Source organism: Tiliqua scincoides, chromosome 10 (genome assembly GCF_035046505.1).
Source record: "Tiliqua scincoides isolate rTilSci1 chromosome 10, rTilSci1.hap2, whole genome shotgun sequence".
NCBI classification, from domain to species: Eukaryota; Metazoa; Chordata; class Lepidosauria; order Squamata; family Scincidae; genus Tiliqua; species Tiliqua scincoides.
The window spans coordinates 20,089,432-20,160,835 of NC_089830.1; the positions used below are offsets into that span (position 1 = coordinate 20,089,432).

The 71,404-nt window shown below is 48.1% G+C and overlaps 1 protein-coding gene and 5 pseudogenes across 1 annotated transcript; 4 read left to right on the plus strand and 2 right to left on the minus strand.

Moving 5' to 3' along the window:
• The first annotated feature begins 4,162 nt into the window (after positions 1-4,162).
• On the plus strand, positions 4,163-4,282 carry LOC136661785 (5S ribosomal RNA; annotated as a pseudogene).
• A 3,399-nt stretch (positions 4,283-7,681) lies between these two features.
• On the plus strand, positions 7,682-7,801 carry LOC136661769 (5S ribosomal RNA; annotated as a pseudogene).
• An 8,092-nt stretch (positions 7,802-15,893) lies between these two features.
• On the plus strand, positions 15,894-49,918 carry LOC136661527 (IgGFc-binding protein-like). The gene is made up of 21 exons (XM_066638811.1): positions 15,894-15,994; positions 17,567-17,595; positions 18,450-18,503; positions 19,375-20,601; positions 21,249-21,598; positions 22,332-22,905; positions 24,354-24,955; positions 26,480-27,035; positions 28,804-29,402; positions 30,209-30,788; positions 32,086-32,285; positions 33,788-33,929; positions 35,515-35,843; positions 37,781-38,354; positions 39,234-39,829; positions 41,356-41,920; positions 42,741-43,333; positions 44,311-44,884; positions 46,765-46,964; positions 48,253-48,633; positions 49,628-49,918. The coding sequence occupies exons 1-21, from the start codon at positions 15,894-15,896 to the stop codon at positions 49,916-49,918; spliced, it is 9,117 nt and encodes a 3,038-aa protein (XP_066494908.1).
• Positions 18,152-18,271, plus strand: LOC136661908 (5S ribosomal RNA; annotated as a pseudogene).
• On the minus strand, positions 35,105-35,227 carry LOC136662025 (5S ribosomal RNA; annotated as a pseudogene).
• Positions 49,919-54,716: 4,798 nt separating the features above from the next.
• On the minus strand, positions 54,717-54,836 carry LOC136661904 (5S ribosomal RNA; annotated as a pseudogene).
• Positions 54,837-71,404: the final 16,568 nt, after the last annotated feature.

The following is a 71,404-nucleotide window of genomic DNA, read 5'->3' on the forward strand; positions in this document are numbered from 1 at the left end:
TGAAAGCCAGAATCTTTAGCGTACTGGATACTTTATCATCCCACAGTTTCTTGCTCAGTCTTCCACATAGGCTGACTTGGCACTGGCAATGCCAACAGTTGTCACAGGGGGGCAGCTCTGAGCACACACTATAGGTTTTCTTTCAAAGCACAAAATCTTAAATTTTGCCAGGGCTTTTACATTACCCTGAATTGGCACAGTTGAAAGACGGGAATGGAGAAGTAGAGAACAAAGTATCACCAACCCATTTGTTTTTTCCACCACATCCAAAAGCAAATCTGGAAGCATGCATTGTGGAGGTCATGCGTGCCAATGTATCGCTGATGACCCTTGGAAAGTTGTTAAGAGGTTATGCGCTGAGAACCATTCCTCTCCCTTCATGACTCGTGTCTTTGGGAAAGCAAAGAAACTCAGCTGATTTTTGCATCAGTTCCAAAGGTATAGAGGCATCGCTGCATTTAAACCATGCATCCACCTCTTTTCTGGGGTAGGACCAACGCAATCTGAATCTTACAAGAACAGGCTGTTCCTGTACAGGAGCATGATGGAACATCCCTTGGCATGTTCACACCTTTACCATCTCACAGTCCATTATATGTAAAATCAGCTCCGGTGCAATGCATCCTGGGATACAGACCCGCAGGCTGGTGAGCTTTCAGTAAACTTTCTTCATGTGGGGCTACAGAAATTTTTGACCCCCCCTCCAAATAGCCTCCTCCATGGCTTTTACTTCTGGTATCTGATGAGTAACTACTGCATTGCCTTCACATCACATGTTGTTTCACATCAATCTATCAGTCAGTTGTGAAATGATGGGAGAGCCAGTGAGATAGGACAGTGTGACAATACCTCTGAAGGCAAATGAAGCCAGTGCAGAGTAAGGGGATGACCCTTGCTCTGAGTTAGCTTCATCTGGTCTCAGTGATGTCATCTCTTGGAGCAATGATGTCAACTCTCGGGCCACATCTCTTGGTTTGCGAAATGTTTGTGAAAATTGTCCAGGTATCCTCCCAGCTCAGCCTTATCTAATCAACAATCTAATCAACAAAGCATTACAGCCCTAAACATTTTCCAGAGTAGTAGTAAATGCTCCTTTTGGAAGAGGCAGAGGTACTCCTGTGTGTTTGTACGTGGCTTTTTCCTCTCTGGGGAATCAAAGGCTTAAGCCACTGTTCTTGTGAATGGATGGTGGGAGCAGGTGTTAATAGCAGCTCTCTTAGAGCCCAATCCTACCCACACTTTCCTGGGAGTAAGCCCCATTGACTTTAATGGGACTTACTTCTGAGTAGACAGGGATAGGATTGGGCTGTTAATCTCCAGCAGCATTTTGTTACCTATACAATCTCATGATCTTCAATGAGTCTGGGGATTGGAGGTGGGAGGTGGCTGTCAAGAAAATATTTCTTTACTCAGCGTGTGGTTGGTCCGTGGAACTCCTTGCCACAGGATGTGGTGATGGCATCTGGCCTGGACGCCTTTAAAAGGGGATTGGACAGGTTTCTGGAGGAAAAATCCATTACGGGTTACAAGCCATGATGCGTATGTGCAACCTCCTGATTTTAGAAATGGGCTATGTCAGAATGCCAGATGCAAGGCAGGGCACCAGGATGAGGTCTCTTGTGATCTGGTGTGCTCCCTGGGGCATTTGGTGGGCCGCTGTGAGATACAGGAAGCTGGACTAGATGGGTCTATGGCCTGATCCAGTGGGGCTGTTCTTATGTTCTTAAGTTGGCAGTAGAGATTCTTCCAGTCCCTGCCATTTCTGATGAGCAAGAATTGGTTGCACACTTTAAGCTCCCACTGGAGCTTACAAAGCAATTTGTTTTGTACCTAGGATATAGTTAGACTCACCACAGAATGACAGTTAATACCGTCGAAACATTTTGTCTCGTAATGGTAAATGTACGTTTAACCGGGGCCTGTCTTTGTGTTCTTGGCCAAGGGATGGGAGCCTGACCTCCTATCTTTTGCCTGCTTTGTCTGCTTGTCACAGTCCTGGACCATGCTCAGGATTTATTCTGTGGAGCAAAGCAAAGATCATATCTTTACTCAATTAGGCCTTTTCTTCCCTTAATTGCTGAACAAATCGAAAGCAGTGGCAGGGTCACAGTGGAGTGACTGCACCGGGATTTATGGGTGACTGATCTCACTCTGAGCTTTGGAAGGCGAGATGGAGCTGAGTGCACAGCTCTGTTGATAAGTGGCAGATCTATCTTTAGGCTTGTCAAGAGAGAGGAGGATGAGGGAACAGTTGTACTGCCCCCCCCATCCATGGGGAGCAAAATTTGGAGCGGGCACTTTGGTGTGTGTGTGTGTTTGCAGTATAAGTGGTGTCCTTCCAGAGGCCAGTTTCTATTTTGGAGTGTGTACGTGGGCCATGGACTCTTCACTCACAACAGGAGAGGAAACTGAACGCATACCACATGCGCTGCCTCCGACACATCCTTGGCATCACCTGACAGGACAAAGTTCCAAACAACACAGTCCTGGAATGAGCTGGAATCCCTAGCATGTATGCATTGCTGAAACAGTGACGCCTGCGTTGGCTCGGTCATGTCATGAGAATGGATGATGGCTGGATCCCAAAGGATCTCCTCTATGGAGAACTCGTGCAAGGAAAGCGCCCTACAGGTAGACCACAGCTGCGATACAAGGACATCTGCAAGAGGGATCTGAAGGCCTTAGGAGTGGACCTCAACAAGTGGGAAACCCTGGCCTCTGAGCGGCCCGCTTGGAGGCAGGCTGTGCAGCATGGCCTTTCCCAGTTTGAAGAGACACTTGGCCAACTGAGGCTAAGAGGCAAAGTAGGAAGGCCCATAGCAAGGGAGACAGACCAGGGACAGACTGCACTTGCTCCCAGTGTGGAAGGGGTTGTCACTCCCGAATTGGCCTTTTCAGCCACACTAGACGCTGTTCCAGAACCACCTTTCAGAGCGCGATACCATAGTCTTTCGAGACTGAAGGTTGCCAACAGAAGGAAGGTATGTGGGGAGGTGGTGATGCTCTATCAGGACATAGCATCATTTCCAGGTGACTTCTGGGAGAAAAGGGCCATCACTTGAGCTGACTTGTTTTTTCCCAGAAGTCCCACTGGAATGTATCATGATATTTTGGCATTGTAGGGCTCATGGGGGGAAAATGCTAGCCAGAAGGACAACTGCCACCAGACCAAAACAAGCACTGAAGGTCAAAGAAGACAGAACAGGAATGACTGTTCCCACCCTTCAAGCCACTTAGAATTGATGCTGAGAGTTTTGATGAGGGAACTTTCAGCTCACCACTATATCTGGTGGAGCACTGTGAGATACAGGAGGCTGAACCAGACGGGCTTTTGGCCTGATCCAGCTGGGCTTTTCTTACATTCTTATGTTCTTATGGAAAATGCTGTCCTTTATAGTTTCTTCTGAAAGCCTTCCTGCATGGGCAATCTTGATGGCCACCATAGCCCCTCCCAGTTCTTCTGCATGAACGACAGCACAGTATCTGTTGCATGGAAAAGATCAGAGGGTGCCAGGCAAATCACTTAAAAGTCGCCTATTGTGCGGAGAACAAAAGCCGGCCAGCTTGTGATCTGGGTGGTGGCTTTTTGAAGGCGCAATTATTGCAAGCAAAGGAGCGTGGGGACCTCAGAGTCAGGATTGCAGCAGTACAGGATGGAAGCTGATAACAATGGCAGCCAAGGCTAATGGCAGCCTGGAGGGCCGCACTGACTCTCACCTGGGTCAGTGTCCTTTCAGGCAGTGAGGACAAACAATGGGACGTTGACTTTTGGCTTGAGAACGTCTCTTCAAAGGATGGAGAGGAGTGCCAAACAAAGAGAGGCATTTGGATATGCCTGCAGTCTAGTGAGAAGGCAGGTATCTGGGTGAACACAGTTTCTTTTCAATGGGGAGAGAGGTCCAGATATTTGCAACCAATCGCTGTTGGCCACATAAGCATTTGTTGATGTGATCCCAACCACCTACTTCCAGGCAAGCTAGTGTAGCAGCGGCAAAATGACAGAAAAGATTAGCCACCCTCCCTCCCCATCTTGATTCTTCCTATTTCCTCTTGCTATTTTGCCCCTTTTAAAAATTTTGTTTTGTTTTAAATCCTGTTTTGGAACTTGCAATCATCTCAAACCCCTGAAGGGGCTGCTGAGTCTTTTAAAGGGGGCAACTATGTTAGCAGCAACTGTTACCCTGCACATGCCTGATCTTGTCTGATCTCGGAAGCTAAGCAGGGTCAGGCCTGGTTAGTACTTGGATGGGAGACCGCCTGGGAATACCGGGTGCTGTAGGCGTATACCATAGTCTTTCGAGACTGAAGGTTGCCAACCAACCATGTTTGCTCAATTACTGCTGGTCCTTTGTTGGCCCCTTTCCCAACTATCCAGTAAGCAAAGAACCCACTTTTGAGTCAGTGCACTGGACCATGAAGAGGGCTGGCCCATCCATGAGGCCAACTAAAGTGGTTGCCTCAGGCAGCAGTTTAAGAGGATTGCCCAGTTCTGTCTACCTGCTTTCTTCCTCTGATCATCTTTCTCCTTCCACAATCTGGATTAGATTAAGAAGTGGGGACAGAGAGGAAGAAGAAATGGGGAGGGGAGTGAGTGCTGAGCTGGAATCTTGGAGAGCGAGAGGAGCAGAGGCTTGCACATCATCGGGTGGGGCACAGTATTTGGGATCCCATCTCAGGCATCAGGAGTTATTGGGCTTGCCCTGACCATGAATCCCAGCTGATTCCCAAGAGGAGGGAATCCAAGGACTCAGATGACCTCCCCACCACGATAAGTAGCTGCTTTGTGTGTCTGTGTAATTGTGGAAGCAGACCAGAGTCTGCACTGCAGTGCCAATGACCCCCCCTCCTTTTCAACATGGCAGTCTTGTGCCATCACTGGTCCTTGTCTCAGAATCCTTCCTGTTTTGATGTTATGTTGGCAACCTTCAGTCTCGAAAGACTATGGTATCGCGCTCTGAAAGGTGGTTCTGGAACAGCGTCTAGTGTGGCTGAAAAGGCCAATTCGGGAGTGACAATCCCTTCCACACTGGGAGCAAGTGCAGTCTGTCCCTGGTCTGTCTCCCTGGCTATGGGCCTTCCTTCTTTGCCTCTTTGCCTCTTTGCCTCAGACTGTTGGCAAAGTGTCTCTTCAAACTGGGAAAGGCCATGCTGCACAGCCTGCCTCCAAGCGGGCCGCTCAGGGGCCAGGGTTTCCCACCTGTTGAGGTGGGATCCGGCCATCATGTTTTGATATAGCCAACCAGGAAACTCTGCCCTTATTGGGACCTGCCTACAGTATTTCATTGAGAAGAAGACCTCAAGACATGCTACTCTTGACACTGGGATTTCCTACTGAGTAAAATGAGGATACGACCAAACTCTACAAGACTGAACCTCACACACCCTTGTTCAGAAGTCAGCCCCACTGAGTTCAACGCCAGTAGGAGTGGGGATTATTTTGAGTGCCAATACATAAAAAGACCAGCAGAGGGCGCCTTTGGACTAACATAAATTGGCCCAATTATTTAGACAACTCATGACCTGAACTGCAAGTGAAGCCCTGCAGTGTTACGTTTTTCATTGCAGCAGTCGAAGGCATGGATGGTTTCAGATTATGAGTTAGGGGTAGGAAAGTGAATTATGAATGGTGGCCAGGAGCAGCAGCTCCCCCCCACTTGTCCTCTCTCGCTGCATAGTAGATGGAAAGGAGGGGGGTGGTGTCTACGTGTCAGGGATCAACTTCTCACCTTCACCATTCAAGATGCAGGTTTTTCGAGTGGATGCTTGAAGGACGATGACCGCCCACATCAGTCTTCTCGAAAGGTCTTCATCAAAGGTCTTGCTCTGTATTCTCCTGCAGTAAACTGAAGTAAGGTTGGCAAGGATGCAGGACAGGGCATTTCTCATCCTGAGCCCCATGATGATGGACTTCCCTTTCCCAGGAGGCCCAAATGACCCTAGTACTGCCCATTTGCAAATGATTCCCCCAAACCTCTTTGTTTTGGTTAGCCTGATTTGGGGATTCATCACTTGCGTGGCATCAATATTTGGCCCCCATGTGTTGTTTGCTTGTCTCCTTTTTATTAGTTGGGGGTGTCTTTTTTTTTTTAAAGAGGCTCAACAATTGATTTCATTAAAGGTGTTACAAAAGGGGTGACCAAACTCGCTTAACATAAGAGCCACATATGAATAACTTCAGATATTTGAGAGCTGCAGTATTTAAGAAGCATTTAAAGAACATAAGAAGAACCCCCTTGGATCAGGTCAAAGACCCATTTGGTCCAGCTTCCTGTATCTCACAGCGGCTCACCAAATGCTTCAGGGAACACACTAGACAACAGACACAACCAGCGTCCTGGTGCCCTCCCCTGCATCTGGCAGTCAGAGGAAGCCTGCCTCTACCTTGCACATACCTGCCAGGACTTGTAAACAGTGATGAACTTCTACTCGGAAATTTGTCCAATCCCCTCTTAAAGGCATCTAGGCAAGTGCTGTCACTACTTCCTGTGGCAAGGAGTTCCACAGACTAATTACACGCTGGGTAAAGAAATATTTTCTTTTGTCTTAAATGTATTTTCTCACCATGAACATTAAACTTATGTTGGAATCCAGTGGACTCTGGTAAATAATAATACCTGGTAAATAATAATAAAGCTTGATCATTTTTTTTTACTGTTTTTGTAATGCAAAACAGAACTCAGCCAACATATTTCCACAAGCTGCATATTATATTATATTATATTATATTATATTATATTATATTATATTATATTATATTATATTATATTATATTATATGTCAAAGAGCTGCATGTGGTCTGCAAGCTATGGTCTGGCCACCCCTGATTTGCTACTGTGACAATTCCTTCCGGGGGACTTTTAAGTGACTCATAGAGGTAGGCTGCCTCTGATTGCCAGATGCAGGGGAGGGCACCAGGACGCTGGTTGTATCTGTTGTCTTGTGTGTTCCTGAAGCATCTGGTGGACCACTGTGAGATACAGGAAGCTGGACTAGATGAGCCTTTGGCCTGATCCAGCGGGGCTCCTCCTATGTCCTTATGTTCACTAAAGAAATGCCTACCCAGTTTGACAGTGATCATCTGCTTAGGGCTTGTGAATCAAGCAGAGTGTTAAAAGCTGCGAAGGGGTAATTCATCCGGTGCTGGGGGAAGAAGTGGGGGTGGACCACACTGGGTGACGCCATCAGGAGGTCCGGTCTAGAGGGTTGTACCTCCATCTGCCTGAAGATAACATCCGAAGGTCGCCAGTTCAAGGCCACCGGCACCATGAATGGCGAGACCTTGAAGCAGCTGACAAACTGAGCCAAGTTATTCCACCTGCTCTTTGGAAGGAGCTGCTTGTCAGCCTGTGTGGGAGGAGGCCAGAAAGTGATAACAGACCGCAAAAGTTCCATCTGAAATGTTGTGTGGTTCTTGAAAGATAGAACCTTTCTTTAATTGTAAAAATCCCTACGGGAATTTAAACAGCCTGCCTATGTAAAGCGCCTTGAATTAAAGTCTGAGGAGAAATCTGACGACCAAGAAAGGCGGTATATAAATACCTGTAGTATTTATTATTATTATTATTATTATTATTATTATTATTATTATTATTATTATTATTATTATCATCATCATCATCATCCTCATCCTCATCATCAGGGGAATGACACAAAAATGACTGTCTATAACATTTTTGTCCAGTGTTTCAGCAACTGTTACCCTGCACATACCTGATCTCGTCTGATCTTGGAAGCTAAGCAGGGTCAGGCCTGGTTAGTACTTGGATGGGAGACCGCCTGGGAATACCGGGTGCTGTAGGCTTATACCATAGTCTTTCGAGACTGAAGGTTGCCAACCATTTTTCAGGGATTGACCAAGTCACTGCTTTTCTCTTGCCCAAGAACATGAAAGAAGCATCATGAAGGTGAAGAACAGTGGGCTGGCATAGGGTTTATTATCCCAGGTTCCGCAAGGCTTGTTGCAGGAGAATGGCCCTTCCTCACCCCGAAGGTCACCTGCACGCAGAGGGGATGGGACCAGAGACAAAACAGGCTACATGGAAACTGCCAATCATAGGGGGTGACACCCTTACCACACTGGGTGACAGCAACTCTAGTGACACCACTGAACCAGTATGGCAGTGACTGGAACATGTGTCATAAGCCCTAAGGCCATAACATGCAATTGAACAAAGCAGAAGGAAGGTTTCTGTGCACTCACTATGACACCATAGAGAGGGATGCCATTGTGAAGAGGAAGAAATATCCCTTGTCTATGCGCTCCTGCTGCATCGTGGGAGAGTGAGGGATTGAGCTGTCTGTCAGCACAAATCCCACAACTTTGGCAGTGTGACTGTGATAACATCCTGGGTGCTGTTCCCATCCCACCCTTCTTTACTTATTGTAAAAAGCTTTGCTCCATTATATTATGTGCCAGATCCCACAAGCATCTAGGAGTTCTTTTGTATTATAGGAGAGGACATAGATCTAGAAGACTGATGGGCCAGCCAGGCCACCCATTGATTGCAAAGGAAAACCCACAGAACCCAATGATTTGAGCAATCACAGGGAAAAAAAGCAATGGACATCAGAAAAGAGGCAAGGTTGAAGTGTGGGAATTCAACACAACCCACTCCATTGCCACACCCTATTAAAGCTATAAATCATACCAAAAAATCAACTTTAGATTTATTTGTTGTTTTCAATTTTGTTGATCCATTTTTTCAATAGGTGTGTTTAGTTAGAAGTTTACTCTAAGTGCATTCCTAAGTCAATATGCACAGCTTTGTAGCCGTAACATAACATTGGCTGCATACTGCCTGTCGTATAGACCTTGGGAAAGATGGTTGCCTGGATATCACCGTAGGCCCCTAGGCAAACTTCTCAGCTGGCCTCCTGATGAAACGGATGCTTCTTCACAGATCAAGTCCAATTTAAAAAAAAAAAACGTTTAAAAGGCAACACCCAAGTGCGCCTGCTATGACGTCACTGCTGCTGTTGTGGAAGAGATCTTGGCCTGCCATTCAACCTCACTCCTTCTTGACAATGCTACTGGAGTACGTAGGACAAAGTGTGGTGCTGCAAGGTTAACCAGCACAGCATAAGAACAGCCCCACTGGATCCGGCCATAGGCCCATCTAGTCCAGCTTCCTGTATCTCACAGCAGCCCCACCAAATGCCCCAGGGAGCACACCAGATAACAAGAGACCTGCAAAGCTTCCTGGGAATTGTAGTTAAGATCATAAGAACAGCCCCACTGGATCAGGCTATAGGCCCATCTAGTCCAGCTTCCTGTATCTCACAGCGGCCCACCAAATGCCCCAGGGAGCACACCAGATAACTACAGTATAACTAGGTCTGAATATGGTTGTTTAGGGATTTCTAAAGTACTTGACTATGTAATCCATTGGTTTGTAGGGCTTAAAGCCAGGCCAAAACTTCTGGGGTTGGGGTGTCTGTCACCACCTCCTTACTTGCTACCTTCTCTGTTTTGTCTCTAATGTCCTGGATTCAGATAGGAAGACAAGAACAAAGTGAAAGATGAACATAGATGACAGGTGCGTGGTGTGCCCAAGCATCCGAGAAAGGGGTAGATTAAAAAATAATAAATGACTTTGATTGAATTTGTGAAATTTATGAAATGTATTGAAAATGAAATGAAAAATAAAATACTTCTTTACCCAGCATTTAATTAATCTATGGAACTCCTTGCCACAGGATGCGATGATGGCATCTGGCTTAGGTGGCTTTAAAAGGGAATTGGACAAACTGGTGGAGGAAAGGTCCATCCCAGACTACGAGCCAATGGTGGGTATGAATAACCTCCTGGTTTTAGAAGTAGGACACCTCAGAATGCCGGATGCAGGGATCTTGATATCTAGTGTGCTTCTGGTAGACCACTGTGAGATACAGGAAGCTGGACCAGATGGACCTTTGGCCTGATCCAGCAGAGATCTTCTTATGCTCTTATGAAATTATCCATCTCCAGAATGACACTATCTCTGCATTTTTCTCAAGTGCTGGTCAGTGTATTATTTCTAGATAGAATTTCAAACAATGAAGTTCTCAGGGAATTTCCTCTTGCTTCTAGCATAAGCGTTGGGTTGATGCGTTTTATTTCTAGATGTAGGGTGCAGTTTCTACAAGGAGATTGGCATGAAAATCACAGCAAGGGTCCCATAGGAAAGAAAGCGACTGTGGTTTGGTCTGTAGGTCTGGGATGATTGGGATGTTGCTTCAGGCTCCAGTGGGACGACATACACTTGTCAGTAGGCAAGGCGCAACTGCTTATTTGCTTAACACCTTCAGCTAACATACTGACGTTTCTGTTTGCTTTTGCTTTGAGTAATGTAAATGTACACAGATATTATGAGCAATGTAAATTCCCCAGTGATAATTTTGGCTACGGGCCACACACAGAGAACAGCAGGAACTCTCAGACATGTAAGTGAGCTATGACGTTCCCATTAAGGTTGAGATTCTGGGACTGATCTCTCTCTCTTCATATGTTCTCCTTTGAGATTTCCACCAAAACATTTTGTCTAAGGCTAGTCTGATGGGAGCCTTGTGTTTTGGTTTTGTTCCATCGACATAAAGATACACTGGTCATATGCATTCTGTATGCCAGCCCTATATATGTGGTAAGGTCCTTGTGAGTCATAGAATGTTAGAGTTGGATGGGACCTTGGAGGTCATCTAGTCCAACCCTCTTTTCAGTGCAGTGCAGGCAACTGCTACACAGCATCCTTGACCAATGGTCATCCATGCCTCTGCTTGAACAACATCCTATGCGGGAGAGCCCACAACCCTCCAGAACAGATTGGACAACTCTTAGAGTTTGGAAAGACATCCTTACATCTAGCCTAAGTCAACTTCCCTGTACTGCACTTTTAAATTGTCACTGGATCCCAATGTCTGCAGGGAAAAGGGTGCACCCAGAAATTTGCCTGCAGGATATAGAGGGCGATGGTAGAGCCAGTGGTATGTCTAGGGTGTGGCAAGTGGGGACATCTGCCTGGGTCACCACTTGAAAAGGGCAGAGAGTAATTGCATTGTCACAGATACGTGAAATTGATGTGAAATTGATCGATGCAATGCAGCCTCAAGAAACCCAGCTGGGTAACATTCCTTGGCCCTTTAATATAGGCAAGGTGTTCAGACACAACCAGATACATTTCACCTGGCTTAAAGAAACTGATCTGGCATCCCTTGGTATTCTCAGGTGTTTCTCCTGGGGGGGGGAAATGTTGCAATTAACCTCAGGTTGTGCTTTGTGTGAGATGTCAGTGCCAGCCTCAGGGATGTACAGAACTCCTCCCCATTTGGGGAAATTTTATTTGCCTTGAAGGAAGTCGTTTGGCTTTCTTTTGAAAATTCTCAGAAGCAGCTCCTTGGAGGATCCCTGGCGTTCATGTTAAATGTTGGTGTTTGAGAAATGTTGGTGCTAACCTTCAAAAACACCAGAGAAACTCTTGCCCACTCTCCTCCTCTCTGCTAAGGCTGGTTCAAGATCTCTAGGCCTTTGAGATGGTATGCCGAATGCTGCCCCCTGGCGACGCACCTGCCTCTGATCTTCGAGTTGGAAAAGGAAGCGAGGGGCAGAGCAGAGGCATGTAGGAGAACAGGGTGAGCACGGAGGAGTGACTTCTCCATGCTTCCTCTTCCACTTCAGCCTCTTGTCCGATTGAGGGAGTGGGATGAGACGGAGCTATGTGGGTAAGTTGGCAGGCAGAGTTGCCTCCTGGTTCTATTCTGTTGCTTGTGGCGACTGCCTCAGTTGGCCTCATTGATGGGTCAGCCCTGCCCTCCATACTTTCTCCTCTGCTCCACTCTTCTCCTCCTATCTGAATCCATGATACGTGAAACAAGGAAGAATAGGTAAAAGCAGGCAGCGATTGTTACCCTGCACATGCCTGATGTTGGAAGCTAAACAGGGTCAAGCCTGGTTAGTACTTAGATGGGAGACCACATGGGAATACCGGGTGCTTTAGGCTTATACCAGGGGTGTCCAAAGTTTTTGGCAGGAGAGCCACATCAGCTCTCTGACACTGTGTCGGGGGCTGGGGAAAAAAAGAATTAATTTACATTTAAAATTTGAATAAATTTACATAAGTTTACATAAATGAATATATTAAAGATGAACTTATATGAATGAATGAAGGTCTTGCAATAGTTCAAAGCCTATAAAAGGCCTTGCACAAGCAAGGCTGGCCTTTCCTTTGCTGCCGCTACTGCATCACAGACGTGAAACAGCAAGCAGTGCAGGAAGCCCTCATCCCATAGCTCATGCAAGAAGTCAAAAAGTCACCCTCACGCTGAGAGCAGTTGCGTTGGGCCAGTGCGGGCTCCAACAAATCTCTGGAGGGCCAGAGGCTCATTGGAGACTGGGGGCTCCCTGAGGGCCGCAATGAGAGACCTCGAGGGCCGCATGTGGCCCCAGGGTCAGGGTTTGGGCACCCCTGGCTTATACCATAGTCTTTCGAAACTGAAGGTTGCCAAGCAGTCAGGTAAGAGGAAGCTGAGGGCAATTGGGGGGGGGGGGGGAGGAAGGAAGTATTTTAGCAATTTGAAACAGAATTGGGAATATGCACCAGGAGGAACTAGAATCTATGCAAATTGATTGCACCAGGACCCTTTGTTTAGGTGCAGTCAGCCTTAAACCTTAGATTTAAGATAAGTGCTATTGGCACAGGGGGAGAAAGTAAACAGAGAAGTATTTGTGCCACCTGCTCTAATTAAGAACAATGGCAAGTGACGCTTATAATTGTGCAAATCAGGGGCCGCTTTCATTGTCTAGTCTAAGCAGGAAAACCAGGGATAGGATAATTCCCATCTGATTTGAGCTGCTTGTTTGTTTGTGCTTATGACCAGGATATTGACCAATCCTGGTCAGTGAATATGGGCTGCTTAGGCTGGGATTGTCACACTTTGCTCACTCCGTCATTATGGGGTTTTCACATGACGTCCTCCATCCATTGTCCTCCTATCCGCACTTATTCATCTCATTTTTTAAGCCGTTTCTGCCCAACCTTGCATATACGCAACGGAATCACATGTGCCCACCTGTGGGCTGGGCAAAAATGGGTTTTAATGCAGAAAATCCACCTTCTTTGGAATCAATGGTGCAAGAATGCGATGACCTCACGCGCGGTCTGCTGGTAGCGCTGCAGGTGAGAGGTGTGTGTTCTGACACAACGGACCACAGCAGAAACAGTGATGGAGGGAGGGGTCAAAGGGACTACGTTCATCCCCTGAAACATGCCAACTGCACAATCCAGGGCATGTCTACTCTGAAGTAAGTTAAGTGAGTGCAATGAGGTCTACTCTCTGGCAAACGTATATAGGATTACACCTAAAATGTACAGCAGAAGGAACATTGACATTCTGCATGTGACCGCAAATACAAAAAAAACAAAAACTGGGTGGCCTCCAAGAGGTGCTTTGCGATCATTTGTTTTGAATGTCCCAAACCTCAGCGAGCCCTGCCGAGGGCTGCGCGGGGCTCCCCGCACCTCCTGCAACGTCCTACAGCCCTGTGTGAGTAAAAGCACCCCCTCACCCCCCCCCTTAGCGGCACGATCCTGGGGATCGCGTCCCTGCCCTTGTCCCTCCCCCGCAAAAACTTACTAAGGGAGTAAATCTCCCTATGAGAAACCCTGCCCTAGGTGTAAATGAAGTCACTCCGACTACAGAGAGCAGCCTTACTCGGAACAACACACATTTTACAGAAATATCTAGGAATGTTCCAGGTCCTTGGGAAGGACCCATTTCTCCAACAGGCGAAATCCAGCCACCAGCATCCGGTGGGCTGCGCAGAAGAAAGATACGGATGTTTCACATCATTCCTGTTGCATGCTGGGAAAGGCATTTCTGCTGAATTTTTGCATGGCTCAAGAGCTTTGCTGGGGGGGGGAAGCGAATTCAAACATCTGACAGCCTTATTTCTCTATCTAATACAACAGAGCACAGCTGGCAACAGTTAATGCCTTATCATCACCCAGTGAGTTATGTGGCCAAGGGCAGGTTTGAACTCATGTCCCATTTGGACACTGTCAGTCTGGCTTCTGTCTTTCTGGCACAATTCATGGGATAGCAGTCAAGCTTCCGCCCCCCCCCCCCCCAGCATTTTAGTTGACCTGGCTTATAAGAACATAAGAACATAAGAACAGCCCCACTGGATCAGGCCATAGGCCCATCTAGTCCAGCTTCCTGTATCTCACAGCGGCCCACCAAATGCCCCAGGGAGCACACCAGATAACAAGAGACCTGCAAGGCTTCCTGGGAATTGTAGTTAAGAACATAAGAACAGCCCCACTGGATCAGGCCATAGGCCCATCTAGTCCAGCTTCCTGTATCTCACAGCAGCCCACCAAATGCCCCAGGGAGCACACCAGATAACAAGAGACCTGCATCCTGGTGCCCTCCCTTGCATCTGGCATTCTGACATAGCCCATAGCCCAGGCTTGTGTTGGATTTCCCGAACCCAGCTCTGCCCTGACAGCTGGGGTGTCCCTCCCTCCTCAGTCTTGGTCAGGTGTTGTTCATCAGATTTAACGAGGCATCTTGGCTTGCTTTTCCATATGTGCATATGGTGCTACTGGAGAAGCAAATGTCGAGATCAAGCAGGGCTGGGCCAGTTTGTCTTAGAGCTTTCGGAAGGAAAGAATGCATGTGCACTGGGCACTGTATCCAGGAACTCTAATCCATCGCTTCTCCCCACACAGAGGTCCGTTTACATAGGAGTGTGTTTGCCAGTTCAAGTCAGGTTTGAGAAGCATCTAGCCGGACTCTTCTGGAAGCTAGTTTAGACCCTCTGATGATATAGCAGGCTTTCTTCTTATGGTTTGAAATGGAAGCAGTCACCCAAGGCTCTCCATGGCTTGGAAGCTATTTGGGTGACTTGTAACCAGTTCTAGAGAGCCATCGGCAAGACTCTTAATCCTCTTGCTAAACACGGTTTAAGTCAATAGTGGATTAAGAAGCCGTGACCATTGGGATCCCTTCCCATCCCGTGTGAAAGAAGATGACAATTATTGACCCAATGGCTCAGCAAACTCTTTGGTTCTGAGAAATGTTGGACTAAGAGGCGTGGCTGTGTTGGGGAGCGAGGGGATGATGGGGTTGGTGGAGGACATAATGGGGCAGGTTGGGTGGAAAGGAGAAACAAAACTGGGTTGTTGGGGATGCGGGTGGAGATGTTTAAGAAAGAACCAGCCTCATTATTCTCCAAACTCTGAGCAAAAGGTGAGCATGAGGTTGCTAGATTGTCTTGTGACCATAGGAAACTGGCACCCTGGGTAGCTAGCATCTATACATAGTATCTAGAACTTTATGGTATCACTAAGGACTAGCGACACAATCCCCCCCCCCATCTCAGATGCTGTGTTATGATGCAGTCATAACACTGGCAATAGAGTCATGGTCTGGCATGCGCAGTTGTGTGCACTTGGGAGGGTCTTCTGCGCGTGCTCAAATTCACTGAGCCCATCTTCAGGCGTTGACAAGGAGCTTCTTCAGACTTTGTGTTGAGATGAGGGCATTGTGGCACTCAATTCAAACAGCTGAGAAGCTGTGGCATCACTCAGGGATGCAGGGATGACACCAGTGGGGGGGTGACACCAAAAGCCCAGTTATACCCACCCAGTAGACCTGAACTTCCAGTTGATCTGGCCTCTATTTTTCACTCCCCATGAGGTCAGGTCTACCCAAAGGGAGGGTGGGACATGGCCTGCCAAGCAAATGAGGCATACCCAGAGCAAATGCAGTCATGGGAATGTCATCATGAATTACTGCACTGGGTGACCCCAACTCTGAGAAGAAAAGGAAGATGCACAGAGGAGGAAACCACCTGCAGAAATCACCTGCAGGGACATTTTGAAGCAGAGGGAGAAGAAAACAAAAGATAAATATCAGTGATGAGTGAGTTCTATTTTGGGGGCCACCACCAGCAAGCACTTGCTCACATGTGTACCAATGTGGGCAGCTTCATCAAACTGCAAGAAGTATTTGACAGCAGGTAGCCTTCCAAGGCATATACAGCTAGCTCCACCAAGGTGACCCTCCAAGAACAGGTCTCAAATATAGCTATTTTTTCATAGGGTGGGATCCTACTAGTCATGGCTCCTTAGTCCTGACAGAAAGAGTCCATAGGCAATCAGGCCTCAAATGCTCAAGTTTGATCTCAAACTGGTGCTCTACTTTTGTCCCACAGTTGCCTAGTTCAATTTTCCCAAATACAACATGGTCATATTATTCATCTATAGCCAATTGTTCTCTTCTCATGGAACTCAGACATGGGGGATCCTGGGTGGTCACCTCCCCAGACACTGACCAACTAAGAACTTCAGCAAAGTGGCCACATCCTGCACCCTCAGATCATGGCGTGTGGTCCCATAACCGGATTTGTTGTGATAGTTTGATCACTATGGCAAAGGAATGGGAACCATCATGCACCTTTTGATTGTATAAGACCATATTTTGCTTTCTGATTCCTCTGTCTTATTTTGCCTTCCATTTTCTTTTGATGGTAAGTTGCCTTGGGGTACCAAAGGCAGGGTAAAAACTGGATGTTATATACATATCTATAGGAGGAGATATGAGACCGACCTCCCACCACCACCACTACCCAAAGCTCCCAAGTACAGAGTTTCCCCTTAAGCTTCCCTTGATGGAACTATGACTTCAATGCATGAAAATTCAAAAGCACACGAATTTGGTCATAGTCACTTGAACTATGTGAATACTTGTGACTGCTGCCCCCTAAGGCCTAGGAATGGAATAACATGGCCATGCTGAACAGGCTCTCAACCATTTTCAACCACTGGGCCATGGCCCTTTGGTGTGCCACAAGTGGTTCACAGGTGTGCTGCAGGAATTTGGGGGAAGGTCATTTATTAGTAGGGCCCATGGGGGGGGTGAGCCCCCCACAGGCAGCATGGTGTGCCTTGTCAATTGTCAAAAACCTGATGGTGTGCCTTGACAATTTTAGTGCCTTGAGATGAAAAAGGTTGAAAATCCACACTCCAGGTGCATGTAAAAGTTGACACTTTCAAGTTACCCCCACCTGAAAGAAAATGCACTGTAGACCAAAAAGGAAATATCTACCATCTCTTCGCAAGTGTTGTGAAAGAAGGTAAGTTTTGACCACCAACAGGACTAGCAGATTTAAAAAAAATCTGAAGCTGAAAGCTGCCATCAATGCATCCTGAATCTAGAAATAAACTCCACTGATCACAGTGGGTTTTACTTTTGTGTGAACAAAAAGGCCCTAAAGATGAGGTTCTTTAGGGGTTGCAGAAGTTCATTTTGTTTCCCTTGGATGAAGTCCCAGGTTTATTCTAAAAGGTGTCACTCTCTCAGCTCCTAATCCCTTTGTCCACACAAACTAAAGTCCCCATTAACTAATCCAAACCTAACCATTTCAACAGGCTTCCACGGAAAGGAGAATGGAACTTGTGCTGACCCAAATCCGTGCTCAGTGCCCCTCCTTCAGGACACGATGACTCAGCCTCTCCTGCACACACACACATCTGTATGTGCCTCCTTCCCACGTTGGGGACTTCCTGCTATATAAACTTGGCTGGCGCAGGTGTGGAGACCGGCAGGTGCTCCCCAAAGGTAGGTGCTTTTAGGCATTCCAGCAACCTGTGAGATGGACATTGATGTGCGATGGAACTCAGGGGGCTACATTTCCTTCTCTCTCTGCATTGTCCAATGCAATCAGGCTTATCAATTAGTAGGGGCTTCAATTAATGGCGTCTGCATACATATGCATGAGATATAGGATTTTTTGGAGACAACCCAAAGCTAGCCAAAGAATCACCCCTTCCTGCTAGCCTCAAATGGCCACTGTGGGGAGGGGGAAGGGAATCCCTTTGCATCCATGGCTGCTTCCACCTTCAGACTGGCAAGTAAAGGGTGGGGGCAGATCTGTGAGAGTAGGGGGCTGGCAGGGAGGAGAGGGAGGTGCTGGCAAACTTCTCAGAGTTCAGACACATTTAGAGCCTTGGAGTTTTGAGAAGTTCTTTCATGGTAGGAAGGCTTTCTTTGAAGTCCTGAAGTTTGTCCCAAACCCAAACTTGGAAAAGTTCACTGGCTTCTCTCCTGGGAACAGAATTCCAGGCTAGATGGAGCTTGGTGTGGTCCTGAAAATCATTTCTTGGGTTCAGAAATGACTAGCAGCAACTGTTACCCTGCAGATGCCTGATCTCCTCTGATCTTGGAAGCTAAGCAGGGTCAGGCCTGGTTAGTACTTGGATGGGAGACCGCCTGGGAATACCGGGTGCTGTAGGCTTATATCATAGTCTTTCGAGACTGAAGGTTGCCAACCAACCAGAAACTGCACAGGGCTGCATATGTGCCCCTACGGTGGCAATGGTTCATAAATTAGGCCGTGAAGGTGGACCGCCACTGCCCTAGAATGATAACCTGCCCCATGGCCCTGAATCATTCACCCTTCTCTTTCTTTGCAGTCATGGGGGCAAGGATGCTGCTTCCAATCACCGTTGGGCTGGCGCTGCTGGGTGGTAAGTAGGAAATTCGCTGTCGTCCCAGGTCTGTAAATACACTGGCATAGGAATATCTGGTGATGGGTAACCAAGGATTCAGGCATGTGCCAAGAGAATAGTGGGCAGCAGGTTGGTCATCATGTAGCTGAGGAGCAGATCATAGTGGAAATGGAAAAGGTGCAAAAGAGAGTGACTAAGATGATTACTGGGCTGGGGCACCTTCCTTATGAGGAAAGGCTACGGCGTTTGGGCCTCTTCAGCCTAGAAAAGAGATGCCTGAGGGGGGACATGATTGAGACAGACAAAATTATGCAGGGGATGGACAGAGTGGCTAGGGAGATGCTCTTTACACTTTCACATAACACCAGAACCAGGGGGCATCCACTAAAATTGAGTGTTGGGAGAGTTAGAACAGACAAAAGAAAATATTTCTTTACTCAGCGTGTGGTCGGTCTGTGGAACTCCTTGCCACAGGATGTGGTGATGGCGTCTGGCCTGGACGCCTTTAAAAGGGGATTGGACAAGTTTCTGGAGGAAAAATCCATTACGGGGTACAAGGCATGATGTGTATGTGCAACCTCCTGATTTTAGAAATGGGCTGTGTCAGAATGCCAGATGCAAGGGAGGGCACCAGGATGCAGGTCTCTTGTTATCTGGTGTGCTCCCTGGGGCATTTGGTGGGCCGCTGTGAGATCCAGGAAGCTGGACTAGATGGGCCTATGGCCTGATCCAGTGGGCCTGTTCTTATGTTCTTATGTAAGATGCTAGTGTCTCTGCTGAGATTGGCCATGATTCAGAACAAATGAAATATGCTTCAGGCTCCCTATGCATGCATTTATGTACACACACACACACCCCACTATTTTCCTGCTTCTTTCACTCATTCCAGGCCTCCAGGCTGTAAGTCCCCTTGGCCGGGAGTTCATCACAGCCTTCATGCAGAACTACAAGCTGGACTACTCTCATGCTCACTTCCAGCTCTTCGTCTCCAGCTACGCGCCCTCCACCAGTTTCACCGTCTCCATCTCCAAATCCCGATTCCGACGGTCCTTCCTCCTTGCCCAGAGTCAGACAGTGGCAGTGAAGATTCCAGCTTTTGTGGAGATGGGTGGCACTGCAAGAGCCTGCTATGCCGTCGTGGTGCAAGCCAACCAGGACGTCACCGTGTTGGCCCTGAACTCCAAGGACAGGTCGACAGACACTACCATTGTCTTCCCTGTCCAGAGCCTAGGTACGGAGTACTATGTCCTCACTCCAGCTGGAGAGGCACCGGAGACATATAAGGAGTTCTCCATCATTGCTTGGCGTGATCATGTTGCAGTAGAGATCCACCTCAAGGGTAGCGTGAGATTCCAGGAGCGCATCTACCCAGCAGGCAGCAAGCTGACTGTCTCCCTTTCACCCTTTGAAGCCATCCAATTCCAGAGCCGGCAAGATCTCTCCGGCACGTGCATCCGATCCCTGAAGCCAGTGGCGGTGCTGAGTGGACACAGCTGTGCCTACAAGAACACCAAGTGCAACCATGTGGTGGAACAGCTGCTGCCGGTCTCTAGCTGGGGCCAGGCCTTCTTTGTCCTCCCGCTCTCCTTCCAGAAGAAGTATGACCTTGCGTATATTGTCACCTCCCAGACCACCCTCCTCAACTGTGTTTCTGGTGGAACTCATAAGAGCTACAACCTCAAAACCGGGCAGGTAATTCAGTTGGAGGTCACACATTCATCCCCCATCTACATCACAGCCAATGTTGGCATCCAGGTCTTCTTCTTCTGCACAGGGGGTGTCCACAATGGCGTGACCTTTGACCCCTTCTTCCTGAGCATACCAGACGTGTCCAGTTATTGCTCATCCTACACTCTCAGGGACCAGGTGGGTTTTGAGAATTACGCACTCATTGTCGCCAAGACGGCCGCCGCCACTGGCATCACCATGGACAGGCGCTCATTGGGCAGAATCTCTTGGATGCAGATTCCGGGAACAGAGTACTCCTGGGGCGAGTACAACCTGGGTAAAGGAGACAGTGACCATTCCGTGGAGCACCCCAACATCCCCTTTGGACTGCTGAGTTTTGGTGTTGCCTATGAGAATGGCTATGGTGCAGCTGCATTGTGCCGAAGTGGTGAGTGATGGGGGGGGTATGAAGGTGGGGGTCATCAGCATAGTAGATAGATAGAGACAGGAAGGCAATGTGGTGGAGTGTTGGACACAGACTGGGGAAATCTGGGAATGAATCCTTAGTTGATCTTGAAGCTGTCTGCATGACCTTGGGCAAATCAATCTCTTTTAGTCTATCTGTTGGTGTGAAGACAAAATTCAATCATCGTTTTGTACATTACCTTCAGTTCTTTGGATGAAGGGTGGGATAGATAGATAGATAGATAGATAGATAGATAGATAGATAGATAGATAGGGTAAGTTTGTTTTGGTCCCTTTGTTTTGTGTTTGGGAGAATAGCAAGAGAGAGAGAGCGTGGAGAAGAGAGTGGTGGGCTAGAGAGTCAGAGGTGCTCTAGCCCTGCACTCTTCTGTCCTCCATACTTTCTTTTCTGCTCTATTTCCATCTTTCTTTCTAATTTGGGGGTGGGGAGGAGGCAGAGAAGTGGTGCTGGTTGCTGTACTGTCTTGGTAACACTGGGCCAACCCTGTTTCTACTGAAACATTCAGAGCGGCCAACAACCAATTGAAAAGATACAACCCGCTTAAAAATGTAGACTACCAACAATGAATTAATGATCAGTTACGCTGACAACTTGCTTTTTCTCACTAGCCTCTCAACCAGCCCCCAAACCTTCCTGCAGTTCCATCCAGTGCCGAAAGAAGGAGACTTGCCAGATAAAGAATGGCCAACCGGTGTGTGTGGCCCAGTCGAGGGCCATCTGCTGGGCCCTGGGTGACCCCCATTACCAGACTTTTGACAAACGGTACTACAACTTCATGGGCACCTGCACCTACACCCTGGCCAAGACCTGTGGCCCAGACACGACCCTCCCGGCCTTCCACGTCACAGCCAAAAATGAGAACCGGGCCAGGCTGAGTGTGTCCTTCGTGGGATTTGTGACTGTCCAGGTCTATGGGAAGAACATAAGTATGGCCCGAAATGAGTATGGCTTTGTCAGGGTAAGGATCGGGTTTCTCTCCTGGGGTTGTAGCATGAACCTGTGCCCAGTGTGGACATGTAGAATTGATGATCCACCAAAGCAAACACAGCCTGCCCAGCAGCTTTGGCTGCCAGATGCTCGACCAACCTTCCCTTCCCATTTATGAAGTCCCAGGCAGGAAGCAAAAGCAGGCAGTTGACTAAGTCTCCAATGACCTACTAGTTATGGCTGTTAAGCTGTGGCTGGCTTGGAAATTTAGGCTTGATCTTGCCTAGAGTCCTGCAAGTCTTGTCCAGGAGGCTTACTAACATGGCTCTAGAGCAGCCATTTTCAATCGGTGTGCCGTAGCACATTGGTGTGTTGCAAATGGTCCACAAGTGAACCACAGGAGTTTGGAGGAGGGATATTTATTAGTAGGGCCATTGGGGTGTGTGATCCCTCACCAGAAACGCAGTGCGCCTTGTCAATTATAAAAAACAAACAAACCTGATGGCGACTTGAAAATCACCTGGTGATGGACAGCCTTTGTTCCTTACAATTCCTGGTTTGGAAAGGGGGTGGCAGAGAGAGAGAGAGAGAGAGAGAGAGAGAGAGAGAGAGAGAGAGAGAGAGAGGAATTGTGGAGGAGAAAAGAATGGTGAGCAAGAGTGCCTTCTATTCTCCTATCTTTCACACTTCCTATTCAGCCTCTTTCTCCTCTTCCTTGGTTTGCTCCCAGCACCATGTCAAACCATAACAATTGCCGTCACCAGGTGAACAACCAGCGCTCCCGGCTCCCCATCTCCTTGACGGATGGGAAACTGCGGCTCTACCAGAGCGGGAATTCTGTCTTCCTTGAGACGGACTTCTCACTGAAAGTCTCCTACAATTGGAGGAGCCGCCTGGAGGTCGAGATCTCAAGCAGCTTCTCGGAGAACGTTTGCGGCCTGTGCGGCAACTACAACGGTGACCCCGCCGATGACTTTGCGACCCCGAAAGGCACCCTGGCCCCCAGCCCTGTAGAGCTTGGGCAGAGCTGGAAGGTGAAAGACGACGACCCTTTCTGCTGGGATGACTGTCATGGAGGCTGCAAAAAGATCCCGTTGGAGGTGCTCGTTGGGTATAAGGTGGTGCCTTTCTGTGGCTGGATCAGCAAAAAGGAGGGGGGCCCATTCAGCCGATGCCACTCTGTCATTGATCCAGAGATCTTTGTGGACAACTGCGCCTATGACCTCTATTTCTATGAGGGCCACAGGGAGACTCTGTGCCAAGCTTTGGCGAGCTACGCAGATGCCTGTCAGCGAGAAGGCGTCATCTTATCTGACTGGCGGATACTCACAGGCTGCCGTGAGTAGAACAAACGGGTTATGACCCAATAGCTGCTATTCTGTTTTTATTACAGGTTTTCAACACCGTCAAAATAATGGCAATTTAATCCAAGCATCTATTTTATTATTTTTATAGTTATGTATTTAGCCACATGAACCATTTGGTAAACCACTCTGTCTGAAAGCAGTGCATCAATATTCTTAACAGTAGTAAAGATATATATTTAATATGTAATATATTTCTTAAATGCAGGTTGCGTATCCCTTATCTCAGGGCTTTCCAAACTGTGGGCCACACCCTACTGGTGGGTTGCTAGCTCACGTGCGGTGGGTCACAACCTGGGCCTTCCCACCTGCCCTTGCTCCAGTTTGGCTCCAAATTGGAGCCATTCCAGAAAGTGAATTACTCACCAGGAGGGTGGGGAGGCCTCTTTGGGTCCTGTTAGTCTGGCGACCCACTCTGCAGGCCTCTGTGGGGCTCGGAATGGCCCACAGCAACCTTGGAAAGCCACTTCTGATTTTTGGAAAGCCAAGTTTGCTTCTGAAATCCAAAACTGACTTTCCCAGGCTTCTGCAGGCCATTCTTAGTCCTGCAGATCAGTAGAATAGGTTGTTGAACTGGTGCCTCCCCACCTTCCCAGTAAGCCATTCCCATGTCACAAACCACCACAGAGAGCACGCGGTGGGTCGCGGTGCCAAGAAGATTGGGACCTTTTGCCTTATAGGAAATTCCAAAATCCGAAATGCTACAAAAATCCAAAACTTTTTGTCTGCTGTTTGTGTTTGCTGTTGTTTTAACAGCTGATAAAGGTATTCTAGTGATGCTACTGGGCTGAATGCATTTATTTTCCCCACTGTATTAATGGTACCTCATTTTTTTTTTTAGTTACTTATGTATGAATAAGACTTGGGTCCCATCCCCAAGACATCTCATTAGGCATATGTAAATACTCCAAAATCCCCCCAAATCCAAAACGCTTCTGGTCCCAAGCATTTTGGATCAGGTGTACTCAATCTGGATATATTTATTAAGAATAAAATATTATTATTAAAAATAAGCAGTATGAGCAGCGGTCAGAATAGTGTGAAACTGCTGTGAAAGTATATCTGCCGCCATGTACTTCCAGTCTCTCTGCTGGGAACGATGCGTGAAAGCACCCTAAATGCAGGTCCTGATGAAGAAGTCAAGTATGAGCTGTGACAGTGCAACTGTTACCCTGCACATGTCTGATCTCGGAAGCTAAGCAGGGTCAGGCCTGGTTAGTACTTGGATGGGAGACCGCCTGGGAATACCAGGTGCTGTAGGCTTATGCCATGATCTGGGAAGCTAAGCAGGGTCAGGCCTGGTTAGTACTTGGATGGGAGACCGCCTGGGAATACCAGGTGCTGTAGGCTTATACCATAGTCTTTCGAGACTGAAGGTTGCCAACCAGTGCCGCGGTGACCCTCTTGTTCCTTCGCTTTCAGCTCTACCCTGTCCTGAGAACAGTCAGTACCAGACCTGTGGCTCTGCGTGCCCTGCCACCTGCAACGACCAAGCGGTGCCCACAAACTGCTCCTCTTTACGTTGCGTTGAGACCTGCCAATGCAATGAGGGCTTTGTGTTGGATGCGGGAAAATGCATCCCCAAGAGTGCCTGCGGGTGCGTTTTCGAGGGTCGCCTCTTTGCGCCCAATGAGCAGTTCTGGGGAGACAGCGCGTGTACTAAACGCTGCACCTGTGACTCACAGAGCAAACAAGTGACGTGCCAGGCGGCCAGCTGCAAGGCTGGGGAACAGTGCGCCGTGGAGAACGGGATCCGGAACTGCTATCCGGCTGGCTACTCCACCTGTTCTGCCACCGGTTACTCCCACTACCACACTTTTGACGGTCAGAGTTTCAACTTCCAGGGGACGTGCCTCTACAAGTTGGCCGGTTTAAATAAGAAGAGTCAGGACTTGGTCAATTTCCAGATCTTGGTCCAGAACTCACGCCAAGGTGGCTGGTCCATGTCCCTCAACAAGCTGATCAAGGTGCAAGTGTACGGTTTGGAGATCACCATCAGCTGGGCTTACCGGGGAAAGGTCATGGTGAGTCCAAGACAGCCTGCTTCTGGGAGACAGTGAGTTGTGGCCCAATAGCCTAGCAGCCCATGTGTGCATGTCAGAGCACATGCTCTCAACGAAGCTTGTACGTGTGGATGACTTTTGGGGAGGGGGACTTAGTTCAGAGGTAAAGCTCATGCCTTGTACGCAGAAAGTGTCAGATTCGATCCCTATGAAAGGCCTACACTGTTCCATTTGTGCCAGTGCAGAACCTCAGAACAGGTAAGGGCTTCTCTGAGCAGCACGGTGGCAGGGGTAGAGTGCAGAGCGGGCAGGGGGTGTCTGGATCGGACCCAGGAGGGGGGTGGAATGGCAACAGTGGCTCATACCTTATCCATCTCCCTTCCAGGGCCCGATCTGCTGACCCAGATCCACTCGGATTCGCATCCAGGCACATGTCCAAGTGGACCCGTTACGCAGGCTGGGGCTTACTCCAGGGCAAAGAGGACAAATGTCCCCTTGAGTGCTCCGGACTGAAAAATCCCCCCTATGGGATACAGCATAAGCTTTGCTGGCCCTGCAGCATTGGCATGGGGGAATTTAGGTAGAATTGGGCTGACTTTTAGTAAAAGGCAGCTAATTATGTTTATCGGGTCTCTTAGTGGGCTTTGATCATTATTAGGCCAATGAAATGCAGGCTTCTGCAGAGCTGCTTCCAATGAGGAACAAGCTGGAGATTGGAAATGAATGAGATGGACACACACACACACACACACACACACACACACACTTAAATCGCCTTCCCTCAGTGTCTCTTGGGAACATAAGAACAGCCCCACTGGCTCAGGCCATAGGCCCATCTAGTCCAGCTTCCTATATGTCACAGCGGCCCACCAAATGCCCCAAGGAGCACACCAGATAACAAGAAGACCTGCAAGGCCTTCTGGGAATTGTAGTTAAGAACGTAAGAACAGCCCCACTGGATCAGGCCACAGGCCCATCTAGTCCAGCTTCCTGTATCTCACAGCAGCCCACCAAATGCCCCAGGGAGCACACCAGATAACAAGAGACCTGCAAGGCCTCCTGGGAATTGTAGTTAAGAACATAAGAACAGCCCCACTGGATCAGGCCACAGGCCCATCTAGTCCAGCTTCCTGTATCTCACAGCGGCCCACCAAATGCCCCAGGGAGCACACCAGATAACAAGAGACCTCATCCTGGTGCCCTCTCTTGTCATCCTGGTGCCCTCCCTTGAAGGTTTGCATTTCATTTTCTCCCTTTTTTTCTCCCCTTAGAATTAGCAGTTATAGGTACTATTGGAATTTAGGTTTTTTGTAGGAAAAAAAAGATTTTTCAAAGGAAGACATCAAAATATTGAATTTGGAGAGGGGATCATAAACAGTTGCCTTAAAAGTCACCGGACTGATGCTTTAAAATAAGTATCCAAGTTGGATTTCAAAAGCAATATATGCTCTAAATTTAAAGACAAAAATTTAATTTGAATTCATTTCATATGACGCAGTCAGATTTCATTCTTACAGGCTTCTCCTCTTCTGTTTCTGTTCCCAGGTGAATGGCTTGCTGACCCACCTGCCCTATAGAACGGGCCTGGAGCAAATCTACATCTACCGAAAGGGCTGGAATACAGTTTTCCAAACTGATTTTGGCCTCATGGTTACCTTCGACTGGCAAAGCCATCTCACCGTCACTGTGCCGAAAACCTACCAAGGGGCTCTTGAGGGTCTCTGTGGCAACTTCAATGGAGACAGCCGAGATGACTTGACCAATGGTGATGGTGACTCAGCAGCTTTGGGTCAGAGCTGGAGGGTGGCAGAGTCCCTGGGATGTGGGGAAACCAGCTTCAGGGAGTGTCCTGGGTTAGGAAACATTGCCCAGAGCCAACGAGGCAACAACCTAGAATGTGGGCTCCTTGTGGACAAGAGCGGTCCCTTTAGGGAGTGCCACAGCAGAATTGACCCAGAGGTGTTTTTCATGGACTGTGTCTATGACTACTGCACATTCAGTGGCCAGCGGGCTGTGCTGGGGCATGTCATCGCTGCTTACGCCTTGGCCTGTCAAGCCAGTTGGGTGACCATCTACATCTGGAGGATCCACATATCCTGGAGTGAGTACGCGTTTGATTTTCTCCTCCTTGTGATAAAAAGAACACAGCTCGTCCTAGGACATGTCTACAATGAGATTCGGAAAAGATTTGGAAGTGTATTTAATTGTACAGGCTTCCCCCCTTATCTGTGTGCCCCGTAGCCACAGTTTCACTTATCTGCGGTTCACGAATTCCCCCCCCCATTGTGCAAATCATTGTTACAAGTCATAGTAAGGGGAGGGCACAGGGACACAGATTGTGTCTGTTGTCTTGTGTACTCCTCCCTGGGACATTGGTGGGCCACTGTGAGATACAGGAAGCTGGACTAGATGGGACTTTGGCCTGATCCAGCAAGACTCTTTTATGTTCTTACGTTCTTAAATGACTTACCTGTCTCTGATTGCGGCCCTCCTGTCCCTGTCTCCTGTGTCTCACTGCCTCTGTGATGCTGCAAACGCTACCAGACAGCAGGGTGGAGGGCTGAAAACAATGCAACACTTAGCAGCGTGTTGTTTTGAGCCCTCCTACCCACTTCCTGTTAGTGCTGCCTGTTAGTATTTGCAGACACCACAAAGACAGCAAGACACAGGAGGGCTGCAAACAGAGACAGATATATCATCTGCATGGTGATGGGGATTTGTGAACCGCTTCTTGTAGAGTTTGTTGCTAACCACAGTTTCTGGTACCTGCAGAAGCAGCTAGAACCTGTACCCCATGCACATGTGGGAACGCCTGCTTACATGTGGGGAGATGTTCCAAATGTACTGCCTTCTGCTGCTGAGAGCACACACTGCGTATGATATCCTTGGTACATTCATCGCTAGGGCTGGCCCATCTCTGAGGCCACCTGAAATGTTTACGTTGAGTGGCCCTTTAGAGGGCTGTTGTAAGGACAAATCCCCGATGCATCTGTCTGATGCCCTCTCCAGCTTGCCTCTCCGCTAGGCGGCGTTTCAATCCTCTGCTCACTTGCAGAGAGCAAGTTGAAAGAGGATGGTAGCAGTGGCAGCTTCCTCCTCCGAGGTGTAACGGACTTTCTCAGAGGTGTAACGCATTGCCCCAGGGGCAGTGACATCACTGATATTGTGATGTCACTCTGGGTTCTCCTGGGAGAAGGAAATGCTTGTGGTGGTAGCTTCATGCCCCCTGTTTCTTGAGGGGGAGCATCCATAGAAGAAGGGTCATGAGGCCGATAGTGCCTCCTCTAGAACTAGGGCGGAGCCAGAGGGGCAGTCATGTGTCACCCTTGGCATGGCACCCAGGGCAGGTGCCCCTCATGCTCTGCCCTAGTTACACCTCTGCTCCTTCTCCCTCCGGAACTACAGAAGGAAGAACGAGAGACGGAAAAGGTGCCACAGCTCCAGATCTCTCTGCCAACTAGGTGTTTACAAGCCCCTTCATGACCCACATCGCTGAGTAAGCATCTGAGCCTAGAATTTCCTGGTTCAGGTCCAGCCCTTTTCCATTCAAAATCAGAGGGAAGGAAACTTTGTATACTGAGAGATTCTCCCCATGTGCTGTTCATGCTCCCAGCTTTTTGCTTGAGTGCATCTGCTGCTGGATAATCCCTCGCTGGCTGCTCCTGTGTGTTTAAACGACTGCAGGTCAAACACAGATAACATTTGCAAGTGTCTTGTACCCAGGAGTGAGTTCTGAAACCACAAAAATTGACAGAGGGATCAGTGCTCGGTTTCCTACTTTGCAGTGCTTCAAAAGTGGGCGTGAACGAGGAAGCGTTTCAAGCCACACTGAAGTATGGAACGTGCATATCCTTCTCCTCTCGTTTCAGAGCCAGTCTGTCCCCAAAACAGTCATTATGAACTCTGCGCCAGGGGGTGTCAACAGACCTGCGGCAGCCTCTTCTCACCCGTTCCCTGCTCGGCGCACTGCGCAGAGGGCTGCATCTGTGACGAAGGCTTTGTGTGGAGTGGTGACCGCTGCGTCCCCGTGTCTCAGTGCGGTTGCGTGTACCAGGAACGGTACTACTCAGCTGGCCAAACCTTTTACCCAGCCCACAAGTGCAATGTGGAGTGCGTGTGCCAGGCTGGTGGAACTGTTTCATGCAAGGAAGTCTCCTGTGGCCCTAATGAGGAATGCAGGGTGGTGGGCGGCATTCAGAAATGCCACCCAGTTGGTTCAGCTACTTGCTCTGCTTCTGGTGACCCTCATTACATCTCCTTCGATGGAGTCCACTTCAACTTTCAGGGTACCTGTACCTACATCCTTGCCAAGACCTCCTTCACCAACAAGGAGCATCTGGTTCCATTTACGGTCAGCCAGGAGAATGAAGCCTGGGGAAGTGGAAAAGTCTCGGTCACCAAGATGGTTTCCGTGGAGGTCTATGGCACCAAGCTGACCTTGGTGCAGAACAAGAGGGGTCTGGTCAAGGTAGGTAACGAATCAGGGCTACCCAGCAAATTTTTGCAAAAGTGAAGTTCAAAAACCATTCTCAGGGCTCCTCCCCTGAAAGAAGAAACCAGATAATGTTCAGGGGGTGTATGTAAGGAATGTCAAATATCTTGGGGGTTTTTTACACACCGTGAAGGTTGGCCCTGAAATTTCACACAAAGTGAAACGAAAAGCAAATACAGATTCCTACAGTGGTGAGGAATGTTGGCAACCTTCAGTCTTGAAAGATTCTGGTATCACGCTCTGAAAGGTGGTTCTGGCACAGCGTCTAGTGTGGCTGAAAAGGCCGATTCAGGAGTGACAATCCCTTCCGCACTGGGAGCAAGTGCAGTCTGTTCCTGGTCTGTCTCCCTGGCTATGGGCCTTCCTTCTTTGCCTCTTAGCCTCAGACTGTTGGCAAAGTGTCTCTTCAAACTGGGAAAGGCCATGTTGCACAGCCTGCCTCCAAGCGGGCCGCTCAGAGGCCAGGGTTTCCCCACTTGTTGAGGTCCACTCCTAAGGCCTTCAGATCCCTCTTGCAGATGTCCTTGTATCACACGGGAGTGGTGAGGACCCATGTGAGAAGTTACAAGGGAAGCCAAATGAGATTCTCTGATTTTCTTAGGGGATTTTCTTATGCAAGTTTTCTTATTGGGAATGTCAACTGGGGTTGACTTTGACTTGCTGAGAGTTGAACCTGTGACTGTGGTAAGGACTGGAAGCAAAGGTACTTGAAGCTAGCTTTGTGACCATCAACCACCCAACATGCCCAAATTCATGCCCTGCACTCCCTCTCCTACCTGCAGGTGAATGGAATATTTCAGGCCCTCCCTATAGCTCTTTTTGATGGACATCTCAGAGCCTTCCAGCATGGGAATAAGGTCTTGATACAAACAAACTTTGGCCTTCTTGTGAGCTATGACCTGGTGTATCGTGTGAGGGTCACTGTCCCAGGCACCTATCAAAAGCAGATGTGTGGCCTATGTGGGAATTACAATGGCCGGAGGGACGATGAGTTCTTGCTTCCTGATGGCAAGGCAACTTCAGACGTCACTGCATTTGGGTCAGCCTGGAAGGTCCCGATCCCTGGGGCAGCTGGAGTTTGCTCAGATGGATGCTCTGGGAACAACTGCCCAGTCTGCGAGGAGAGGAAGAAGGACATTTTCAAGCAGCACAACTACTGTGGGCTCCTCACCATAGCTGACGGTCCCTTCGGTGCTTGCCATGGCAAAGTGGATCCCGATGTGTATTTCGATGATTGTATCTATGACTTGTGCCTGGGCAATGGGGACAGTGAGGCCTTGTGCCAGAGTATCCAGAGCTATGTGTCTGCCTGTCAAGAGGCCGGGGTCTCTGTCCAGCCATGGAGGAGTGCATCCTTCTGCCGTGAGTACTGTGATGCTCAAGTCTAGGTCCGTGTGGTTGAACAATTTTTATTTATAATTTAATGGGTGGGTGGATGGGTGCATGTGCACATAGATATTATATCAGTGGTTCCCAAACTGTGTGCTGCGGCACCCAAGGGCACCATGGCATATTCACAGGGGCATGTCAGGATGTCCCCAGTGGCCTTTTCTTACCAGCTCTCCTATCTTATATCACACAAGACTGCACACAATTCAAGAAGGCGGCAACTGGGAGAGATGGTTGATGGCACCACATCAACAGGGCTCCATGATGGCTGAGGGTCGTGACTGCGGTAAAAGTTTGGGAACTGCTAGATTACGCCCTTGTAAAACAAAATTATGATGCAAAGAAGCTTCCCTTACTAAAATGAAAGGAGCATCTTACAAAACTAAAACAAAAAGCCATGATTTCTATGCGCACAGATCTACCCACAAAGGCAGCCATTAAGTGCAACTAAAACGGAAGCATCTCACAGCAACCTTCTCCCCGAACCAAACACATAGTTGAAACGCCAAGTCCTCAGAGACCCCCAGAAGGAGGAAAGGGTGGAACCTCCAGCAGGCAGGCGTGCCAGAGTGTCAAGCCCACTCAATAGTTTGGTTATGACAATCTTACTTCCCAGTCCATAGTCAAAGTGATTCAGGTGTGGTTGTAGTGTTTCTCTGTGGTTCAACAACTGAATAAGGGATAGTAGCTCTAGATCTCTTGGCCTATCATTCCAGCCAACTTAGGACTGATTGATGGCAGTAGGAGGGGAGAATAGAGGGGCCCATGGCTTTCCCCCATCTTTCACCCTCATTTTCTGCACAGGTCTGCCCCCTGGAGTGCAATCTTAGCAACACCAGCAGTGCATAAGAAGAAACCCGCTGGATCAGGCCAAAGGCCCATCTAGTCCAGCTTCCTGTATCTCATAGTGGCCCACCAAATGCCTGAGGGAGCTCACAATACAACCTGTGGCGTGGTGCCCTCCCCTGCATCTGGCAATCAGAGTCAGCCTGCCTCTAAAACCAAGAGCTTGCACATACCTACTATGACCTTTAACCCGTAATGAACTTTTCCTCCAGAAATTTGTCCAATCCCCTCTTAAAGGCATCTAGGCAAGATGCCATCGCTCCTTCCTGTGGCAAGAAGTTCCACAGACTAATTACACTAGTGCTGTTTTATTTATATCTACCTGAAGATGCCCCCCTGAGTTTAATGGTGACTTGCATAGAATTGCAGCTGAGAGATCTTTTTCATCCTTTTTTTAAAAACGCAAATTCTCTCTCTGCTGTAGCTCTGACCTGCCCATCCAACAGCCACTACGAAGTCTGTGCCGATTTCTGCTCCACCGACTGTGCCGGGATCACGGACTCAAGGATCTGCCCCGAGACTTGCTCCGAGGGTTGCCAGTGTGATAATGGGTATTTCTTTGACGGCCTTGACTGCGTCGCTGTGGATAAATGTGGATGCTCTGGGAATGGAAGCTATTACAAGGTGCGTCCCCCTAGAGGAGATAGCAACATGGTCTTGTCTTACCAGTGTAGTGTTAGGAGATACGTGGAATGATTCAGGCTTTTGTTTCACCTGAGCATCTGGGAGGAGGAGGACGGGATGCCCTGCGAGGAGATGCTCTTCCTGTCTGACCCGGGAGTGAAGGGTCCAACCTGCAGAGGTCCCTTCAACTGGAGATGACAGAGATTAAACTTGAGACCCTTTATATGCAAAATCCATGTTCTATGGTTGAATTACTGCAAGGCTCGGCAGGAGTGGTTTCATTAGCCCAGTGTTTCTCAGACTGTGGGTCAGGACCCACTAGGTGGGTCATGAGCCAATTTTAGGTGGGTCCCCATTCATTTTAATATTTTATTTTTCATATAATAGATTTGGTGCTACATTAGTATTGTGACTGCATATGGGGAAATATTACAGACCCGTACTTTTAACAAGCTACTATGTATATTCTTTTATGTAAATGAAAGTTACTCCTGGGGAAGTGTGGGTAGGATGGCCACCTAGAATTGTTAAAAATTTTCCTGCTTGATGATGTCACTTCAGGTCATGATATCACTTCCAATGGGTTCTGACAGATTCTCATTCTAAAAAGTGGTCCTGGTGCTAAATGTGTGGGAACCACTGCTTTAGCTCCTGTGAAACCATCCAAACATCAGGTGTCCACAACCTTCATTAGAGAGTTGGTCAGATATGATGTGATCTCCCAGAGGACACCTAAACTGAGTTGTAAATGGTCAATCTCAAGTTGCGATCTCAAGTTGCATTGAGATTGATAGACCAGCACTCCACCAAGACTACAGTTTATGGAAACATTCATTGGTAAGTGAAGCGTTGCCTCACCATTGTAGGGGAAAGTTGCCCCTGTTGAATTTCTACCTGTGATGCAGCTATTAAAGGCCAAGAGGTCCAGGCTTCATGGACCTCTGACCGTAAAATAATCCTGCACTCTTTCGTACCTGTGACATTTAATGCTCTTCTTTCATTTTCTTTGCTGGTACGCTGCAGAGCAGCTGAGGTCAAGATTCTTTGGTTTTCAGGCTGCCAAGGTGGCACCCCTCTGCCAAGAGTACCCACTTTGAGATCTCTGATACCTCACAGAGGTTTACTGTTGGTTGTGTTAAAGGCTGTTAGTCAAAAGAAACTGTTTTGCTTCTCTGCTAGTCTAGACAGTATATTCAAGATCAGATACAAACAGAAAAGAAATGAACTTGCATTGAATTTTTTTTCCCCCAGGCTTTGTTCTCCTGCCTTTCAAGTTGTATATATTTTTCTTTATATGTGAGTCAGGACTACTGAGTTCTCTTCTCAGATCTGGAAGAGAAGGAAACAATATAGCGGTTAGAATAAAGGGCTTGGGAAACAGTATTTTGGGCTTCTGTTCCTGATCTGACCACCAGGGATCTGAAATGTGTTTGGCAATGGAAACTATGGTGGTAGTTGGTAATGCGATGGTTGTGCTTTCCCCTTGGCAAATGCCCGCCCAGCCCAATGAGAAGGTCCTTCTGAATGAATGCCAACACATCTGCAGCTGTATCCCAGGCCGGGGAGTCATCTGCGAATCTCACGCCTGTGCCGGTGACGAAGAGTGCAAGGTTCAAGATGGGATCATGAGCTGCATCAATAAAGGTGAAAGGCTGTCATGGGTGGAAGGAGCCTTCAGAGGGTGCTTGGGGGCTCCAGCTGAGTGGGCGGTTTTGCGACACAGATTTCGCTTGGAGACGGGCAATAAGAACATAAGAACAGCCCCACTGGATCAGGCCATAGGCCCATCTAGTCCAGCTTCCTGTATCTCACAGCGGCCCACCAAATGCCCCAGGGAGCACACCAGATATACAGGCATTCCCCTGTTTCTGTGGGGGGGGGGGATGTTTTATTTATTTATTAATTGTTCACATTTTTGTGCCGCCCTTCCTCCAAAGAGCTCAGGGCCGTGTACACAGCTGCTGCCCTCCTTTTGTCCTCACAACAACCCTGCGAGGTAGGCGAGGCTAGAAAGTGACTGGCCCAAGGTCACCAAGGAAGCTTTGTGGCTGAGGGGGGATTCGAACCTGCATCTTCCAGGTCTAAGTCCACCTCCCAAACCACTATGCCACCCTGGCTCTCATATGTTCCCACTACCTCCTTCCATGGGTGCCAAAATGGCAGATAAAAATGAACCCTATACTTACTGTGGCACTGAGCATTGTTTCTTAAAGCTTCTTACAGCTCTTCCTTGGTAGTGCTCGTGGTTTGCAGCCCTCCCTGTTACAGAATGCTAAAGGAGGGATGGGAGAAGCAGTTAGACAGAATGCTAGAGGAGGGAGACAGCCAGAACAGAACACTGTCTGCAGGACGCTGTCCACTTGCCGTTAGCATTCTGGCTGTCTCCTTTCTCTAGCGTCTCGTGTTCCTCCTCTAGCATTCTGTAATAGGAAGGGCCAGTGATATCACTGGAGTTTACGTCACCCAGTGCAGGAGGCCAACGCATCACCCCCATGATGTATGTTCTCCCATACAGTGGCTGGGGCTACAACCCAAGCGGTAGGGCACTGGGATGCACCATCGCCCCACTCCCCACTGGTTTTTTAACTATAACTTTTGATAGAATAGAGCTATTTCAGCGTGGTTTGTTTCATTATATTCCGCAAGAAATTACGCATTGAATGATATATAACATGATGGTATTATTAAGAAATACCAAGATTTTAATAATTTTGGCTTGTAGTGGTGTCACCCCCCTTCCCCCATGCTCACCCCCCAGTGCAGCCCGCACTGTCTGGACAAATGGTTGGCAACCTTCAGTCTAGAAAGACTATGGTAGAAGCCTACAGCACCCGGTATTCCCAGGTGGTCTCCCATCCAAGTACTAACCAGGCCTGACCCTGCTTAGCTTCCGAGATCAGACGAGATTGGGAGATAGTGTTCAGTATAGGGAGATGGTTGGCAACCTTCAGTCTCGAAAGACTATGGCATAAGCCTACAGCACCTGGTATTCCCAGGCGGTCTCCCATCCAAGTACTAACCAGGCCTGACCCTGCTTAGCTTCCGAGATCGGGCATCTGCAAGGTAACAGTTGCTGCAACACCACTGGGAAGGGCTGGAAGAAGTAATGAATGTGTGGGTGTGGATAAGTTAAACAGTGGGTATGGGATTCGCAGATATGGGGGATGCCTATACTTTACCAAAACTCCCAGATGGTTGTGCCGAACCCACTACGATTTCTTCCTTTCAGACCCTTGTAAAACACTCAAGTGCCGGACCAAGGAAAGCTGCAAGGTGGAGGAGGGCCGAGCAAAGTGTGTCCCAGACTACAATGAGACCTGCTGGGGCTGGGGAGATCCTCACTACCACACATTCGATGGCTGGGACTTTGATTTCCAGGGTACCTGCACTTACACCATTGTCAAGTACTGCGGGAACGACCCTACGCTGGTGCCGTTCAGAGTCGATGAGAAAAATGATAACCGGGGCAGTCAGGCCATTTCCTTTGTGAGAACGACAACCGTCTATGTGTACGGACACAGCATCTCCATCCACAGAAAGGAAGTTGGCAAAATCCGGGTGAGTCCCAAAATAGGACTTGATACAACCCAGCATCAGAGCATGAATAGAAGAGGAGGAGCCCATCAGTCAGCACCAAAAGCCTAGCCAAGTCAGAGGCAATGTACACCACCAACCTGGTTAGGCTGTTGACTAAGTAAGAGTGTGCGTTCAAGCTCAAAGAATTCTGGGATCTGTAGTTTGGTGAGGCAACTGAGAATTTTCTGTTCTATGTTTCAAACCCTTCCCAGAATAATCCATATATTCACATTTTATACTGCTCTTCCTCCAAGGAGCTCAAGGTGGTGTACATAGTTCCTCCCCTCCTTTGTCCTCACAACAACCCTGTGTGGTAGGTTCAGGCTGGGAGATAGGGACTGAGCCAAGGTCACCCAGGAAGCTTCATGGTTGAGCAGGGATTTGAATCTGGATAAGAACATAAGAAGAGCCCAGCTGGATCAGGCCATAGGCCCATCTAGTCCAACTTCCTGCATCTCACAATGGCCCACCAAATGCCTCAGGGAGCACACGAAACAACAAGAGACCTGCATCCTGGTGGCCTCCCCTGCATTTGATGTAGCCCATTTCTAAAATCAGGAGGCTGCACATACCCATTATGGCTTGTAACCCGTAATGGATTTTCCTCCAGAAATTTGATTTGAGAATGGCTCCCTCTCTTGAGAGTTTTCGGCGAGGCCTGAAAACACTGTTGTTTAAACAAGCCTTCTGATTTCTGGCCTTCTTAACATTTTTATACGTCTTTTAGTTTGTTACAGGCTTGATTCCTCGGTGACTTGCTCTTTTTTCTGTCTTTTAATCTGACTACTGTTTTTATGGCCTCTGTAATGTGTTTTTAAATGTTTTTATCTGTTATGTATTAATGTTTTTAAAATCTGTTTTTTTAATATGTTATTAGCCGCCCTGGGTTCCGTTAGGGAGAAGGGCGGGATAAAAATAAAGTTTTATTATTATTATTATTATTATTATTAAATTTGTCCAATCCCCTTTTAAAGGCATCCAGGCCAGATGCCATCACCACATGCGGAGGCAAGGAGTTCCACAGACCAACCACACGTCTTCCATGTCTATGTTCGACAGCAGAACCACTACACCACCCTGGTTCTCAGAGTTAAATTTATCCCATGCATCTCTTCTCTCTCTCCCCCCCCCCATTTCATTCTGTATATTAACTACTTATATTCTGTATACAGGCACACAAAATGCAGAACCATAGGTTGCTGCTGTTGTTTTAAAGGGGTAAACATGCAAAACCTTCCCATAAAACAGCTCAAAGCACCAATACACATCACTTGACAAAGTTCAGCTCAGATGTGAATTTAAGATTTGCGGAGTGGGAGAAAGCATCAAGGAACAGATGTAAAGCCACACCACTTGGCCACGCTAAAGCAAAACAGAAACATCCAGCTCAGGAACAGAGATAAGGCTTGCAAGCTTTGATATGAAACACATCAAAGTTTAAGCAAGAAGCATAAGAACATAAGAAGAGCCCCGCTGGATCAGGCCAAAGGCCCATCTAGTTCAGCTTCCTGAATCTCACAGCGGCCCACCAAATGCTTCAGGGAACACACATGACAACAGACACAACCTGCGTCCTGGTGCCCTCCCCTGCATCTGGCAATCAGAGGCAGCTTGCCTCTAAAACCAAGAGTTTACACATACCTACTATGACTTGTAACCTGTGACGAACTTTTCCTCCAGAAATTTGTCCAATCCCCTCTTAAAGGCATCCAGGCAAGATGCCATCACTACTTCCTGTGGCAAAGAGTTCCACAGACAGCAGATTTAAAATGTGCTGTTTTGGCCAAAACAGAATAGCACAATACAGATTGGTTGGAGATTACAGCTTTGGGGCAGGACAAATCTCTGGAACCTATCTAGACAAGCTAAGATACTGTTGTAAAATGAGATAGACTAATGATTCTGTCCCTTCTTTCCAGCTGAATGGTGTCATCACGAGTCTGCCTGTAACTCTAGAAGATGGGAAGTTGTGGCTTTACCAGAGTGGCTTGAAAGCTGTGCTGGAAACCGACTTTCAGCTGGTCGTTTCTTTTGATTGGACCTGGCTGGTGGAGATCACCTTGCCCAGCAGCTACTATGGCACCACCTGTGGCTTATGTGGGAATTTCAACCAAAACCCAGACGACGACATGGTGACGCCCACAGGCGACAAGGCCACGTCTGTGGTGGAGTGGGCTGGGAAATGGAAAGTGAAAGATCGCGACCCTTTTTGCTGGGACTTCTGCCAGGGGAACTGCCCGACTTGTGAGGAAAGCCAACGCCGGCTCTTTGAGAGCGAGGAATTCTGCGGGCTCATCACCAAGCTGGAAGGTGGCCCCTTCCACAAATGTCATCAGAAGGTCAGCCCTGACGACTTCTTTGATAGCTGTATCTATGATGTCTGCCTCAACGGCGGGGCCAAGAACATCCTATGCCAGGCCCTGACTGCCTACGCTTCCAGCTGCCACAAGGAGGGTGTGGTTGTTGGAGACTGGAGAACAGAGAGTGGTTGTGGTGAGTGCAAGTTGACGTGGTGGGATCAAGTATTGATTTCTGTTTGAGGCCCCTGGCTCCAAGAAGGATGTATGAGCCAGGCTGTTTTATCACTTGATCCTGATCATGAAAAATCAAATGTAGGTTTGTATTTAGTACACTGTTATACTGCCCTTTCTCCAAGGAGCTCAGAACATATAGATAGAGTAGTACAGCTATTTTCAACCACTGTGCCGTGGCACATATAGAATTCGGGGGAGAGTCACATATCAGTGGGGCCATTGGAGGATCGGACCCCCCGGCCGGCTGTGTGGTGTACCTTCTCCGTTGTCAAAAAACTGATGGTGTGCCTTGTCAGTGTGCCACGAGATGAAAAAGGCTGCAAATCACTGGAGTAGCAGAACTACAACACGCTTGATTATGTTTGAACAGTTAAGGGCCCCGATCCCAAGATAACAGGGTACCACGGCTGGGTTGATCATACAGGAGACGGAAATGGGCAAAGCCAACATGGATGAAATGATGGGTGGGTTTGGTGTAAGATGGTTTCTTTATAGAGCAAGCCTCCAACTTGGGTCTAATATGAAGTATCTACTAAGGAAAGTGGGGTGCAGTAATAGATGGACCAAATTCCTAGACCCCTGTTCCATTGGGCCAACTGAGCCTCTGCTTTGTCCAGTAGTCTGCTGTCAGCCCTACAGCCCCAAGGTAAGATACAACTATGACCTTACCTTCAGGAGGCTCCCTTGACTTCCTCCCCAATGCAGAATGCAGTGCATGTCCCATCGGCACAGCGATGTCAGTGCTAGAAAGTGGGTTAGGATTGCACGCTTACATGTTGCTTTTGGGACTTGATTTCTTTGCCTCCTGTAAGGTCTCTGCCGCTCTGTCCTCTCCCAGCTTTGCCATGTTCGGAGAACAGCCACTATGAGGCCTGCGGAAATGCCTGCCCGGCCAGCTGCTCCGACCGCTCTTCTCCTTCCACCTGCAACAAGCCCTGCGTGGAAACCTGTCAGTGCAACGAAGGCTATGTGCTCAGCGCTGATAAATGTGTCCCCGTGGGCAGCTGTGGCTGCACCTACAATGGCCTTTACTATAAGCCAGAGGAGGAGTTCTGGGCCGATGAGAAGTGTGGCTCTCTCTGCAGATGCGACCCAAGCCTGGGCATGGTGGTGTGCCAGCCTGCCAGCTGCAAGGCCAGTGAACGATGTGCCACAGTTGATGGGGTCCGGGGCTGCCACGCCGTTAGTCACTCCACGTGCACCGCAGCCGGGGATCATCACTACACCACCTTCGATGGAAAGAAATACAATTTCACAGGCACCTGCATCTACCAGCTGGTTGGGCTGTGCTCCGAGGACCCCACGCTCACTCCGTTTGCGATCACGATCCAGAACGGCCAAGGAAGTAAGGCGATGCCATTCTCTTCTGTGGTCACACTGAGCGTCTATAATCGAACCATCACCATCAGTCAGGAGCATCCTCACACCGTCCAGGTATGTGGATCTGATGTAGGGGCTAGCAGCATGTCCTATGCATGTCTATTCAGGCGTAACGCCCATTAAGTTCAATGGGTCTTACGCCCAGGTAAGTGTATATAGCAGTGTTCTTCAACCTTGAGGTCACAAAGTCTCCGTCGTGGGGTTGCGGCAACTTACAGGAATGAAAAAGGTTGAAGGCCACTGGATTGGAGCACCACCAGGTAAAGTGGGGGGGGGGGGGGAGAGAGGCATCTGATGTACCTCTTCAGATACCGGGAGACTATGTCCCAGTCCTGCTCAGGTTCATGGCAATGGGGCTAAAATAGTTTCACTAGGGCCAGGCTTCATGGTAACTTTTTCTGCTCTCTCAAAATTTTAAGAATATTTTGTTACAATGAACAGTGCTAGGAATTGCATATAAAGAGCGGGGAGTGGGCAGCAATGGGGCAGGGAGTGGGCAGATAGGGTCTCTGAAGGGGGACGGGACCAACAGTGGGTCTTCAGCCTCATGCTTTATTTATTTATTGGGGTTGTGGCATGAAAAAGACTGAAGACCACCAGTGGACAGGATTGCAGCCTAAGAGTTATGACGATCTTGCTGAGTCAGCCCAACCGGTTGACTTTAAGTCAAATGACCAAGGGCCCAATCCTAGCCAACTTTCCAGCATCTGTGCCCCGACGTAAGGAGACAAATGTTCCCATACCTTGAGGAGGGCTCTGTGATTGCCTCTCCACCACAGGATGCAGTTTACACCCCATTGTCATAGCTGCACTGGCACTGGAAAATCAGATGGGATTTGGCCCTAAGCCATTTACTGTCAGCCCCTGAACCGTCAAACTGTAACATGGGGCTATTTTTACTAGCTGGTCTTAGAAGCTGTTATGAAATTAGTAAGATACTTGATGAAGCACTTGGTGTCAAGTCAAGTCAAGTCAACCTTTATTAGGCATAAACATTTGGTAGGTGAAGACTCTGTACGGAAACCGTAGAGAGAATATAAACCTAAGTAGTACACAAATATATGTATATGTGCACACCTACGTGTACACACAGATACAAACGTACAATACATTTTACATACAAACATGGATTATTTAAAAAACAAAACAATCAGTTACTCTGCAGTTACTCTGCAGATATTGCCAAAGATGTAATGTACTCAGTGATTACTTGCTACAGAAAGCTTGGCTCGATTCAAATTACTCAAATTTAGGAACTGTGCGACTGAGAGGGTTGCATGCTCTACATCACCTGCTAGAAGGAATTGAATTATAGCTTTCTCAGAATGCCCTGTTTTAGCATGGAGCAAGGGAGAGAGAAATTGCTGTCTTAGAAGCACTTGGTGAACATTTTCAGATCTTTGCTCCGGTTTCCATAAAGAAACTTGGCATGATTTACTTTAAAAAAATGGCTTTGTAAGATGCATGTGTTGGCAGAGCTTTTACTTATATGTATGGATTTGCAGGGTTTTTATCTATATCTATTGATTTTGGTTGCCTTTGTTTAGGTATGTTGACAGCGTTCTCTACATTTCTTATAGGTCGATGGAGCATTTGTGAACTTGCCCTTCTATGATGAGGAAAAGGTAAAGGTCTACATCGGTGGAGCCCATGTACTTGTAACAACAAAGTTTGACCTCACTGTGACCTTCAGCTGGGACAGACTTGTCCGTGTCAGAGTCCCCAACAGCTATCTCGATGCGCTTTGTGGACTCTGTGGCAACAACAACCGGAATCCCAATGATGATCTGACCTTGAAGGATGGGAAACAGGCAGCAAGTGTTATCCAGTTTGCAGAGAGCTGGAAGGTAGGTGAGATTCCTGGCTGCGTGAATGGATGCACCAATGACTGTCCAACGTGCGGAGAAGCAGAGAAACAAATCTACAGCCGGGATCCATACTGTGGGATCCTTGTTAGGACAGATGGACCGTTCAAGCAGTGTCATGAAGCCATTGATCCAACACCCTACCTAGATGACTGTGTCTTTGATACCTGCCGTTACAAGGGCCACCATGATATCCTGTGTAGTGCAATCAGTGCCTATGTGACAGCCTGCCAAGCTCAGGGAATTCAGATTGGAGAATGGAGATCGACCTCCTTCTGCAGTAAGTATTGAGATCTGCTTTATCTGGGTAAGACCTGGAGAACATGACTGAGGATGTATCAATGCCCTCTGGTTGTTTGGCTGGAGCAAATCTGGGTAAGACCTGGAGAATGTGACCGAGGACGTATCAATGCCCTCTGGTAGCTTTGCTGGGGCAAAGTTTGAAGGCAACCATTTCCTTCCAAAATTTCCGAGAATATTCCTGAGTTCCTGACTCTAGTGGCTTCTAGAATGGCCATAACTTGGAATGGCTGTGAGGCTTTCTAAGGTGTGTTTTGATACCTCCAGCACATCAGTGTGGCCCGATGACACCATTTCACCTTGTGATGCAATAGAATCTCCCATGGAAAGTGTTGACGCCATGTAATTAATCAGGTGGCTTGCGACCTGCCCAAATGTGATTGGCTTAGCTGCTCTGACGTCACAGAGAGACTGGGCAGCCTTGGGATGGGCAGGTGGGCGCTAAGGCAAACCAGGCAGGCCTTGGAAATTGAATGAACACTGAGGTCTGTTTAAATTACAGAGTTACCTTCTGCCCACACGCCATTGGCTTTTAAATAAGACTCTGATGATGCAAATATAGCCTTCTGGGTGTCACAGATATGCTTACTGGTAACCAAACAGGATGTTTCATAGTAAAAACTGTAGGGTTTTTAAAAATAGACTTAAAAGTTATAACTAATTTTATAATTTTGCTTCAGAGTCAGAAACAGAATAGAATGCAGATTCAAATACCCCAAGTCTGCTCTTGCTGAAACAATACACTGATTTAAAAAATGGCTGTTCTTGCCTAGCTCTTCATGATCACTGTTTCCTTGCAGGCCTCTCCTGCCCACGCAATTCCCATTACGACCTCTGCGGAAATGGCTGCCCTGCCACCTGTCACGGCCTCTCGGCTCCTGATGGGTGCCAGATGTCCTGCAAAGAAGGCTGTTACTGCAATGCTGGGTTTGTCCTGAGTGGAGATTGGTGTGTCCCCATCGGGGACTGCGGTTGTGTGCATCAAGGCAGGTACTACAAGAAGGGAGATGATTTCTACCCCGGAGCCACCTGCCAGGAAAGATGCCACTGCACAGACAATGGGGTCGTTGAATGCCAGAAGGTCTCCTGTGGGGTCCATGAGGAATGCAAGGTGAAGAACGGCATCCAAGGCTGCCACCCCATTGGCTGCGGCACATGCAGTGTGACGGGAGGGACCCACTATCTCACCTTTGATGGGAAGGCCTTCAACTTCCCAGGATCCTGCGCCTACACCTTAGCCAAAGTCTGCAGTACGGATGCTGGGCTTGTGCGGTTTTCTGTGGTGGTGGAGAATGAGAGCTCAGGTGTCGGACAAGTGGTGCCAAAGGTGGTTGTCATCACTATTCATGGTTACATCATCAGCCTTGCACAAGGAATGAACTGGAAGATTCTGGTAGGTTCCCTTTTCTGTTCGTACTTTGATTGTTACCCTCCCACAGATCTCTCCTCCAGCAATTCATGTTCACCTGCAGCCAGGTGTTCACTCTGATGTGTGAAAGTTTCCTACTTGGTCAGGGAAACCAAGTGAGTTGAGTGATATTTCCAGTAAGAACTGCTCACCCAACCATGATCTTTGGGTTTTTGTTTCTCCCTCTTTAAAATAAATCATTCATGAATCCAAGAAATGACATATTATTTTGGTATGCCACAGCCCATCTGATGCTGACTGTCGTTTTCTAAATACAATCTAACCTTGGCATTCATGGGGGTTCCTTTCCCAGAACCCCCATGGATGCCAAAACCTGTGGATAATAAAATCCGTAGATGGAAACCGGCATCCAGGAGGTCTGGTCTAGAGGGCGGCAGGAGGTCTGGTCTAGAGGGTAGAGCCTCCATTTGCCTGAAGAGAACATCTGAAGGTCGCCAGTTCGAGGCTATCGGCACCATGCGACCTTGAAGCAGCTGACAAGCTGAGCCGAGTTATTCCATCTGCTCTGAGCGTGGGAGGATGGAGGCCAGAATGTGAAACCAGATCAGAGTGAAACATCTGGACTGTTCTGGTTCTTGAAAGATAGAACCTTCTTTCAATTGTAAAAATCCCTACGGGGATTTAATCAGCCTGCCTATGTAAACCGCCTTGAATAAAGTCTGAGGATTATTATTATTATTCTGAGGTGAAAAACCAGAAGTACCTTTCTAAGGCCTTCTCAGGCCTTCCAAGGCTTGGGGAGCCTGCGCATAGCCTCCCCAGGTCTTAGAAGGCCCCCAAAAGGCACCCCTGACACCCCCCGGGTGTGGCACCATGGGGAAATTGACCCCCTTTGTCCCTTTAGCTATGCCACTGCTTCTGCTTCCCAGTGACATTTGAAGTGGTGCCCTGCCAGTCTTCATTCTAATTGCGGCCCATGGCTTCTCCTTTTGTTGGCACAGGTAGATGGAGAGACTTACACCCTGCCATTGGTGATAGAGAGGAGGAAAATCTGGGTGAATCAAGAAGGGAAGAATATTGTGGTCCAGACCGATTTTGGCCTCAAGGTCCTCTATGATTCCTCCCATTATATCTTGGTCTCAGTCCCCAGTGTCTACCAAGGACACATGTGTGGCCTTTGTGGCAACTTCAATGGTGTCAAAAGAGATGAATTCCAGCTGCCTGATGACAGGAGCACGCCGAACGTGACGGAATTTGGGGCCTCCTGGAAGGTCTCTGCTGAGAACGAGGCCCATTGTTCTGATGGCTGTGGGCAGGCTTGCCGCAACTGCGAGGCACTCCAGACAAGCCCTTATAGCGTTGAGAGCTCCTGTGGGATGATCCAAGCCTCCTCGGGTCCATTTGGTGCCTGCCACTCTATGGTGAAGCCGGCTTGGTATTTCGATCACTGTCTGTATGCCATGTGTGCAGCCGACGGGGACAAGGAGGTGCTTTGCGAGAGCCTTCAGGGCTACGCGGCTGCCTGCCAAGCTGCTGGAGCAAGCATCAAGGCTTGGAGGACAGACTCCTTCTGCCGTGAGTTTAAGAAGGAATCCGCTTCTGCTGTAATCAATGTGTTTGGAAGCCTGAAGTCCAAGATTTCTCTCTTTCTCTCTGTGTTTTCAAATTCATTTATGGTTCCTCTGTAGCTCCTGACCGTACGGTGTTCCCCTCCCTGTGCGTGTTCTCTCTCACTTTCCCCTCTCTTCTCATATCTTCAGTGTGCCCCTGATCAGGACCTAGGAGAGGGGGGTAAAGGGGATAATTTGTACCCAGCCCCAGGGTCAGAAAGGGGGTCCAGGAACCAAAGGAGGGGGCCCCAGAAATCTCTTGGGATCTTACGTTTTCCAATCTCACCCAGACGCACTTGCCCACACGGAACGCACATGGCAATAACTACTGCCAAAAGCCACACGCACCAGGCCCAGTAATGCATACATTCCTTAACAGTATCACATCTGGGAGGAAGCTGGCCTGTTCCAGGAGCTCTTTGGCTTGTGGGTCTGCTTACAATGAAGGAGTGGATGGGAGCTCAGGGACACAGCTGTGGGGCTACAGCTGCTACAGAAGTGGTGCTCATCCCTATTGCCCCCCTTCCCTCTGTTTCACCCCCTCTCCCTTTGGGAAGGGGTCCCAAAGAAACTTTGTACCCCCTGATAGAATTCCTCTTGGAGGCCCTGCCCCTGATTTCCTCTGGATCGCTCCTTCACAACCTCCAGAGATCCATCTCTTCCTCCTCTCGGCCTCCTCCTTTCTCTTCCAAGAAGGAGGTAGGCACTTGAGAAGAAAAGATGTAATCCTTCTGCCCACCCTGACTCTCTCTAGGATATCAGCAGCTCAGCCAATAGCAGAGAGAGGCTCTTCAATCTGCTCTGACTCTCTCTGATGTTAGGGAAGGTCAGCCAATCATTGCTGGTGGCTTCAGAACCATCACAGTCCCCGACACAGTCCCCTAGTGCAAGGTCAGTGTTTCTCAAACTGTGGGTCGGGACCCACTAGGTGGGTCGTGAGCCAATTTCAGGTGGGTTCCCTTTCATTTCAGTAGTTTATTTTTAAAATATTAAGGCTTGATGCTGCCATGGTATGTGACTGCATTTGGGGAAATGTTACACACCCGTACTTTTAACAGGCTATTATGTATATGCTTTCAACAATGATAGTCAATGGGATTTCCTCCTGGGTAAATGTGGGTAGGATTACAGCCTAGGATGGTTAAAAAGTTCCCTGCTTGATGATGTCACTTCGGGTCATGACATCACTTCTGGTGGGAACTGATGGATTCTCATTCTAAAAAGTGGGTCCCAGTGCCAAAAGTGTGAGGACCACTACTATAGGTGGTTCAGTTAAGCCTTCTAGGCAATGTGGCTTGGTCATGTCGTGAGAATGGATGATGGCCGGATCCCAAAGGATCTCCTCTATGGAGAACGCGTGCAAGGAAAGCGCCCTACAGGTAGACCACAGCTGCGATACAAGGACATCTGCAACAGGAATCTGAAGGCCTTAGGAGTGGACCTCAACAGGTGGGAAACCCTGGCCTCTGAGCGGCCCGCTTGGAGGCAGGCTGTGCAGCATGGCCTTTCCCAGTTTGAAGAGACACTTGGCCAACAGACTGAGGCAAAGAGGCAAAGAAGGAAGGCCCACAGCCAGGGAGACAGACCAGGGACAGACTGCACTTGCTTCCAGTGTCGAAGGCATTGTCACTCTCGAATCGGCCTTTTCAGCCACACTAGACGCTGTTCCAGAACCACCTTTCAGAGCGCGATACCAGAGTCTTTCGAGACTGAAGGTTGCCAACAGTACAGGTTGCACACTGGAATTCTACTTTGCTTCTTTCTCTGGTGTTTTATGTCTGAAATAAATTTGCTGGTTTGTTTTAGCTTTTCTTGGACAACATTAATTTTGTGTTCTGTCCCCAGCTCTCTCCTGCCCATCCAACAGCCACTACGAACTGTGCACCAGGTCCTGTGACCAGACCTGTTCCGGTCTGTCTGCTCCCCTCCTCTGCACTCATAAATGCTTTGAAGGCTGCCAGTGCAAAGCTGGCTACATGTCTGATGGAGGGACATGTGTTCCCATGGACAGATGTGGCTGCGTGCATGAGGGGCGCTACATCAAGGTGAGTGATGGATTTTTTTAAATTCAAGGACCATAAAGGAGCTGCAGAAGCAATGAACTGATCCTCTCAAGTCACTGTGGTCTGGACTAGAAAAGCAGCAGGATGTGGGGAAAAAGATGACCAAATTCTGTGGTGGTAAGAGTGGGTGGGAATACTTCAGGCTGCAAGTTGGGGGTGTCATTCTGGGGGTGCCACTAAAAAAATTAGCACAGAAAGGAGAAATGTTCTCAACCTCTCCCAGCTGTGTTAGTTTTCTGTTGACAAGAAGCACTGTGGTTGTGTTTAACATAGGGGGGCATTCATAATGGTTTCCCCCCATTGGCAGTCTCTGATGCGGTACAGTCAGCTCAACAGACTCCTACAACTCCACTCTCAGCAAGTCAAAATCAGACTTGGTGTACTTTATTTGAAAGACATAGGCAGCAACTGTTACCCTGCACATGCCCAATCTCATCTGATCTCAGAAGCTAAGCAGGGTCAGGCCTGGTTAGTACTTGGATGGGAGACCGCCTGGTAATACTGGGTGCTGTAGGCTTATACCATAGTCTTTCCATGTCCAATCTCGTCTGATCTTGGAAGCTAAGCAGGGTCAGGCCTGGTTAGTACTTGGATGGGAGACCGCCTGGGAACACTGGGTGCTGTAGGCTTATACCATAGTCTTTCCATGTCCAATCTCGTCTGATCTTGGAAGCTAAGCAGAGTCAGGCCTGGTTAGTACTTGGATGGGAGACCGCCTGGGAACACTGGGTGCTGTAGGCTTATACCATAGTCTTTCGAGACTGAAGGTTGCCAACCACCAATTTTAAACATATATTTTATTCTAAATACGATCTTATATTTTAAAGCAAAGTTTTCTTTACCCAATGTGTCATTAATCTGTGGAACTCCTTGCCACAGGATCTGGTGATGTCACCTGGCCTAGATGCCTTTTAAAGGGGATTGGACGGATTTATAGAGGAAAAGTCCATCACGGTTTTCAAGCCAGGATGGGTTTGTGCAAACTCCTGGTTTTAGAAGTAGGCTATCTCAGAATGCCAGGTGCAAGGGTGTGTCACCAGGATGCAGTTTCTCTGAGACATCTGGTGGGCCACTGTGAGATCCAAGAAGCTGAACCCTTGGTCTGTTCCAGCTGGACTCTTCATATATCTTATGAATGGGAACTGGACACAGCTGTACTCATTTCAGCATTTAAAAATGACATTTTAAAAAATACAATTAACATTTTCTTATGGGACATCATTCCACAGCATTATGCATGAGCTTGTTTGTCTGGGAATTCCCCTCTTAGGCTGAAGAAAGTGTAATCTCTAAGGACTGCTCTGAGAAATGTACCTGCCATGCCTCAGGTCACCTCATCTGTGAGGAGGTGGACTGCAAGAAAGGGGAAACCTGCGCACTCAAGAACGGCGTGCGTGGGTGTGTGAGGCAGGAAGGCCAGTGTACACTCACCTTAGGAGGCCAGCTCACCACTTTTGATGGTGCCTCTGGGGAAATACTCTACAACGGGGTCTACGAGGTGGCCTCCCTGTGTGACAACATGGCCCGCAGCTGGTTCCGGGTGATTGTGGACATGAGGGGATGCAGTGACGGCGAAGTGATGGCTGGCGCGGCAGTCTATGTCTTCTTCCGAGAGGCCTTCGTTGCCATCAGCAAGAACAAGGAGGCTTGGGTAAGCCAACCTGGCTTGGTACCCCCTGTTGTGGTGGGGGGCTTTGCGGGTGGGAGTAGATAGAACTTGTGGTCTGTGGAACTCCTTGCCACAGGATGTGGTGATGGCGACTGGCCTGGATGCCTTTAAAAGGGGATTGGACAAGTTTCTGGAGGAAAAATCCATTATGGGGTACAAGCCATGATGTGTATGCGCAACCTCCTGATTTTAGAAATGGGTTATGTCAGAATGCCAGATGCAAGGGAGGGCACCAGGATGAGGTCTCTTGTTATCTGGTGTGCTCCCTGGGGCATTTGGTGGGCCGCTGTGAGATACAGGAAGCTGGACTAGATGGGCCTATGGCCTGATCCAGTGCTGCTGTTCTTATGTTCTTATGGGAGAAAAAGAGGGAACACAATCAAAGTGATTGTGTTGAACGATCTTGAAGTCTGCCATGCTGTCTTTGCTAGTGTGCTTCCTTATGAGGAAAGGCAGCAACGTCTGGGGCTCTTCCTCCTAGAAAAAAGATGCCTGGGGGGGCGGGGCATCATAAAATTAGGCATGGGGTAGACAGAGTGAATAGAGGGATGTTATTTCCCATCTCGTACAACACCAGAACCAGGGGGCATTCACTAAAATTGTGTGGTGGGAGAATTAGAACTGGCAAAAAAAAGAAAAATATTTCTTTACCAAGTGTGTAATTAATCTGTGGAACTCCTTGCCACAGGATCTGGAGACAGCACCTGGCTCAGATGCCTTTAAAATAGGTTTGGACAGATTTTTGCAGGAAAAGTTCATCACAGTTTACAAGCTATGATGTGTACATGCAACCTCTTGGTTTCTGAAGTAGGCTGTCTACGAATGCCAGATGCAAGGGAGTGGCAATGCATTGTTGGTAATTTCTTGTCTTGTGTGGTCTTTGAGACATCTGGTGGGCCACTGTGAGATACAGGAAGCTGGACTAAATGGGCTTTGTCCTGATTCAATGAGGCTCTTATGTCCTTGCGTGTTCCAGGTGAATGGCCAGCCAGCAAAGCTCCCAGTGAAAGTCTCCGAAACTGTGTCTGTGAGCCTATCCCAGGAAGTTCTTACCATCAACCATGGGACTGCACTTCAGGTTATCTTTGGGCTCCGAGGGGAAGTAACAGTGAAGGCCAAGGACAGCCTGTCAGGGAAGCTGTGTGCATCCTGTGGAAACTTCAACGGGGACAGTTCCGATGACCTGATTCTACCCAATGGAAAGGTGGTGGGAAACATTGCTGAGGTCATCGATGCCTGGAGGGCCAGAGATTTTGCTGGCTGGTGAGTGGTTTTGCAGTAGCTCTGGTGCTTCATTCATTCACTGATCCACACATCTCCATTGTCGGAGTGCAATGGCAGCCCTGGCCACTGTGCTATCCGAGCAAGTCTGCAGGTGCTGCTGCCCCCACCTTCTAGGACCTTCTAAGGGCCTTAAAATAGGAAGTGATGTTTTATGGTCCTCCAGAGGCCTTGGAAGGCCTTCCATGGGTCTGGGAGGCCACGTACAGCCTCTCTGGCCCTCGGAACGTCTCCAGAGAGACGGAGAGGCAGCAGTCCCAGCAGAGACGCCCAGGAGCACTTACACCTGTGGACCCCCCCTAGGTACGCCACCATTGGAGTGGCAACGATGTTCCTTTTATGTCAGAGACTGCCCTCGAGGCAGAGTCTAGGGCTGCAATCCTAACCACACTTTCCTGATAGTAAGCCCCACTGAACAAAATAGGACTTACTTCTGAGTAGACCTGGTTAGGGTTGTACCCTGCGTTTTTAATTGGTCATCACAACACAAAACAAGTCATCTGACACAAGCAGCCTCAATCTTGATCTGCTGAAAACAATCCCTGCAGTGGCAAAATCGCCTCCGGCCACTGTGGGACTTTTGCAATGGGCCAGGAATGTCTGCCCTTCCGTGCAGCTGCTGGGAGATGCATGCAGTTGCTGAGTGAATGGGTGGCCCAGGGTGGGCGTGGGTAGCTGATATTTATTTATTTTTCACATTTTATACCGGCCTTCCTCCATGGAGCTCAGGGTGTGTACATAGTTCCTCCCCTCCTCTCCTCACAACAACCCTCTGATGTAGGACAGGCTGTGAGATGGTGAGTGGCCCCAGGTCACCCAGGAAGCTTCACGGCTGAGCGGGGATTTGAACCTGGATCTTTCAGGTCTAAGACTTACTCCCAAACCACTACACCATCCCAGTTGTCTCACATAGCAACCCTCCTTGCCAAGTCAGCTACATTGAGCTCCAAGGAAGAAAGAAAAAATTGCTGCTGCTGGAGTTGGGGGAGGTTGATGCCCAGGAAAATTGGCATTGTGGAAAAAGTCATTGTGGGTCCCATTCTCTGCACCCCACACATGCTAGTCTCCCAATGCAATCTATAGCCTACATCAGTGGTTCTCACACATTTGGCACCAGGACCCACTTTTTAGAATGAGAATCTGTCAGGACCCGCCAGAAGTGATGTCATGACCAGAAGTGACATCATTAAGCAGGAAAAGTTTTAACCATCCTAGGCTGCAATCCTACCCACACTTAAGTTCACACTTAACCTACCCACACAGGAGTAAGTTCCATTGACTATCATTATTAAAAGAATACACATAGTAGCCTGTTAAAAGCACAGGTCGGTAACATTTCCCCAAATGCAGTCACATCCCTTGGTAGCATCAAGTCTAATAAAAATAAAATATTGACATGAATGGACACCCACCTGAAATTGGCTTGCGTCCCACCTAGTGGGTCCCAACCCACGGTTTGAGAAACACTGGCCTACATGAATATAGGTTGGTCCTCTTTATGTGTGGATTTGGTATGACTATCCATGGGATCGGAACCCATGGAGTTGGAGGTTTCTCCAGTTGCATCTGCAGGGTGTTCTAAGTCAGTATGTATTGTTAGGTAAAAAAAAATAACTGTATTTTAGGTGGAAAAAATAAATAAAAGGGATGGAGTGGGACGCGGGGAGATGCACTATCCATGGTGAACATTATGCGTAATTTGAGCTTGATGCTCTGCTGGGTGCTTCCAAAACTGGCTGCAGTTTTTAGTCACAACACAGATTTGTTTTATGGTTGAAGTAATTTATTTAAAGAATTGTTTAACACAATAGCTCTCTCTCTCTCTTTCTCTCCTCCCCCTGCCCCCAGTGAGCAATAGCCCAAAGGGAGCATATGACTGGAGCATCGCTGAACCACACCCGGAGCTGCTTTTCCTGCACCATTGCCCATGAATGTCATCTAACAGGCTGCTGTGTAATAAATCACAAAATAAATGAATGAAGGAAGGAAGTTGTAAAATACAAGCATGGGGTAAATGCCAATGAGAAGACTTGTCTCCAGGGAAATCAGTGCTTCTGACCACGTATCCCAAATGTTTGCAGGCTAAGAGCCTGGAGGCTGGGCTGATCATGCTGCAGTTCATTTAATTTTTATCTATCATCTCAGGCATGACGGGGTCTGCACTCTGTAATTTACTTGCTCCTTAAAAAAAAGTCCTTTGGGAAAGAGGGTTTTCATCAGATTACCTTCCAGCCGGTTATTCTTACATCATGCAGCTCAGTGATGCAGAGCAGATGGTTAAAGCACTGCAGCCTCTCCCTGGGGACTTGTGTTTGTGGCGCACATTTTTAGGGACAAATCTCAACTTGGTAAGAGTCAAGAGCAAGTCGCATTATAGCCGCAAGCACCCGCGTTGCAGCCACAAACTCTCTGCAGCAAGAATGGCGATGAATGAGAACAAGTCAGCCCACATCACTTAGGGGTGCGGAGGTGAGGACTGCACCAGGTGACACCATCGCGGGAGTGAGGAGCAGGAAGGAGAAATCAAGGAAGATGAGCAGGAAATTCCATGGCCAGGCTAACTGGGAAGCCAGGTCTACTCACCGGTAGCTCCATACTGGGAAGCCTAGTAGACCTGGGCTCCAGTAGACCTGGGCTTTTACAGCCATTGCTATCCTGCCCCGTCCTGTTCACTCACTCTCTGCCTCCATTTGTTAAGAGCTTGATACATTAAAGGGGGGGGGGACACGACACATTCTGAACATGTTGCAAGACACCGAGGGGTCTGAGTGCTGAATTTCGATAAAATTCAGAAACATTTACACATGTTGAAGACATCCGATCACAATGGCCTGACTGGACCAGAGGATCAGAGCAAAAAGTGCATGAAAGAGCACGTTCCTATACAAGGTTAAACAGAAGTAAGTCCCACTGTGTTCAATGGGGCTTACGCCCAGGTAAGTGCATATAGGATCTGCAGCTTTAGGGCACAAGCCTAACCAGGTCCACTCAGAAGTAAGTCCTATTTTGTTTAGTGGTGCTTACTCTCAGGAAAGTGTGGTTAGGATTGCAGCCTTAGTCAGGCATATACTGCCTTCCATAGTGGGTGACCAAATGTTTCTGGAAAGCTCACAGGCCTGCCACAAAGATGACAGCTACCTTCTGTCATTTTCCCATAGCGGCTGTATTCAGAGATACACTGCTCCTGGAAAGGGAGGTTCAGTTCCTTAGCCATCATAGCTAATGGCTGCTGATAGACATAGGCTGCAATCCTGACCTCACATTCCTGGGAGTAAGACCCATTGAACACAAAAAGACTTACTTCTGAGTTAGACCTGGTTAGGATTGTGCCCGCATCCTCTATGACAGGGATGTCAAACTCATTTCATATAGTGGACCAAATAGCTTTCATCACTGAGGGCTGAAAGTGACATCATTAAGCAGGAGTTGAAATAAGCACTTTGTTCTTGCATAAAAAAAAAAAAAAAAAACATTAGCTGCAATTGACAGTAGAGAAAATGTACAAATCTTGATCATGTCTTCAAGACTTGGGAGAGCCGAATTACCACAAGGGCTGCCCTTTCAGCAGCACCCCTTCTGCCACCCCTCTTGGTCTACCCATTTCCCTGTAGCGTTCCTTGCCCTCCAAGGCTTCCTTCTATCTCTGCCTCCCAGAGCCTCCGTAGAAGCAGTGTCGCTGAAAGCGCAGTGCTAGGAGAACCAGTGCTAGGAGAACCAGTGCTAGGGGAACCAAATTGTCACGTGGGCTGGATAAAGAGCTTGTGGGGGGCTGCATCCACCTATGGGTTTGACGCTTGACTCACGCACTCTATGAATTTGACACCAAGCCCGTACCTGATACGGCAGTGTATATCTGATAGGGCAGTGTACTTTGACACTCTCAGTCGTGGATTACAATTTTGCCAGTCGCGGCATCCGAAGGTGCTTGTGTGGTCCAGTGCATGATTCCAGAGTGCATGCCTCAGTCTACGGTTTTTTTTCCGATATAGCTGAGAAAAGAAAATACAACAAATGAGGTGTTAGACTTGAACTGTGAGCTGAGTCCTTTTTTTCAGGTCATACAAGGACACGGGTAGTTTTAGCCAAGAACCTCCCTCTAAAGCAGGGGTGCTCAAACTTTCAACTTTAGGGATTCTGGACCTTTAACAAGTGTATAGAAGAGAGAATTGCAGCAGGTGCAACTTGTCATCCCACAGATGACAAGCTGCACATGCTGAAATTCTCTCTTCTATACACTTATTAAAGGTCCAGCATCCCTAAAGTTGAAAGTTTGAGCACCCCTGCTCTAAAGGATGTTCTGGCATTGTGGTCCTCTGCCTGTCTTCCTGGAAGAATAGCACAGCAGTGACCCACCAGGATCACCAAAATGCACAGAATGCACCAGCTCTCTATGGAACAGCTCTGGTCTCTGGTTAGAAAAGGAATCTGCTGCAGACTCAGTTGGGGGCTAAGGGCAAATGCCAGAAATCCTCAGGTGCTCTAGCCCACCAACCTCTTCTCATAAGAACATAAGAACAGCCCCACTGGATCAGGCCATAGGCCCATCTAGTCCAGCTTCCCATTTCTCACAGCGGCACACCAAATGTCCCAGGGAGCACGCCAGATAACAAGAGACCTGCGATCTGGTGCCCTCCCTTGCATGTGACATTCTGACATCTGGCACTCCTCCACTCTTCCTCTTCCATTCTGCCCCCTCTTCCTTTTCCACTTCAGGGAATGTGAGGAACAGAACAGCAGCAGTAGAGGTGGGTTGGCAACTTTCAGTCTTGAAAGACGATGGTATAAGCCTACAGCATCTGGTATTCCCAGGCAGTCTCCCATCCAAGTACTAACCAGGCCTGACCCTGCTTAGCTTCTGAGATCAGATGAGATCAGGCATGTGCAGGGTAACAGTTGCCCCCTGCCAATCTGCTGCTTGAGGTGACAGACTCAGGGCCCAATTCTATCTAATTTTTTTCCAGTGCGGTGCAAATGTGCCCATGGGGCATGCACTGCATCCTGTGGTCACAAAGACCTCCTCAAGGTATGGGAGCATTTGTTCCCTTATCTTGGGGCTGCATTGCGGCTGCACTGGTGCTGGAAAGTTGCACTCTCAGTCAGCTTCATGGATGGACCAGTCCAGCATTAGGTGAGGATCATTAGGCGATCCTCATTAGGATCCCCTCATGTCATTTGGATACAACCTTATACACAGTTTCTGGGGAGTAAGCCCCACTGAACACAATCGGACTTTCTTCTGAGTGGACACATATAGGATTGGTGCAATTCCTCAGGGGACCGTTTTGCTTGTCGGACAATGAGATGGGAATGAAGCTAGCAGTCTGGAGGACACTAAGGGCAAGTGCATTGGATTGGGACCAGGAAGTGAAGACACTTCCTACCTAGAAGACTATAAAAGGAGTGCTTTTATATTGCTGCCACCTTGCTAAGCAGGAAATCAGAGCAAGCTTCCACATTAGAGAATGGAGATTAATGTTCTTAAAAGGAAGCGACAAATGTTGTTAGAAGGGAAAGGGAAGGCTCCTTTTTCTCTCTTGGGAACAGTGTAGGTTTGCTAGTTGGATAATAGTTTAGCTCACAGTAACTCTGAAATTGATTTTTCATGGAGACTTTTTTCCTTAGTCTATGGAAATTTACAGCGTTATCAGTTCGGGAGAATCGTTTGAACGTAGTAAGAGCGGCAATCTGGGAAAAGAGCCTCAGAAGTCAGCTTTGAAAAGTACTCTGGAGAGAGTTGCAGATATTGGGAGCTTGTTCCATACTCCACTGTTTGATAAATTAGGTTTCCAAGATTTATTTTTCCCCAATTCTGGCCCCCCCAGGCCAAGCATCACTGAGCATGTACAGAGTACACATTTTGTTTCAAAAGATGCATCTCAGGACAGTGGTTTTGAGCATGTGCAAAAGTCCTATTGCTTCTCCATAGCTACACATGGGTTAAAGAGGGAGGCCTATCCTCAGTTATAGGTACTGACAGTGTAAAATTTTTGCCAGTCTTCTTGCTCTCCCTGTCTGCCTAAATTACTGTCTGCTTTCCCAACTGTTTTGTTTGCTGATGGTAACAGGTCCCCACATCTAGGTACCTTCTTAATGCATTCTTGTATTAATCTAGTTTATTTTATTTAATAAATCAATATCCTGCCTTTCCCCTTCAGTTGTGGGCATCCAAGGTGACCAGTTCTGGGTTTTAAGCTCAGTTGTCTTAGGGCTTGAACTATACATGCCTCTTGAATTGAAAGTGCAATATGGCATCACAAGAGCGATGAATCTTTAAAGATACAGGCACTTAACTCACCATGGGTGATCTTAACATAAGAACATAAGAACAGCCCCACTGGATCAGGCCAAAGGCCCATCTAGTCCAGCTTTCTGTATCTCACAGCGGCCCACCAAATGCCCCAGGGAGCACACCAGATAACAAGAGACCTCATCCTGGTGCCCTCCCTAACTGGTGGGTACCTAACTGGTGCCCCATTGTCCATCTTCTAGGACAGTGGTTCTCACACATTTAGCACTGGGACCCACTTTTTAGAATAAGAATCTGTCAGGACCTACTGGAAGTGTTGTCATGACTGGAAGTGACATCATCAAGCAGGAACATTTTTAACAATAATAGGTTGCAATCCTATCCACACTTACCCAGGAGTAAGTCCCATTGACTGCCAATGTTCAAAGAATACAGATAGTAGCTTGTTAAAAGTACAGGTCTGTAACATTTCCCCAAATGTAGTCACATACTATGGTAGCATCAAGTCTAATATATTAAAAATAAAAAAATTGAAATGAATGGGGATCCACCTGAAATTAGTTTGTGACCCACCTAGTGGGTCCCGACCCACAGTTTGAGAAACACTGTTCTAGGAGAATGATTTCAAAAGCACTGTTATGATGGAAAATGTCAGAATAAATGCTTAGATATGACAGCAGTCTGGAACATAGGAAGCTGCTATGATGAGTCAGACTCTTGGTCCGTCTGTCTTAGCTTTGTCAACACTGAGTGTTGGCAGGCTCTCTAGGATTTCAGATGGGAACATTTTTCTCTGCCCTTCTGGGAGATGCTGGGGATTGAAGCTAGAACCTTCCACAATGTGGGTTGCTTACCAGTATAAGAGGGAGCTGGTCTTCCAGGTGTCAATAACTGTAGAGAGAAGAAGAAAAGAGAGTCAGGTGGGACTGGCCCTCATCAGTGATCTCCTTATGTCACCAAATCCCCCATTAAGGCTGGGAATGGCTAGATCTCAAGAAACTTGGAGGGGCTAGAGGTCGGAAGTTGGAGCCATGGAGAAGCCCTCTGACTCGTGTCCGTGGAGAGCCAGAAGTAAACGTGGAAGAACATTGAGGATCATATCTGAGCTCTGGAAAGCTCAATAGCCCTTGACAGCCCCAACATCTACGTACCTCTAGAGCCAACGTACCTCTAGAGCCAACCACTTCTAAAGCTACTCACCACTCTGAGAAGTCTCTGGCCTTCCAGGCATCAATGACCTCAGCAAGGTTGCCTGCAATCTGACCGCTGGGCAGCCTCAGGTCATCTGACGCGTCACCGTTGAAGTTCCCACAAGGGGCACACATTTTCTCGGCCAGAGTGGCTGCCACTCTCACTGATATTCTGTCGTTGGGGACGAAGACAATCTGCACCTTGGAACTCTGATTAATGACAATGCTGCCCTGATCCTCGATGATGGACACGGCTTTGGATACTTTCTGGGGGAGCTGTACCAAGAGTCCGTTCACCTGAAAGGCAAGGAAGGCAGGCTAAAGCCGAGTGCAGAGGAGAGAGGTTTGGGCTGTAAGGCCATCACGTTCAGCAGGAGACATGGGGAATGGAAACTCTTAGGGCAGGAGTGTCCAAACATTTTGGCAGGAGGGCCACATAACCTCTCTGACACTGTGTTGGGGGCCGTGAAAAAAAGAATTCATTTACATTTCAATTTTGAATAGATTTACATAAATGAATATATTAGAGATAGAACTTATATGAATGAATGAAGGTCTTGCAATAGCTTAAGGCCTATAAAAGACCATGTCTAAAGCAAGGCCAGCCTTTCCTTCACTGCCACTGCTATATCACAGATGTGAAACAGCAAGCAGTGGAGGAAGCCCTCATCCCATAACTCATGCAAGAGGTTGAACAGTCACCCTCACGCTAAGAGAAGTTGTATTGGGCCAGCATGGGCTCCAGCAAGTCACCAGAGGGTGAGAGTTTCATTGAAAACGGGGGGCTCCCCGCGGGCTGGATTGGGAGTCCCCGAGGGCTGCAAGTGGCCCTCTGGCCGGGGTTTGGGCACCCCTGTCTTAGGGTCTAGAACTCTCTGTATTGATCAAGCTATGGGGTCAAATGGTTGCAGCACCAGAAAGGAGACTTAAGTTAATAACAGAACTACCTGTGTCAAGAGACTTCAAACTTATGTTTTTTACTGATTTGAACGGCCACTGCCATAGTTTCCCCCTAAAAATCCCAGGAATGATAGTTTAGTTTTAGCGCTGGGAATAGATTAACTTTTGTATACTGTGGTTTTACAGAAAGCAGCTCGTGAAATGCAATAAGATTAAGGCCCAACTCCTAACCAACTTTCCTGCACTGACATAGCTGTGCCAATGGGGCATGTTCAGCAATATATACTTGGGGTTGTTTCAGCAGGGGCTGAAGACTTGCGGGGTTGTGCAAAAGGCTTCAAGGAAACAGGCTTTGAGAAGAGATTTATCCTTCATTGGTCAAGAAGATGGTACTCTCCCTTTGGGGACACAGCTGAGGAGCAGAATGAATTCTGATCAGTAGAGGATATCTGCTCTTGGCTTGGCATGTCCGGCGCTGAGTCTCTCTTACCCAAGTCTCCTGGAAGTTGGTCACCGTGATAACTGCATCCCTGAAGAAGACGTAGACAGCCGTTCCGGCTGGCACACTTTCATCATTGCAATCGCTGACGTCCACCACCACTTTGAACCACTCCATCGATGTCTCATCGCAGTACGCGGCTAGCTTGTAGACACCGTTAGAGAGGAGCTTTCCTTTGGCACCGTCAAAGGAGGTGAACCAGGCTCCAGGCTCGAGGGTACACTGGCCATCCTGACGCAGGCACTTGCGCACTTTGTCTATGAGTACGCACATCTCTCCCACAGCGCAGTGGCTTTCCTCACAAGTGAGCTGGCCGGAGGGATGGCATGTACACTTCTCCAAACAGTCGTGGGCGAAGATGGTTTCTCCAGCCTGTAGAGAAATTCCAAATAATTTTTTTTTAATGTAAAAATATTAATAATAAACCTTCTGGACATCAAAGCTGGCCTCAGAGGAAATAATGCTGTAAAGCAAATCCTAAAATTGAATTGGGTGGTAATTTTAAAAACAGTGATCTCCCTGTATTGATCAAGCTCTGACTCCATATCCATAAAAACAGGACGAACAACGGCATCAGTCTCCAAAAAACTCTTGGGCAGGGAAGCTGAATCAAAATCCATTTCACTTCCCAATTCCAACTCCATCCCAGAAACTGCCTGGCTAGTAGAAAGTCTTTTAAGTAGGTTTGTTAGTCTAGCCAGCCAACACACACAACCAAGTTATGTTCCTATGGAATGTCTAACTTCATTGATAGAGCCCTTCAGTGGAATTCAGAGGGGCCTGGGTTCGAGTCACAGAATTTCCACGTAAAAGAAACCAGGTTACAGCACTGGGGAAATGCTTTAGTTTGAGAATTTGTAGAGTCGTTCTAAAACATATATTCTTTGTGCCAGAATAAGATTTCACAAAAGAGCTGGATTTGGAAATGGATTCTGGAACAGCAGGATGAAAATTCCATCTCGTTCCAAAATCAATCAAAACTTGAGGTTTGACCAAGGAAGCTGTGTGGATTCATCATATCTGAGTATCCTTGACGAGTCCCCCCAGACTCCCTGGGCCAGATGAGGCATTGGCAGCCCTCTTGTTTACACGGCTGGTGCGCAGCCACAGGTTTGAGCTTTGCATCATGCTGTCAAACTGACCCAAGACATCTATTTGATGTCATAATTATTTTGTCTGGGGTGGCTGTTGGTGCAAAGATGAAATGATATGGGAGAACTCATTTTCAAACAAATTCTAATTCAAATTTGCTAAGGGAGCTCTTAAGTTACATAGGACTGCAGTTTTGAATTTGTCTTCAAATTCCCAAGTGCCGTAAAATATTTTTCTGCCAGGTCTGAGTCAAGAAGCAGTTTTTACAAACTTATTGGGATTGAAACGTGTTCCTTTTAGGGTGCAATCCTAACCCACTTTCCAGCACTGACATAAGGAAAAGGCAGCTCTGAGGTAAGGGAACAAACATTCCTTTACTTTAAGGAGGCCTCCATGAGTGCCACCCAACTTCAGGATGCAGTACACACCCCATTGGCACAGCTATGCCAGTGCTGGAAAGTTGGTTAGGATTTGGGCCTTAGTGATCTTTTTGGGATTGGTTTAAAAAAAAAATTCAGTTATCCAAGAAGTACTACCCTGATATGCTTTGCTTGCCTCTCACTTTCCTGATTAGCTAAGATCACCCGTAGAAACAGTCTAAAATGCTTTGCCCTTGCTCTAAATCAGCCTCTGTGTAGCCAGATCAGACTGGGGATGTGACATTATGGCATCATTGTGTTCTCTGTGTGATCCCTGATTGTCCAGGATCACTGTTTGAAGGGGGAAAAAAAATAACTTAAAAGAATGTTGCCAAAGGAGCAAAAGGCTTGAGGAGCAAAGAATGCACAAGATCATAAGAAAAGCCTCACTGGATCAGGCCAAAAGCTCATCTAGTCCAGCTTCCTGTATCTCACAGCGGCCCACCAGATGCTTCAGGACACAAGACAACAATAATCCAGCATCCTGGTGCCCTCCCTTCATTCTGAGGTAGCAAACCAAATTCTAACTTCAAGCCAGAGCAAAGCAGTAGAGTGCTTTTCAAGGGAAGTCTGGAGGCCCCAGAAGCTTTATGTGAATGGAAATGGACAAATATTGAACACAGCCTTAGTTTCAACTCTGCCGCCTTTCCAAATGCAACATATCATGGGTTGGCAACCTTCAGTCTCGAAAGACTATGGTATAAGCCTACAGCACCTGGTATTCCCAGGTGGTCTCCCATTCAAGTACTAACCAGGCCTGACCCTGCTTAGCTTCCGAGATCATGGTATAAGCCTACAGCACCTGGTATTCCCAGGTGGTCTCCCATTCAAGTACTAACCAGGCCTGACCCTGCTTAGCTTCCAAGACCAGATGAAATTGGGCATGTGCAGGGTGTGCAGAAAACCAATATGGCATAAATATAGATTGTGCACTGCCAGGACTAAAGGCAACTTGGCTATCACATGATGCATGCACGTGTAGATCCATATTGGCAAGTGACCTGTTGTAAATGGCTGTTATAATGAAAGCAAAAATGACAGCTTGAAGAGCAAGAGGAAAAGGGTCCTTTTCCTCTTGCTTACAGCAGTTCTTAACTGTTATAGCAGGCACACAGATCTCACCACTGGCTCTCTAGGACCATACATCTCTAGGACCAGGTTCTACCTTAACTGGACACTTGAATCATCTTGCTGCCTGCATCAGCACCCACCTTGATGTAGCGTCCATCATAAGCGCAACCGCATCTGCCCATGGACACGCATTCCTCTCCGTCGAAGACAAAGCCAGTGTCACACTGGCAACCCTCAAAGCATTCCCCAGTGCACTGAGATGGAGCAGACAAGGCAGCACATGTGAAATCGCAGGAACGGGTGCATGGCTCGTAATGGCTGTTGGCTGGGCAGGCAAGGGCTGATGGTAGCAAAGCAAACATGAGTGAGATAAGAAGATCAGAAGAATCAAAAATTGAATGGTACATCCCCCCCCCTTTTCTACCATCCTGGATGTCAAAAGCTAATGTGATGCAATGGTTGGCAACCTTCAGTCTTGAAAGACTATGGTATAAGCCTACAGCACCCAGTATTCCCTGGCGGTCTCCCATCCAAGTACTAACCAGGCCTGACCCTGCTTAGCTTCCGAGATCAGACAAGAGCAGGCATGTGCATCTTTAAAACTGGTATTGTGATGTAATAGGAGAGATGATTAGATGAGACTCAGGTTCAAATTCCAGCTTGAGCATAAAGTTTAGTGGCCTGTGGTGAATTGACTCTCTCTCAAGTGTGATTCTAAGACCCCTCCCCTCTGAAAATATATATATATATATATATATATATATATATATATATATATATATATATATATATATATAGAGAGAGAGAGAGAGAGAGAGAGAGAGAGAGAGAGATGTAGGGATAAAATAGCTGAAGATGTTGAATCTTATATTGGAGTCATCAGGCTGCATGGACTCATCAAACCAGCTTCATTTACAAATTATATTTGATTGTTTTATGATTAGATATATCTTCATTTTGCTTCAATTCACATCCCATCATTTCAATAACTCAGGAGTGTGTCTTCAACCTCTTTGAAATATATGTTTCACACTATATTGCTGCCCAAACCAACAGCTTTGTGACAAGTTCTTTCCCCTCCATCTTTCGTGTAACATTTAGTTCAACTTACCTAGAACCATTACTCGGCAAGGAAATGACATGGATGGATTGAGCCAAATGTTACAGGGTGAAGGAGCAGAATTGAAAATGGGTTACTGTTTTTAATGTGACTGTCTTGGCTTCAAGCAACATGTCTAACCTTGTGGGAGGTGGACTTAGACCTGGAAGATCCAGGTTCAAATTCCCCCTCAGCCATGAAGTTTCCTGGGTGACCTTAGGCCAGTCACTTTCCTCTCACCTACCTCACAGGGTTGTTGTGAGGACAAAAGGAGGGCAGCAGCTGTGTACACTGCCCTGAGCAATTGGGAGGAAGGGCAGTATAAAAATGTGAAAGATAAATAAATTTAGAGCTCTAACCAAAATGGACTTTTAACCATTTATTGAGAAGTTCTATTTTAAATTTAATTTGGATATTGCGAAACCTTCATAGTCTTTGGAAAGCTAAGGAACAGTTTCTCCTAGACATGATGGTACTCCTGATTAGAAGGTAAAGACATCTTTGTCCATCCCATTTTGGACAATGGAAGTGAAGTTTCACACCCAGTGAAACTGGAGGCAAATTTCAGAGTTTCTCCCAAGGCAAAACATCTGAGATTTTTCAAGGGAAGCCAAATGAGTTTCTATAGGACTTTTCAGGGCTTTTCTGCACATCCCTGGAATAGTCACACACTTGCCAACTATCGATAAGTCCTACAAATGAGACATATACAATCTAACCGCAGATCATATTAGGTGGGTGGGTTATGTACTGATTTGAGAAGTGCTTGTGTGACATTACAGTGGCTCGGGAAATCAGGCAAATAGCATCATGGCTGATGTAGATGTATTTGCAAACTTACGACAGAATGAGCTTGTTCTCCAGGCTCCAACCTTCCCTCCAGCCACTTGGCAGGCAGCCACGTAGGCCTGAAGGCTATGACAGAGGGTTTCATCTCTTCCGCTGTGGACACACATATCATGTAGGCAATTCTTGAAGGGTTCTGCAGGGTTCACCAAGGAGTGACAGTCTTTGAATGGGCCTGACCTGGACGGGATCATGCCACAGGAATCCTCGGACTCATATGACATTGTCTGGGCTGTATTGCAGGTGGGGCATTCCTCGCCGCAGCCATCAGTGCATCCGGAGTCATCATCAGAGACCTTCCAAGAGGCCCCAAATTCTTCCAAACTTGGGGTGACTTTTCCATTGGGCATCATGAAATCATCACTCTTGTCACCATTGAAGTTGCCACCCAGGCCACACATCTGTCCCTGGTAGGTGTTAGGTACGGTGACACGGACGTAGGAGGCAGTGTCATAAAGGACTGAGAGGTCAAAAGATGACTGGATAATGATATTGTTCCCTTCCTGGTTGATCCACACTTTCCCATCGGCCGTATTCATTGGCAAAGTATTGAGCTCTCCATCCACCTGCGCCAACACCAATATGAGGAATTAGTTTCTGATAACACACATGCACCCATCCATCCATCCATCCATCCATCCATCCATCCATCCATCCATCCATCCATCCATCACTGCCCACCCACCAACCCATCCATTCATCCATACAAATGTATTTCACCGTGGTGATTCAACACCAAGCTTGGTCACACAGATGAAATAGGAATCTACCGTAGCCTTCCACTTCATGCCTCGTTCAAGGACAATGGTGTATCCATGAAGAGAGATCACAACCGTTCTCGTTAGAGTTGAACGGCCATCATCCGATTTCTCGTTGTCCACTAACACCGTCAGGTTCACTAGGTGAGGATCCTTGCTGCAGACTTTGGCCAAGATGTAAGAGCAAGTGCCATGGAAATCAAAACTTTGTCCATCAAAGGAAGTGTAATGAGGGTCTCCAGAAGCTACCATTGTTCCATATCCCACAGGATGGCAGGCTTGGATGCCATTCTTCACTCGGCACTCCTCGTGAGCTCTGCAAGAGAACGCCTGGCACTCGACGGTGCGATTGTGCAGGCAATGGCATTTCTCCTCGCAGGAGGAGCTGGGGTAGAACTGCTCCCCCTTCTTGTAATATCTGCCCTGGTACACGCAGCCGCACTCTGAAATGGGGAGACACTGGTCTCCGCTGAGGATGAACCCAGAGTCGCAGAAACACCCTTCGACGCATGAAGATTCACAAATGTCTGGAACTGCGAGGCCATGGCAAGTGGGAGGGCAGCCGCTTCCACAGATTTCATAGTGGGTGTGACGTGGGCAGGGAGGAGCTGGAAAGAGAAAAGGGGGGGGGGAGAAATCTGGTAAGGCTTGCCCTGAGACAACCTGAGGACGTTGCAGCCTAGGTCAGTGATTGTCTACCTTTCTCATCTCATGGCACACTGACAAGGCACTAAAATTGTCAAGGCACACCATCAGTTTTTTGACAATTGACAAGACACACCATGCTGTTGGTGGGGGGGGGGCTCACATCCCCGAATGGCCCTGCTAATAAATGACCCTCCCCCAAACTCCCGTGGCACACCTACAGACTATTCGCGGCACACCATTGTGCCATGGTGCAGTACATAAGAACATAAGAACAGCCCCACTGGATCAGGCCATAGGCCCATCTAGTCCAGCTTCCTGTATCTCACAGCAGCCCACCAAATGCCCCAGGGAGCACACCTGATAACAAGAGACCTGCAAGGCTTCCTGGGAATTGTAGTTAAGAACATAAGAACAGCCCCACTGGATCAGGCCATAGGCCCATCTAGTCCAGCTTCCTGTATCTCACAGCGGCCCACCAAATGCCCCAGGGAGCACACCAGATAACAAGAGACCTCATCCTGGTGCCCTGCCTTGCATCTGGCATTCTGACATAGCCCATTTCTAAAATCAGGAGGTTGCACATACACATCATGGCTTGTACCCCGTAATGGATTTTTCCTCCAGAAACTTGTCCAATCCCCTTTTAAAGGCATCCAGGCCAGTCGCCATCACCACATCCTGTGGCAAAGAGTTCCACAGACCAACCACACACTGAGTAAAGAAATATTTTCTTTTGTCTGTTCTAACTCTCCCAACACTCAATTTTAGTGGATGTCCCCTGGTTCTGGTGTTATGTGAGAGTGTAAAGAGCATCTCCCTATCCACTCTGTCCATCCCCTGCATAATTTTGTATGTCTCAATCATGTCCCCCCTGAGGCACCTCTTTTCTAGGCTGAAGAGGACCAAACACTATAGCCTTTCCTCATAAGGAAGGTGCCCCAGCCCCATAATCATCCTAGTCGCTCTCTTTTGCACCTTTTCCATCTCCACTATGTTTTTTTTGAGATGCGGCGACCAGAATTGGACACAATACTGCAGGTGTAGACTGGAGTGGAGTGGAGCAGTGGTTGAAAATGGCTGATCTAGGTGACAGAATGCACTGAATATGGTCACATTGAAAATTCTTGCGCACATATAAGAGGGAAGGAGGCAGCCCTTGGCGAAGACTTGTATGCTGAACATATTTTATAGAGAAAATAAATCTTAAAATTTGGAACAAACACTTACCGCAAAAGGAGGCTGACCTCCACTGCCTGATTGGGACGCTCTGAGCTTGGCAGGCTGTTGCATAGGCACTGATGGCGCTGCACAGAGTGTCGTGGTGACCCTTATACTGGCAGGTATCAAACACACAGTCATCAAGGTAAGGTGTTGGGTCAATGGCCTCATGACACTGCCTGAATGGTCCATCCTTTTTAATGAGGATCCCACAGTACCCTTCCCCTGCATAGATTTGTTTCTGTGCTTTCTCACACACCGGGCAGTCGGTAGTGCACCCCGCAGAGCAGCCTGGGACATCCTTCAACTTCCAGCTGTCGGCAAATTGGATTTCATCCGTCGCCTCAGTTCCGTCTGCCATGATAAAGTCATCGCTGGGATCTTGGTTGGCATTGCCGCAGAGACCACAGATGGCGTTGGCGTAAGTATTGGGAATAATGACCCGAGCGTAACTGTACCAGTCAAAGCTGACTCTCAGATCAAAGTCTGTTTTGATGAAGCCATGGACTCCACTGATGTAGACCTTCAGTTTATTTCCGTAGGAGAACGGCAAGTCTACGAAGACTCCGTTGACCTGCAAAACAGGAGGAAAAACCATAAGAACATAAGAACAGCCCCATTGGATCAGGCCATAGGCCCATCTAGTCCAGCTTCCTATATCTCACAGCGGCCCTCCAAATGCCCCAGGGAGCACACCAGATAACAAGAGACCTCATCCTGGTGCCCTCCCTTGCATCTGGCATTCTGACATAGCCCATTTCTAAAATCAGGAGGTTGCACATACACATCATGGCTTGTAACCCGTAATGGATTTTTCCTCCAGAAACTTGTCCAATCCCCTTTTAAAGGCGTCCAGGCCTGATACCATCACCACACCCTGTGGCAAGGAGTTCCACAGACCAACCACACGCTGAGTAAACCCCATCAGTGGGGTTCCCTGCCCACCTTAACTAAAATGTCTCCAATTGTCATGGTTTTACTGGAGCCAGCCTGATAAGTGTGACCTGCAGGTTTGGCACAAATAATTCAGTGGGTGCAACTCTTGGGCCTCAATCCTATACATACTTTCCTGGGAAAAAGTCTCATTGAACATGGTGGGATTTCTGAGTAGACACGCATAGGACTGTGCTGCTTGTGGGTTATCACATCTCATGTTACCCGCACCCAGGTCAATTGCCCAGAAAGCAAAACATACATTTTGTAGTGTCTTGTGTGAATGTCTTTCATGGGCTGGGTCACAGATCTATGCAGCTGTTTCCTGATCCATGATGTCCACGTCATGGCAGAAAGAAAAGCACTTCCCTTTATACTTTTCAAAATAAAGACTTTACCTACATGCCTGTTTAAAATGAGATTAATTGTGGGGGGGGGGGGATGACATATGGCCTTGAGGAGCAAATAAAAGGCCAATGGTTATTAGCTGATTACCCCACAAACAGTTTTATGCCTGGAAATCTGCCTGCAGTGCCCATTATTTTAGGGACCTCCCCCACACTTCCCCATCGCCCAGCACCTGTACCTGAATCTTGCGTGGATACTCTTGGCTCAGGCTGATGGTCATGTTGTAGACCTCCAGGGTCACCACTTTGGTGAAGGACACCAGCTTGCTCCCTCGGTTGTTGTTCTCCACCATGACCGAAAACGGGGTGAGGGTGGAGTCCTCGGAGCAAACCTTTGCCATCTGATAAATGCAGGTTCCCTGGAAGTCGTACTTCCTGCCGTCGAAGGTGGTGTAATGAGGGTCTCCGGTTCCTATGCAGGTGAAATAAGTGGTTCCTTTGCAGCGTCGCACGCCGTTCACGACAGCGCACTTTTCGTTGGCTTTGCAGCTGGCCTTCCAGCAGTTCACTTGGCCCAAGCTGGGTTCCCACTTGCAGCGAGCCTGGCAGTGCTCGTCAGCCCAGAACTCTTCCCCGGGCTTGATGGGGTTTTCTACATAGCCGGCGCCACAGCTGTCAATGGGGACGCACCTGTTGTCACTGTAGACGTAACCGTCGTTGCACTGGCAGGCTGCCACGCAGGGCTTGTGGCAAGCAGAGGGGGCTGATGGGTTGGAGCAGGTAGCCGGGCAGGCACTCCCACAGGCTTCGTAGTGGCTGTTCTCAGGGCAGGCGGAAGAAGTCGCTCCCTGGCAGCGTCGCACACCGTTCACGACAGCGCACTTTTCATCGGCTTTGCAGCTAGCCTTCCAGCAGTTCACTTGACCCAAGCTGAGCTCCCACTTGCAGCGAGCCTGGCAGTGCTCGTCAGCCCAGAACTCTTCCCCGGGCATGATGGTGTTTTCTACATAGCCCGCGCCACAGCTGTCGATGGGCACACACCCGTCGTCGCCGTAGACATAGCCGTCCTCACACTGACAGGTTGCCACACAGGGCTTGCGGCAAGTAGAGGGGGCTGACGGATTCGAGCAGGTAGCCGGGCAGGCACTTCCGCAGGCTTCGTAGTGGCTGTTCTCCGGGCAGGTAAGTGCTGCTATTAGGAGGGAAGTAGGGATGAGATTTTATAAGCCATTGAAATGTATCTGTAGACTAGGCAAAGTGCCACAATATTTTGTGTGTGCTGTTTTTCTTTGAAAGAAACAGATTTTGACATTGTCTGTTGCCGGGTGTGATACTTGCAGTCAGTTACAGTTTTAGAGTTTATAAAGGCAAGCAAGAGGCAGAATTAGGACTCAAACTCTATACCAGGGGTGTCCAAAGTTTTTGGCAGGAGGGCCACATCATCTTTCTGACACTGTGTCGGGGGCCAGGGGAAAAAAGAATTAATTTACATTTAAAATTTGAATAAATTTACATAAGTTTACATAAATGAATATATTAAAAATGAGCTTATATGAATGAATGCAGGTCTTGCAATTGCTCAAGGCCTATAAAAGGCCTTGCACAAAGCAAGACTGGCCTTTCCTTTGCTGCTGCTACTGCACCACAGACATGAAACAACAAGCAGTGGAGGGAGCCCTCATCCCACAGCTCACATGAGAGATCAAACGGTTGCCCTCACGCTGAGAGCTGTTGCGTCGGGCCGGTGTGGACTCCAACAAATCTCTGAAGGGCCAGAGGCTCATTGGAGACTGGGGGCTCCCTGAGGGCTGCATTGAGAGGCCTTGAGGACTGCAAATGGCCCCAGGGCCGGGGTTTGGGCACCCCTGCTCTATACTGTAGTTCTATAGATTGGGAAGGGTCATGTAATAGATGCTGAGCACATGCTTTGCTGTAGAAAAGCCCAGGTTTGATCCTTGGCCTCTCTGAACCTCCCCCCCACCAAAACCTTAAAGAACCACTGACAGTCTGTTTGGACATACTGACCCAGATGAACCAAGGGGCTGACTGAGACGGTAACCTCTTTTCATCTTTTACACGCACTGCTGTTCCATTCAACAACTGAGTGCCGAACATTTGCTTGCTTGCCGCGAATGTGCCGGAGGTAACACCCCCAGGTTCAAGTCGAGTGCAGAGTCCCTGCCCCCCCCAACTCAAGTTGCAAGCAAATCAGAATGGGCAGCCTCTGCAACTTTTCTGGGGCCATTTTTCGAATCCCTTTGGCTCAAGTTAGAGTCTTCCCCAAAAGTGAGCAAAGCCACGGGTCAGCACAGCTCCACGGACTAAATGGAGTGCTGGTGGGGTCAGGGTATGTCTCAGAGTTCTCATTCACCCTTCCCTGATGTTCCCATCCCATCTGCCGTCGGTGACGTGCTGAAGTCTGTCATTTCAAATGAGCCATAAGTTTGGAAGGCGTTCCTCTTCTATCGCAAGGAAACGCCTCTTCTCTGCTTTGCCCACCTCTTAGCCCCCTTGCCTATGCAACCCCTCTCCATTGGGCTCCTCCTTCTCTCCTCCCTTGCCCAGACAGAGACAAGAAAAAAATCTGGCCATCCCATTCAGCCTGGTACTTCCGAGATGGACAAGAGAGTTCCAGTGGGCAGACTGGATGTGTTCACCACATGTTGCTCTCCATTCATCTAAGATGTTGCCCTGTTGCATGCAGGGTATGCATAAATCTGTAGCATAAACCTCCATTGTTTCATACAAAGTGCCCTTGATCGCTCTATTTAAACACATTCTATACATTACATTATCTGGGGGGCCTATGGGGTTGGGTGACATGCCTTGAAAAGTACCCCCTGAAGCTTTGCTAACCCCACAATATTTGTCACTGCCTTAGACTTCCTCCTGTCCATCGTCACAGGCTAAGCAGTTTCACTTACAAAGATCAGAGCAGGCTGGATCGTGATCACGGACTTTCCAGCTACTGGCCCAATCCATGATGGAGAAAGCTTGGGTGCCGTTGAGATAAGTTATGTCATCATTGGATTCTTCATTGAAATTCCCGCAGAGCCCACAAGTGGCTCCATAGTAGCTGCTGGCGAGAGTCACGATTAGGGTCCCTTCATTGTCGTACATCACCTGAAGGCCAAAACTTGTCTGAATGGCCGGCTGTCCACTTTGTAAGGAGGCTTTGATTTTTCCATCCTCCAGAATGGCTGGGATACTGACAGCCACCCCATCCACCTAAGAAGTGAATGAAAGAAAAATAAAGAGAAGAAGGGGAAGGAAAGGGAAAAGAAAGATCACAAAACTTTCAGATACATTTTCATTCTCATTGCAAGCAAACCCTATTTATTATTGGTGAACATCTCTAGGTACAAAAGGCTAAGGTGGGCTGGAAGATGTACCCTCAGACTGGAGAAAGCTTTCCTGTAGACCCAATGCCTCTGATTTTTCAGTGTTGAGTGAAAGGCATTCTGCACATGCTTTGAGGTTCTTATAATAAATAATATTCTTTTCCTTTGGTTATAAATATTGGCATTGAAAATAGATTTTTGTGGCCACACATTTGTGGTCCCTGGCTTTGTCAGAGCCCTGCTTTCTGTTGTATGAGATTTTTAGTGTTGTCTGCAAGAGGGATCTGAAGGCCTTAGGAGTGGACCTCAACAGGTGGGAAACCCTGGCCTCTGAGCGGCCCGCTTGGAGGCAGACTGTGCAGCATGGCCTTTCCCAGTTTGAAGAGACACTTGGCCAACAGGCTGAGGCAAAGAGGCAAAGAAGGAAGGCCCACAGCCAGGGAGACAGACCAGGGACAGACTACACTTGCTCCCAGTGTGGAAGGGATTATCACAGTCCAGGCCAGGGTTTCCTCAACCAGTGGGAAACCCTGGCCTCTGAGCGGCCCGCTTGGAGGCAGGCTGTGCAGCATGGCCTTTCCCAGTTTGAAGAGACACTTGGCCAACAGGCTGAGGCAAAGAGGCAAAGAAGGAAGGCCCACAGCCAGGGAGACAGACCAGGGACAGACTGCACTTGCTCCCAGTGTGGAAGGGATTGTCACTCCCAAATCGGCCTTTTCAGCCACACTAGACGCTGTGCCAGAACCACCATCCAGAGCGCGATACCATAGTCTTCCGAGACTGAAGGTTGCCAGCACTGCTGAGTTACATGAACTGGTACAGTGTTGAGGGCCAGGAAAAAAAAAAATTTAAATATAAAATTTA

Excerpts from the sequence above, each read along its gene's own strand:
- LOC136661527 (XM_066638811.1), top strand. The coding sequence starts at position 15,894 with ATGAGTGAGTTCTATTTTGGGGGCCACCACCAGCAAGCACTTGCTCAC. Across the intron at positions 15,995-17,566 it reads CAAGAAGTATTTGACAGCAG|GTGTGGAGACCGGCAGGTGC; the intron begins GTAGCCTTCCAA and ends TGGCTGGCGCAG. Across the intron at positions 38,355-39,233 it reads GAGAACAGAGAGTGGTTGTG|CTTTGCCATGTTCGGAGAAC; the intron begins GTGAGTGCAAGT and ends GTCCTCTCCCAG.